The sequence below is a fragment of the Rhea americana genome, unplaced genomic scaffold, assembly GCF_003343005.1.
Source record: "Rhea americana isolate MKP2758 unplaced genomic scaffold, rheAme1 scaffold_86, whole genome shotgun sequence".
Lineage (NCBI taxonomy): Eukaryota > Metazoa > Chordata > Aves > Rheiformes > Rheidae > Rhea > Rhea americana.
In genome coordinates, this window is record NW_028187044.1 from 49,170 (window position 1) to 121,258 (window position 72,089).

Below are 72,089 nucleotides of genomic sequence, written 5' to 3' on the forward strand. Positions count from 1 at the left end.
AGTGTAAATGCATGCCTCAGAAGAAATGCGAAGCCTTCGTAATGTCTTGAACTGCACAAGGTTGTTACCTGATACTAATAACACTTGCTGACCTGAGGCAAAATCCACTTCATGACCTAACCCCAGAAGTAAAGCGTTTAATGGTTCTGTATTCTCCTAGGAAATGCTCACTGCAAAGTGTCTCATCTTTTTCTTGACCTGTACCAAACCGCTTGTCTCCAACTTACGCTGTGATAGCAAGTTTCACAAGAAATTACATTGCAATGTTTTATTGTACCTGCCTTAAGTTTGTTTCTTTGTACACCCACAATGTGTTGCGCTTGAATGGTGCTTTTGTATCATTACATTCATCATATCATAATAAGATTTTGTGTTACACACCTCTTCTTTAAACTCAGGAGTCCTGGTTACATTTAGTGTAGTCACCACTGACATTCTTTTTCTGCAGAATATTCCCAAAGATTAAGTCATGTTTGAAATATGCTTTTTGGCCAAATAATTGGTTTAGTGACTTCTTTAGTTGGGATGGGGAGGCGAGGATGGGTTCTCCCCTCCCTTCCCCACTTCCTCCTTCCAAGGGCAATATTTTTTTTACCCTTTCTAACCTTGAAAACAGGTATTATAAGATCTGTTTGGGGCAAGTTTATTCTTTGGAAGTGAGGCTTACTGTGAGTTAACAAAGTTGCACATGGAGAAAGATGTTGAAGTTGATCATAGACTCATAGAATGGTAAGGTTGGAAGGGACCTCTGAAGATCATCTAGTCCAACCCTCAGCAGGGCCCCGTACGAGGACTGAACCCATGACCTTGGCATTAGCAGCACCACGCTGTAACCAACTGAGCTAAACCTGTTCCAGGTAGTCATGAGAGAAYGCTGAAGAAATTGTGTGTTGACGAAGCCAGGTCAGTAAGTGACAGGAAGTCACAGTAAGCGACAGGTGAAATTGTGCAGCAGCACGTTAGAGACAGTGTTGGAGGAATCATTTGCGTGATTCAGATACTTAGAGCAACCTAAATTAGCCTGGCCAATGCAGGAGAGAATTTCGGACATTGTTGCTGTCAAGGAAGTGAAAATCTCTTCCTAATGGGCAGCAGCTGTCCAAGGACAACAGCATTTTAGGAATAGAAAAAAAGAAAAAGTAACAAAATTGATAACACTATGAAAATATTATCAAGACAAAACATAAACCAGTATTAGTTCCACCCTGCATTTTATGTTATTTTATGTTACATATCATTGGGATGCTATAATCCTTATAACATACAATATGAAAAATAGGTAAAGTCAGAAGACTAAAAAAGGAATAGAAGCAAAAGAAAATGGAAAGAAGAAGTTGGCTTGAAAAAAAGGACTCTAGAGATTTATAGGAAGGCACATTCTGAAAATATGCAAGACAATTAATGATACAGATAGGCTAGATTAGGACCTTTATTCTCTCTTCTATATAGTACGTGAAAAAAGAAATAACAAAATGGAAAGAAACCAAACTTAAAACCAGTACACTGAGTTTGCTTTGAACAAGGGGTATTCATTGTCATACAATGTACAAAGAATAGGACTTCGGTAGTTTGAAGAGGGGAGCAGAAAAGAACATCAAGAGTTAAAAAGAAGAGTTTAAAAAGAAAAAAAAGCTTATGATTCACAGAATGAGCTCATGAGTCAAGTTAGTAATGATGGCTGGCCCACGTACTACTGCTGGATATTCTACAGACTTTTCCAAAGCATGCAATGACTCTTCTGTTAGAGCTACACAGACTACTCGCCCAGATGTGATGTGTCAGTTCCCATATTTCTCGTCTCTGAAGTTGTATTGTAGATTTCAATATACAATTTTATTAGTATTTTTGCATATTGTCATAAAATGACAGTATAAATTAGACAATTGGACTTTGTTGTAACTGGACTGTTCCACTTATAAGCCCATCTCTGAAATGCAGAATTTTCTTTGGAGCGAGGTTCTGTACATCTTCTGATTTTTTTTTTTTTTTTGGTAATGGAATACAGACTTTGTAGGAGCAGTTGCTAATGAGGTCCACACCAGCTGCTGCTTGATTTCCATCTCAGTTTATTAAGTTTTTTATTTATGGTTTAGTCACTTCTGCAGCTGTGCAGAAACCTACTCTTTAAATAATATTATAAGCTATTCAGTCCGTTGAAATTTCAGCAAAGACATTAGAGAAACAGTTGTCACCAGGAGTTGCAGGCTGCCATGAAAAAATTTCTGGCCCTTTCAAAGCTAGGGTAATTGTCTTTAGAGTGCAAACATCACCTAAACTGGATCTATTTAAATAACCCTGAAGGAAAAAAAAAATCAGAAATATTTCTGATTTAGACATTTTAATGGCATGATTTCAGGTTTATTCCTTTTGTTTTTATTTCATTTTTGTGCAGATTTGTTCTGCACAGCTAAGCAGTGCTCTCTTAGCATAATTTTTGTAGACATTGGATAGGATGTGAAATTTCAAAATGCTCTGAACTCTTCACAGAGACAGGATTTAAAATGTGCAAATGTTTATTTGGGCTTTTGAATCTTTTGATTATCAAATTGTCCATGTGTATACTATTGGTATATATAAAACTGTTGTCATTTGTGAGTGTATGCTGTGGTTTTGGTTTAGATATCTTGACACTGATGATGAGATTCCTATCGCTTACCTTAATGATGTAGAAGCTCAGTGCTTAGTAATCAGGGCTTTTTGTAGGCAATGGAGGGAGATGGTGCCCTCTGAGAACAAGTAATCCCAGTTATTCTAAACATTGTCCATAATATGGGAGGAATCACATTCTGGAAGTGCTTCATTTCCACTCAGAAGAAAGAGAGCTTGACTAGCCTGGCCAGATGCCGAATTTTTGGAAGCCAGGAGGAGGGATGAACTCCATTCTCAAGAAGCCTACGTTATGCTAAAAACACGATCATAAACTTGACTTTCATTCCCTGACTAAACTTCGAAAAAGACTTTTATAATAAGTAAAAAGAGGGAATATTCTAATGAAATCTTCATTATGAAATGTTTTTTGTCTSAAGAGAAATTATTTTGTGGCCCAGAAGACACCAGTGGTCAGCTGAATGTCCCCCATTAGCAGCAGTGTAGCATTTCAAGAATAAAAAGTGGAAAGAAACATCTTCCAGGCTACATTAACATAAAATAATTGTGGTAATAAATTGCAACTAACTAATACATTCTCTGGCCATTTGAGTAGCTGCTCTTTGAGAGTATTATGGACAAAAATCTCTAAGCAAAACTAATGAAAAAGTTACGTATCACAGCACACGTTATTACTGCAAGAGCGCCTGCACTGTGCGGTGCTGGGGGAAGAGCTGCAGACTGTAAGGTGGTGATACTYCTGAGCAAGGAGGTAACGGGGAAGACGTGAGGGGAGCTCTTCTTGCCAGCAGCCCCTTGCTTCCCCCCCAGCCCCACTGCTCCGTTGCTGATAGCCTTGTGGGAATGAAATGGGTGAAGCTGGTTTGTTTCCTGCACACTGAAAAATGAGGTTGCTGCTGTCAAGGAAGGGTGTATGAATAATAAATCCAGATCGCTGATTATAGTTATTTTTCATATGGGAAAATATAGAAAAGGGATGAACTTGTATAAATTGTGTGTGTGTGTGTGTGTGTGTGTGTGTATAAAAATCAATTCTTACTCTTGCTAGTTGTAAGATTACATTCCTCATGGTCGAGTTGATGATTTTAGTGAATTAGGCCCATATTTAACCTGCCGAATAGCATGTAGTATTGGATGTGGGTACCTGTTGCTTCAAAAATACTAGCTAGAGTTTTAATCTAGTTGATAAACTGTTACCTGCAGTATCTTATGTATTTCATCTSCAAGTCAATGTTAGCTAAACAGAGTTGTAGAAAAAACACCTGCCTTTTTAATGAAGTTAAGCAAATATTAGGCTTGCTGTAAGAACGTGCCARTGCTTTTTCTTGGACAAGGATTAGACAATCACTGTATTTTTATTATCCATGTTAAGAAATAGCTTTATCAGARCATATATTATGTTTTGGATTTTGCAGAAAGAAACCACTGTCTTAGCTCATCTTCTGGTATTATAGTAAGGATATCATTTTAAAATTAGAAGTTGTCTGTTCAGAATGATTGTTGTCATTCCTGAACATCCTGAATTTGCCRTTTGCCATTTTGAAATCAGAAATGTTTAATTAGGTATGGATTTTGTTTTGCTTAAGAATTCAGGGGGTTTGAAGTTATCCTGATCTCATCTTGAAATATTAAAGAAGTACAAATCTAATTAACTTAAATATATAAAGGAAAAATACATTTATACATTATACAAAATACATTTTAAATATATATTTTAAATACATATTTTTTCCCAGTTATTTTTTATGTAATGAGATACTTATTCAAGATAAAATTYAACTCAATTTCAACTGCACATATGGACAAAGAGCTTCATTATTAAAAACTAGTATCAATTGTAGTAACTGATGCTGAGGCAAGAACATATACAAYTATTATACCTTCCTTCCTCTTGCCATCTTAACTAGCACTGTTTAAAAAACATACTTTAAATAACCCTAGAAAAGACGTATTAAGTAGTTGATAACAGTGTGTGGTGTGGTATTAAGGAGACAGGATCAGGCAGCAAGCAGTCCTATGATGTGCACAAAAACCACTAAGTGATATTTGGAACACCATGAATAATATTAAAATGAGAGCTCTTACATGACAAGGTTACTGCTGTTTCTTTAGAGACTTCTTACTTAGTTGAATCATATGTATAATCAGATAAAATGGGAAATGTTTATTTTACCTCTGCACTTCCTTAATAAAGGACTTGGCAGTCTTTCTGGCATAACCAGACTACGTGGTGTGTGGTTTACCTGTGAGGAAAGCTTGAAAGTGCTGCTGAGCATTTCCAGTAGCAACCTGCAATCTCTGGAAATTCCAAGTGCTAGAGCAACTAGAATTAGACTAGAAATAGTATTTTGGCTGTGTCTTCTAATAAGTGTAAAGAAGCTCAAAGGCTTTGGAGTGGTTCTTTTCCTTCGAAGGTTGTGAAGATCTCTTACTGCAAGCTGTTGTAATGCCAGAGCAATTAATTTCCATCAGTTCCGGTCTCAGTGAAGAAGCAGTAAGGACCTGCATGTATTAAGCCATTGAGTGAGGCTGCATGGAGCATTTTTGTCAATTCACARGCAGATGTAAAATACAAGGTTGAGTGACTAGATGTGCTTCACACTGAAGTGCAGGGACTGAGTCACCGTGTGGGGGAAGTTTGATTGCACTGAGTCAATTTTGCAGGCTACTCAGCTACTGGAGATGGCACCTGATCAGCTGAAGTGGCATTTGTAGCTCCAAAGAGGTGAAGCAGTCTATAATTTAGTGGGAGACATGTCAAAACTAACTCCTGAATAGCTTTGGAGAAGATAAACTTCAGAGGAAGGAAACTGAGTCTGAATGYGTATGTGAATCGCTCCAGAAAATAAAACAGGCAAGGTTTGTCTCTGATGACTTAGCTATCTGTGGTATGTGTATGTTTGGAAATTTAGAAAACAAAAGAGGATTTCCTGAATACCTAGTAATACATCAGTTATTCCAGTAAAAGAAGCTGCGTAATGAAACAATAAGCACCTTGAAATCCCTAGAAGTCTGGAGAATCCGAAGCACTCGGTACTTTGCCAGATCAGGCTTGAGGCTTTTTAAGTAAATCAGCACTTTATTTATAAMAGCTAGAATTATTTATAGCTGCTAGACCTGTATTGGGTAGTAAGCACATTTTTTGCGTGCTGCTGTGACTATAGGGTAGGCAAATTGCCGATCTTTTGCACAGCTCTGGCAATACCACCAATGGTGACAAGTGCTATAAATTCTTATCCTCAAAATAAATCTCTAAGATTTGACACAGTTCAACACAGCCATCGTGTTCTGGGAGGAAAGGTTTGAGTGCAGTGCGTCACAAGTTCTGGAGGCCCGGACCACTGCTTCTAGATTTGTGAGCAAGTAGTTGACTACGCATGAGCTTGACAATATTTTTTCAATTTCTGTGAATACAAGTTGGCTGGGAATAACTTGCAGCTGGTACAGCTCTATTTTTAACTAAATTTATTAAAAGAAATTGAAATTAGCCTTTCTTCTTTCCCTCAAATTCCATCTGCTACAATTAATATTAACACGATTTCTAACTTGTCGTTTTAGCTGATTATATTTTTAGAAAGACTGCATAAAAGGTTAATGTAAAGAACATACATTTTGCGTTCTTATCAATCTGCTTGCAGAAAATGTGATCCTCCATAGCAACATGTGGGTCAAAATGAGTTTTATCTAATGCTTTTCCACTAATCTGTAGCACATAAATCACCCTCAAGCGCGTAGGTATTTTTGAGATACTATTCAAGCCTTCATCACCATCATRCAGTTACTTCCACATAGCACCCGCGTGGAGGCTGGCAGCATTCGAAATACTGAACACAGAATTAAGCAGAAAACATTTATCTACCCTTCATCAATAATACACGTCTTCATTGTCTGTGTGTGCTATAAATATAAGACAATCATTGGAAGCACTGAGCATTTTTACAGAGAGACAGCGCACTCCCTGTTCCTCRTGTCCGAGTGGGCATTAAAGGTCCTCCCTAAGTTAGTTCACACCGTTTGCTAGATCTTTTTATTGGAAAACCACTAGACTTATTTGCTCTGTAGGGTTGGCAACCAGAGGCTTCTGCATACTTGCAGAAGCAGAGCTGCAGCCAAACTTACGAAATGGTCAACCCAGAGAGACAGTTAAGCGTGTAACTGGCTGTACTGGTTCTGTTCTTATGAGAAGAACTTCATACTATTTAGCTTTAAAAATTAAAATTTTTTAATGTAAAAAATACCTTCCTTGTAGACATTATTCTAATTCTCTGGACAGGTAAATTAGCTCTTGGATGCTGAAACCAATGTTTGTCACATTTGACAGTAGTTTTCTTCACAGTAAAAGGTTGTGAAAACAGCCTGATCATACAATCTTTTCTCATTTAAGGAGTCTCACTGACATGAATATTACTGTTTATTTTAGGGAAGGAATTGTAGGAGAAGTCCTATATTTTTTACTCATACTGAGACCTTTTTAATAGATAGATCTCAGTACTAATGCATCGTTAAGAAAAAGCAGGTATTGTATGTATTGTTCAGATGAATCTGCAGGTGCACATGTAAAACAACATCCAACTGTAACTTGTGCAATTTTATACTCGCAGGAACAGCTTTATAGAGAATACTGCTGGTCTAGCAGCAACACTGGTGCTGCTACAAGTCTTCTTGTAGCAAYAATCTAAAAATTGAGTGCTAATAGTTATCATTTTACCCTTTTTTCCCCACAGAATCTGAAAAACCTTCAAAAACATTCTCTGTTTATTCCACAGTCTTTTCCTGCAAGTGAATAGTAACCTTTTGATTAACGTGTAACCTCCAGAGCGACACACTGAAGGTAGTAGTAATGTGGGTGTGTGAACAACTGGGGTATTGCTGCTGCTGCATGGGCAATGGGCAAGGAGCAGCACCCAGAGTGAGACTGCTCAGTATTGTGGGCAGAGATCTTGTGCCAGGTAATATTTTCATCTGTAAATCAAAATACATGGAAGAAACCAGCTGTTGCTGTTGAATAGTTTAGGTGCAGTTAGAAAATTAAATTTCTAAGCTTTCCACAGTCCTCTTCCCTGCCCCTCAACTATTGCAGGTGTGTATTGAAGCACAGTATCTAATAAGAACCTTAGCTATTGCTGAGGAAATAAATATGTCCACACAATTACTACAATAATGAGCTGGGAACACAATTTCTAGTGTGAAAATATTTTAATAGAGGAGAAATTCATTAGCATTCACTTAGTGACTGTCTTTTGCTTTGCCTATGTAAAGTATCAGAAAAGGAGGGGAGGAAGGGAGACAAAGGCATCTTACTTGATTCTGCATCCTTTTTAGTCAAAGGGAGTTTCTTAAACAAAAGCACCAATAAAGTTATCCTTTGAAGCGTAATTTTGCTCGCGGTAGTTTTGCTTAATGGCACATCTTGAAATAGCTTTTTTTCATTTAAATCTTTAAAAACGGCTTATTAATTCAAATCACTATTATAGAACTTTAATTTTCATATTCATAGTTTTATGATTATGTGATCTGTCTGGCACGAAATAGCCATGTTGGCCCTGGTTCAGAAAATTACATACTGCTTAACTTTAAATACATACMTAAATGATAATTAATTCAGTGTTAATTAACAGGTGTATGGGAATCTGGATAAAATTGTTTTCTAAATAGAAGGATGTGAAGTAAAAAAGTAAAGACATTTGGAGGATATCATAAGCAGCACATATAAAGAAGACATACTGCAAACAGATGCTGTCCCTACAATGAACCAAAGTCCAGCTGTCTTATTTAGATAGGTGTGAATTGAGTTGACCCAACCTGGTTCTGTCTCTACGTAATATAAATATGATCTATTAGTTTCTGTTGGAAAAATAACTGTAACCAATCTTTGTGCAGGTGTGCAAGACTAATAAAGATGAAAGTAAATGCCATCAGGGACATATTCTTACTGTGGCATCATCAGGTAATAGAAGCATTGCCTATGGAAGCAGTTGCTTCATTCAGAAAATGAAGGGAATGAGTTATTTGTCTGTTGGAAAAGCTTTTCTGCAGATGCTAGTCTGATACAAGAGTCCTGGGTGCTGTCGAGAGATTGGACTAGATTTCTGTATATTCCTGCAACTAGCTAAACTTCACACTTCGGAGAATAAAGTCATCAGAAGTCTTAGAAACTTCAGGGTAACAGTGATGCCTTCTTCTGTTTCGTTCTAGAGACATAGTTTCTTTTGAAGTGGACTTGGCACTCAGTCTGTTCGCTTATTTATAGGAAGAAATGCAGTGCAAATCCTTCATTTTTCTTTCCTTGTATTTATGCACTCTGGAAATACACATCTTTGATTGTTCCACAGTCTCCATTTATAAATACACATGCCAAGGCAGTGTACTAAGAAGAATTCTAATTTTTAGCTGCTGACCACCACTGCTCTATATGGAGTTTTAAAAGAATATTTAAGTTTCATTGCAGTTAAAATTTTTATTGCTTTATAGTTTTATAGTTTWTTTTTTTTWTTATTACTCTATAGTTTGGGGCAAGTGCAGAAGTAGTTTCTCTGGAAGCTTTGGTATAATATGCTCTCTGAAGGGAGAGCAAAAAAATACACAAAAATTGTATATTGTATTTCATTGTCTTTTCTTGGCAGAGTCAATAGAAAGGAGGCAAGATTACAGTCTTGCCACTGCCCTGCCAAAGCATGTTTATATGACACTCCTAAGGAATTATATGGCTTCTTAGGGAAGCCAGTTATTCTAGTGTCATACGTATATAAGTCTAGATAAGCAAATTTTAGCAAACTGCAATAATTCCTATCAAATTTCCAATTCTCCAATCCCTGAAGTAATGTTTCCTATGAAATGATTATCCCAAGAAGAAAAGGCAGCCTTTAAGGACTTTAGGAAAAATAYCTGCTGCTGACTGGAGCTAAGTGAAATTGTCATAGTGAATAACTGTCAGCTTACATTCTGTGGCCAAGGAGTCATGAAATACATTTTCATTTCAGTGAAATCATTCTTTATTCTAATTTCTAGATGAAAGTTATGTCAGAATTTGTTTAAGCTAGAGTTTGGCTTTTTGCTGTGGCTGTTTTTCCATTCAGAATTCCCTGCTTACATATGATCCACTCATCTCTAATGCTGCTTCCTCCTTCAGGTGGTTTGGTGTTCTTGTAAGTAGTCAGAGCTTTTTCTACAAGCCACTTTGAAGTTGGATGGGCAAATGGGCTTCCCGAGTTCCCTGGAAGTTCCACCATTTCTCAAAAATGCTGTCCTTCTCCATCATGTCTTACTTGTAATGGTGTCATTTGTGTGTGTCTCTCAAGTACCATTGCTGTGCAGTAAGGTGTGATCAGTGGTTTTTTCGTGGAAAAGAGGCATGRATGAGAACAGAAGGGATCCAAGTGGCAGGAGCAAATGTTTTACCAGTGGGCATGCCATATCCCTGGGAGGAGRGTGAGTGCCCACAGGTCTCCTGCGTAGGCGTGCAATGGCTTGCAGTGTCACGGGCAGGGAAAGAGTGTCGTTTGTAACAGAGCCACTTCCCAGGCATTGCCGGAGCTGTGCTTTCTTGTCCAAGTGACGGCTTCTCAGTAGCTCTGCAGCACTGCCCTGTTCTCATAGCCCCTCTTCCAGGCTTCTCAGTGTTTTGGCACAACTGCTTTTCCCACATATTTGACAAACGTAGTAAGGATCAGGTTCACATTCACTTGGAAACCATATAAAAGTTGTTTAAAAACAAAACAAACCCCCTCAGCATTCTGTCAATGCGGAAATCAAACACTTTAAGCATTTGTTCAGTCTGTGTGAATAAAATACAGGTACATGCAAAGCAAGCCCTGCGAGGCAGAACTTCCTGTGCTAGTTCCAGAGCTGTTCTGGGGGGCACAGAAGCAGAGACACCTGAAGATGAAGTGCTAGGGGTATTTCTGGAGGAAAAGAAAGACATATTTCTCCTTTCTAAAAAGCAAACCTCTTTTTCTTGCATAGTAATAGAAAATCCATTAGAGTTTGAAGGGAGGCTTCTGAATTGAGCTCTTGGGTTTCATCCCAAGCTTTTCATAAGGTAACATTTTCAGAACTCMGTTGTGCTGAATCTTCCTTTGTTTTCTTCTCTTTTTGAGAATTATCCTTGTGTAGGTTTGGTTGCCAAACTTTTTGCACAATTACARCTCAAGGAGCTCCATCAGTCATCTTTTGAATATTAGGTAACAAAAGAAAGAGCTCTTTTCCCAGCTGGTCCTTCTTCCTTTCTTTTCTAATATCCAGAAGTGTTTGTGTTCCTAAATAATAGTCTATTTCCACAATACTTGCATAGGAAAAGCACTCAGGAGTCAGCTTTACAAAGATAACCAAGTGCTTGAAGATGCAGACTGATACGCACAAATATTTACAAAAGTTCTTACAAATTTGGAAATTAATAACCAAGGTAATTAATGTGGTCAGGCACCATCCTGAAAATGCCCCGCATATTTGAAAATCTTACCCTGAGCAGCATCTATGCTTTGRTTTAACTTTTGGGGAGACTTGGGCTCAGGTAACTTTTTAAAGTGAGATTTTAGTGTCGAAAGCATGATGTTCCAAGGGGATGCTCATAGTCTTAAAGTTAAGATTGAGTCAAAGGTTCACACAGTGTAGTTTGAATACCCCTTTTTTTGCCTATTATTACACTCATTCAAGTACTATTTTTTATTCTGGTTATTGTTACAACAGATTTTTCACTGGCAAGTGACTATGCAGGCATCTCATAGGAAATTATGTAAGATTTGTGATAGCTGGAAGTTTAACTCACCCCTGTAATTTACCAAGTAGCTCTTCTAGAGTTGATGGAAATTAAATGTGACTCATGGAACGTACTGTACAATGTAATCTCTTTGTATAGTAATGAAGTATGCAGTTACTCTGGTAGCAAATCCCAAGATTGAGCAGTGTCTCCTGTAAACGTAATCCATATTCACTAGTGTGCTTGTTTCTATCTCACTCTGTAGCACACGTACAAACAGCTTCATAGGAAAAAATGGCCAACAAGCCAAATATTCCTGCATTTTCTAATATTTCACTAATTGTGAGAGACTGAACTACACCAGRCAACATTTGGACTTTGGTTTGTTACGGAGATGACTAAACCATCTGATTTACTTATCTCTTCTTCTGAGGCTGATGAATCAGCAGGCTTTTGTCTCCATGTAACACATAATTAATGAATAATGTTAATGAATATAATTGAAGTACTRGCACATAGAGGCTAGAGAACTAAGTTGGAGCTGCCTGGATCTTATGCAGATGCAAAACTGTTAAATTGCCTGCAAAATTGAGTGACAAATCTAATGGTCCCAAATTTGAAAAAAAAAAAACACCATTGACTTCATGGAAAACTGATTCATGACCAAAATTAGGTATTTAAAGTAGTCCAAAGTAGACAGTGTAAACTTGAAGTTCATGCACTGCCTCTGCGTAGAGAAGCTCTGCGGTACCTCCCCGTGCCAGCACCCGTTGCTGCCTTTCTGCGGCAAGGCACGCCACGAGCCTGCCGTCCYGGGCACGCGGGGTCTGAAAGGGCTCTGCGTGCGGGTGCACTAGGGTTCAGATTAAGCCTCTGCCTGCTCCTAAGTTTTTGAATTGATCCAGACTGCTTTCCGAAAATAGTTTTTGTGCTGTCAATAAAATCTCCTGGGCACTGTTGTGTTAATTGCTTTTATGTGCTAATATAATCTGTAAAAAGCTATGAAATCCTGAACAAGTGCTTGCACATGATCAGTTTCTGTTATTTACTAAATAAATAAAAGATGAGAGCATTAAAATATATTAGTAATATTCAACACACAGTAATTTTCATTAAGACAGTATAAAATAATATTAATAACCRTATTATTCTCATACCAGTAATCTGTACAAATATGATCATTACAACTTAACCTTTGAACAGTTTTTTTTATCAATTATGTTTTTGTTAAACATCCAATAATTTGTTTCAAATGAATTCTTATTTACTGAACAATGAAATAGCTGAGTTCGTAAATTTAATTAAATAGTCATGCAAAAATGTTAATTTTACAAACAGAGGAAAATTGTATCTGCGTAGAATCAGTGGAATCAGTGATTCTGAATGAGCTGTGCTGTTTGCATGCCACAAATGGCAATAGATGTTCAGGAAACATATTGAGGAATTGTACAATACCTGTGCTCCTATCGTAAGTCTTTTCTGCATGTGATAGACAGACTTGATGCAGGTTTTCTTTTTGTTTATGTCTTCTTCCTCATCCCATCACTCCGCAAGGTTATTCTGTGCTGCCCGCCTCAATTGAGAATGGCTGTGCTGTCCTTGATCTCCTTACAAGCTAGCTGGGCTTTCTATCAGAGTCAGAGCAGACTCTTGTGTCGCAGATTCTGATTTAGAAAGGCTCARAACAGGTTTTGTTCAATTATGGAACAGATTATATTGTTTGAAGCCAGTGGAGCAAACAAAATCAAAAAGCACATATCAAAAAAGCTTTATCTATCTGTAGTGACTGTTGTATCTTAACATGTATCAGTCCCTACCCTCCAAAGGCAGAGCTACTTGCAATCTGCTTATCAGAGCACTGCAATTATTATTTTTCCTGTAGCCTGAGAGTAAGGCTCAAAACACCATTAGTYTTGTTTTCTGGCTGCTGCTTTCTTTGAGAATTCTCCATTTTAGCAATGTTTCCTTTTTAGGGGAAATTGTATAGGAAGTCACCTCAAGCACGTCTTGCGTACTCAAGTTTGATTAGCTCTGCTAAGTTAACACTAGTGTACTTGTATAGATGTATAACAGTGTAGTTAAAAAAAAAATGAAGAAATGTGTGCGGGTCTTGAGAAGAGCGTACTATCAGTAGGGAACAAGAACAAGGTAAGAGCTGAATAGGAGTTCTGTGAGCAATTCTGATGAAGGAAAGGGAGAAGGATTGGCTGGCTATGCATTTTAAGAAGAAAGTTGGAAAAAAAATTGAAAATGATAAAGGAACAAGGAAAAAGAAATCATGAGCAGTGCTATCCAATGAATGTTCTAATTCAGTKTTAAAAAAATTAATATTATCGTCTTCTTTTTCACTAGTCTAATTCATATCTGTAATACAATATCTGTATGCCAGACTAATAAACATTACTGAAAGTTTATTCACTGGCATTTTTATGTTCCTTAAACCCCACAGGTTTCATGGGAAGAGACTTGACTATGCCAGTCCTATCAGCCGCCTCCTATTGCGTCAGGCTCTGAAGAAGCATGATCAGGTATTTTTTCTTTAATGGCAGACTCACTGGACCGGATCTATAACTATTCAAAATATATCACTTTAGAAAAAGTACAAGCTCTCTAGTGTCCATCCAAACTAATGTAGTCTCTGGTGTTAGGGGATACGCAGCTCAGGAGTGAACATGCTGAACTTAATGTATCAGACAACTGAGAAGTTAAACAGAGAAATGAAGCTTAAGGCACYATTGTGCCTGTGAAATCAGTGCTGCTCCTGCAGCCCTGTGTCCAAGAGGTTGCTGGACCCATTCCCATGAAGGGACACAGCCACTGAAGAGGTCAGTGCTAGAGCCCACTGGTGCCCTGGGACCCAGACGCACGCAGGATCCCAGCACCTGAGATGCAGCGCAGCCCTCAGAGGCTCAGCAGCAAGCTGTGTCACGGAGAGCTGCGGTGCCTGTGTGCGCCCCTCATGTCTCASAAGAGCTGGAAAGGTTTCCTCATGCTAGGGCCTCTGACACTGTAGCTAGGTTTGTCATTAAAGGAAGGAGTCTCAAAGGTGCACATCAAGATCAACCATTCGTAAAACCACACTTTCTTAATATATTTTTTTAAATCCCTGAGAATATAAAACATAAACACAAAGCATTTATTCCACTAGATTGTCCATATCTTTTGTTAAAGTTATAAAAAGACACAATGTGAGCACAATTCCTACAGGGTATTCACTAGAAAATATAAATTATTCTTATTCTAAATTAGGGTAATTGGATTAGGCAGCTGCCTATGTGAATGCACTACTAAGCATGTGCTAATGTATTTTTTCCCAAGCTGTTGCCCAACTGAGACACTGCATCATCTGATTTATTGAGGAAATTTCAATGCTATAGACTGTAAGAACCATTTTTTTCTTGCTTCACAAATGCCATTCGACTCCTTGCAAATCCAGCTCTCCATGTTATCTGCATACACATAGATATGATTCCTTTTTTCTGGCCTGCCCTCAGAAAATAGGAGTGTTGGCAAGAATGATTTCTGGATTAGAAAATACTCACGTTGTGAAGGCACTATAGGCCAGACTGAAAGCTTAGTGATGTTAATGGAGAGATTTCTTGCATTTTAGATCAGGCTGTAGACAGACCCTTCTGATGAAATAAGAAAAACGAATGAACAATCAAACCTTTTTTGTAATGTAAGATAAATCCTGATTCTACTGAAATACATATTCTGCATAGAGTTTAGTAAATTCTGCAAGGCAGAATCCATTCTTTTCACATTCCCTGACCACTGCTTACCTTTCCCACTCTTTTCCAATCTTCACATAAGGGATAAACATCTTAATTCAATTCACTGACTTCCAGATGGCAGTAATGACTCAGTTTGGAGAATGGTCATACTGTGGACAACCATATTACTGCTCGCGGAAATTCAGTGTCATTCATATCTGTTATATGATACTTGAAAAATTGAGTGCTCTAGCCTAAAAATTCATCTAAGAAAATGAATTTCTCTACATTTTACTTAATTGTCATCTTTGAAAAACCTTTCCATTTACACTTTCAAAATCAATAGGTTTTTTTGGTTTTTAACTTTTTTAAAGGAAGTATTTTAAATACAGTATTTTATCTATGACATTTTTCTTTCATTTTTTCTGCAAGCGCTGTTGTCCTCATTTTAACTAACTTCTATCTGTTGATACCACTAGCAATTTTCCAGAGGGGATAAATAATTAGAATGCTTGGTGATTTCAACTAGGGAAATGATCATATTAATGTTTCCAATTTTTAAAATTAAATTTTAGCTACCATATCAGGAAAGTGTTCAGTTTTCAAGCTTTAAAACAAGAAGGGTGAAAAATAAGTTTTTAAAAGCCCGTGTCTTTTTACTCTTTAGGTAGTTTTAGACCTTAAGCCAAGTTACATTAATTCATTCTAACAGCTTGAGTATCAGTTCAGAAATTGAGATTTAGAAGGGAGGATACAGTTAAACTATGTTAGTTCAGGAATATAGTTCTGTATTGACTTGTTCCCTAACTATTAGGTATTTTTTAAAAGGAAAACATGAATAAGCATTAGAGTCTAAGGTAGATGGCTTATTGAGTGTTCAAGTCATGTGACTCTTTTCACAAAGTCACACAGGAGCTTGTTGAGTACTGGACAATCTGAAAATTTTTTGGCAGTTTGAAAATTTGACCATAACAGTAGGTACAGAAGGAATGGAATTCAGCTTGGTCATACAAATGAGTAAATGTTTCCATCAAAATGTGTGATCATCTCTGTAAGGAAATCTCAAGGACCAAGTGTTGAAATATTTGAACTCTGACTTAGCAGAGAGTGTATGAACAGATTCATCTTAAAACATAGCACAGCTATGTACGTGCTTCAGTTATGTGTGTAACAGCTTTATAGAACTGTTAGATGGGATCAATTTTTTTCTATGCAGTTTAACATCRAAAAAGTTTATAAATATGTGAAGAGTGAAACCTCATTCAATTGAAGAGGAAACTGCTACATCTCAGTTCTATGTGACTTGTCAGCCTACTTTGTCTTTGTGGTTTGGTAGTTCTGAATCTTTTCAACCAGGTGACACTCTCATCCACTGAAAGAATTATTGCACCATCTTTCTTCAGCAGTGAAGACAAAATTCATCTCATATCCGTGTTTTTTTTCTCAGATATACTGTCCATTTAACATCTATAGCATCTGTGCTATATGGCCAAAAGCTGCGCTAGGTGGACGTATGCTATTAAATATTAAAACTTCCTGTGAAAAAACAAAAACTGAAAATAACATTACTAATTATTATTAGTATTAGAACAGTTGGRTCTTTTCAGAACATGAGAATGCTATTCATAATCACAAGCCCAGATGTACCTGGTAGGTGAACAGCAGCGGGTAGGTACCACTAGTCTTTTCAGTCATTTCAGTCTTTGGAGCAGTTCATGGGGAGCGCAGGACTGGCATAGGTTAGAGTAGCTTCAGTGTAGCAGACGAGCTACTTGGTAATTTATGAAGGTGTGTTCATTTTTGGTYATTTGGCTCACTGATCTTCTGTAGTTAGGAGAATGTGAAAGGAATTGTTTTGATTTTGGTCATTTTTGACTCTTCATGGAAGAAAAAGATGACTTTGTTTAGCCATCACAGTTAAGACATGGCCATATGAACTTTGAACATCATGTGAATAAACTAAACATTAAAGTGGATTTTAAAGATGGACCTGAAACAGAGCAAAATAAAATTCTTTATATTTTACTATCCCTGTTCTGAGGAAAGAACGATTTGACCTTGTATGTGAAGGAAAAATAAGGAGGGCCTACAACTGATTTTAATTTGGGGGAGGGAGAGGTGGTAGCCTTGATTAGATAGAGGTGAATGTTCTCTGCACATAGCACAAAATATTTAATTCCAAAAGATGCAGTTAATGGTATAACTTGGCTGATAATGTTAATGATCGATACACTTAAAAATGAGGATAATGCAAATACGCATACAAGTAAATTCACATTATGTAGGACTTGTGTAACATTTATAATTAGGATTCATTTTACAAGTGCATGAAAATGCCAGGAGGAAATATGAAGTGACATGTATTGCTATTATGCAAATCCAGCACTTACTAAACTCCTTATTCTCTTACTAAAATCTGCTAAAATCTGCTAAAATAATTGGTCCACAACTGGAAATTATCACCAGCAGCCAAATTCTCTTCTTCTTTCTGTACCTTCTCTTGATCATGTTTATTCAGAAACAGAGCAGCATTCAGCAGTGTTGCCAAATCTGCTTAGTGTTCTTTTGGTTAAGCTTCAGTAAACTGAGCCTTTGAAATTAGTGGTCACTGGTTAGAAGGATGCACTGCATGGGGTAGTAYGTGAGGGTGCTCTACTAGAACCCTAGTTAAAAGAGCAAAGAACATTTCAAAACTTCGTTGGCATTTGCTGTTTTTTCTATTGGGAAAATTACTAGCTTTTACAGCTGTCATGCATCATTTTTAGTCTAAGGTAGTATTGCACGTTCTTGTTCTGTGACAGCTAAACAGGGCGCTGCCCAGCAGAGGGGACACAACCGCTACCCCGTTGTAATTATTAGGACAGCTAATGGTGACTTCGGTTCCTCAGCACGTGAGTGAAAATCATCAGGGTCTGATATGGAGAACAGATTCTTTTCTAAAGATAATTTTAGATGAAATAAGAGGAGTAGAGAATAAACTTCAAAAACAAGTTTTAAAAATATCAGAGACACACAAAATAGGCAGGATTTCTTCTTCATCTACCATTGATGGTTTACAGGCTGGAAGAGCTCTACTTCACTTCCATTTACTCTGCTTTTACTAGAAAAATTACAGCTGTTAGGAGGCATTCTTCATACTTTGAGTTTAGAGATTGTTTACCTAGACAACTGACCAGCCCAGGCTGAACAACCTCTGTCTAACTGTGGCTGGAGTCAGAGTTTTCCTTCTTAAATAAAAGAGCTTATCCCCTGCATTACATACAGGTCCATCATGTTCACCTGGAGCAATTGCGCTGAMGTATAACTTCCTGTGTCAACTGCTGGAATTGAAATGCCATGACACTTCTGCGCTCCACTTGTGGGGTCACTATTTGTAAGATGGTGTTCCTTTCAGAATTTAACCATATGAGTGGGAAAAATCCTCACCACTGCTCAAACTATTATGTTTCATATGATAGCAGAGGAAAAATAAGAGATACTCTACTGGAAAATACTATTTAYTCAGAAAAGTCATATTTCTTTTGAGCATTTAAAATATGTATTGGTGATTTACTTCTTAAAACATAGGTCTATTACAGCTTTCTATAGTGAGGTCTTGGAGTTCACCATTTATTCTTTTCTTCAAAAGCAATCAAGAGCTGAATTCATTTGATATGGGGCTTGGTTTCAATTTACTTGTCTCTCTGGCTGGCATTTATGCAGTTGTCATCTGAACGCATGCAAGATTGAACAGTAACGACTTTTTTTACTAGCTACTAGTGGGCATTTCATTGGAACAAGTATTTCTGGCAAAGTAATTAAAGAGCAAGTTTGCCACATCTATTCTCCAAACAGCCATAGGTAAATATTCCCACTAATGAACTGCCTGAATTATTTTAGTTAGATGAAGTGGCAACAGCAGGACTTATTTCAAGACATATTTATGAAACATCAGATCGTATTTTCAAATGACTGGTCTGGTATTGATCCCACTGATATTAATGTACGTCATGCATCACTGCTGTTCTCTGTCATATATCTGCAGCTGTCATTAGCTCTCCGTGCCCACTTGTGTAACCGTACATCACTAAAAACAAGAATTTCACAATTGTATCATGATTGCACATCTGAAAAGGTGCAATTAAATGAGGAAACAGTGCCAACAAGCACAGGAGAAAGGCATGTAATCTCATGTGCTTTTTTGGAAGATTTTCAGCCACCTTTCAAACATTTCAAAAACAAAATATGAAGCAATTTCACAGAGTGCTTTAAGTTATTTCTTAGCGCTRAGACAGTCCCCTCATACTTGGTTATAGCTTTTGCTCGGGGTCTCTGAATATAACTCGGATGATATTCATGCTGCCGTTGCTATAACTGGAGAAGCTAAGCACATCTGCTACGTGAATCTCAGATGAAAATACAAAGCCTTGTACTTYCTAGCAAATACTAGCACTTACTTCTGCTACCTCTGTATGGAAGAACGCTGTAAACCTGGATTAAGCTCACTCTAATATTAGCTAAATGTTAAAAGATTATGGAACTAGTCCAGGTCAGACATTTATGCTTTCTGTATAGTCATGGAGAGAAACACAGGGAGGGAGAGAGAACTCTGTATGTTATCCGTCCTGCTGGAACTCAATGCTGAAAATCCTTAGGCTGAATTACCCTCTCTTGGTAGTCTTTTTCCATTACTTACAGGGGGACTCCAGATCTCTTAGACAAGCCACCTGAAATGTTGATGGCTAYGGTTATAGGGGCTGACTCACAGCCTTTCTGTCTATCTATTGCCACTAATTTCAATTAGGATGTTCAAGAGTAAGTCACTCTTTGTCACTCACACTTACCTTTTTTGAGCAGTAGATATGTTAGGAGGAGGACATGTTTTAACAGTTACATCAAGCCTAGTTTTAGAGAAACAACATACAACATACGTTTATTGTACATTCTTCCTCTTGGAAGCAGAAGGCAACTCCTTAAAGGGTTTAAAAAAAGTTTTGTTTTCTTTTCTTTGAAAAGATATTTTTGTTATCTTCTTTACTTCTTGGTGCATGTTAGAACTCTACCAGGAGAAGGGCTCCAAAAAACAAGCCACTACTGTTCTCCATGTCTTCCCTCCTGCTAGTGGTAATGCTGTATGCAAAGTGAAAAGCATGACAAAAATGAAGGTCAAAGCTGTCTGTTTGGGAGTGCTGAAGAAAAGTATCTGCCAAGCAAAAGAAAAAAAATGAACATGCTGCAGCTCAACMTTTCTTCTCAATTGCAGCAAAACTCATGCTCCTTTCCAAACAGTTCTGTATAAATAGTAAGTATTCACTGACAGAAGGTAATTTCAGAAGCTAACAACTTCAAGACAGTTGATTCCTTAATGGCACCAAATGGAGCTGCAGTACAAGTTGGTCTGCCAGTTCAGAAATGTCACATGATGTGAGCATCTTATTTTCTTACAAGGAATCAAAGATAAATCACTTCTATTAGGAATTGGTCTTAGATTATCAATACAATGTGTAACTTAGTTAGAAACTCAAGCATTTTTTCAGCATTTTAGTGGTTAATTTCACTCTGCATGGTTTATAATCAGTTGAGATTAATTTTTAATTATTTTTAATGATTTCCTACATTAACAGTTATACTCTTTGTTTTTGTATGTGTGTCTGTATCTCTCTGTCCTTCTTTCCTCCAATAATTTTTTTAATTGCTAGCCTATGTTAGCTGAATTGTATAGAAAGATCCAAGTTAGAGAGAAGTTTAGTTCCAGCAAGATTTAGAAGAATAAGGGGCTGGAAGAAGGTGGAGGGAGAGAAAGGGAGAGAGGGAGATCTCTCTTTGAGAGTTAACCTCAGGACACATAGGAAACCAGGCTTCTTTCAGAACTTGTGCTTAATACTGAGCTGGCCAGAGTGCCAGCTACCCAGGAAATAAGACATATAATTCAGTACAAGCAGGGTGCTTGGGAAGTGAGGAGCAGGAATAGGACAGGGCCTGTTTAGTCTGGATTCATAGGATCTCTTGCACTTATAAGAAGGTAAATTCAATTCTGCTTCACATTAATGTATAGCTGACTACCTTCAGATTTTCATGGTAGATACRCACAACATAGTTTAGTGTATAAATAATACTTCTTTTATCAGGGAAATTCCCGGACAAAAATTCAGTTCAGCTAACTGAAAATCATAACTGCAATATTATGTTTCTATGACAAAATAATGTGATGAGTTTATTACTAAAACATTAATGGTAGAAAAGTGAGGAAATGATCTTGTGAACTGAAAGAGAGGAAGAGCGAAACATAAGGTGATGTGATCCCTTTGAGAAGGAGATGAATTTTGAAGAAAAGGCTACCTGTAATTATCTTCCAGAAGTGTTTCCTTGAGCATTTGCAAATCTGAGCCACCTAAAACTACATGGCACTTTTCAACATACTTACAAATGAGGGAGAGAGATGTTTGTGGTGATATGTGCATTGGTAGAAGCCTTTTGTTTCCATGGACATGAAGATTAAAGGTGGCCTATTAGCAATAAAATGGTACTTAGTGCAAATGAAATAAACAGAAACAGTGAGTAAGCTCTTCCTTAGCAGATAAATGAGAGTGCTTAGAAACGTGGTAATAAGGTTTGGCAGAAGGGGACAATGTGTAGCTGACGATAATACACAGATCATTATTTCACAACTCAGGGCAATCAGAAGCATGTTACTTGTCTAATAAATGTAAAATAAATTTTATTTAATTTTGTAGGCAATAAAATTTGCATAAACTTTTTTCGATTTGTTAGGGGTTTATGCTACCCACTCATTATGGCAAACTACTTCTTACCCTTTTAATATGTAAACACATTATTCGTATTAAAATTAATTTCAAAAAATCTACTAAGGTATTTAATCTGTATTTTCTTTCTTCACTGAAAGCAGTGATTAGAGACTAAAGAAAACTCTAGTTTTATGAACAAATCTAGTAGAACCTAAGACATAAAATGATTCAAATATGCCTTGGAAGATAACATTACTTAACAGCCAAAAGCCTTACCTAAAATTGTGTGTTGTACATCTTTCACTGTGCACTAACAAAAATGTTAGCTTCCCATTTTAAGATCCACAAAATAATCATGATATATGAAATACCAATGAAAGAAACAGTACTTTGATTGAGATTTGTAACTACTCCCTGTGACCGGGGTGTTCCCTTCATCTGCTGAAAAGCTAGTATGTTTTGCTACATGCAGATCCCTTGATGCTAATGGACTTCAAGAGGGCTGTGCCTTTTTCAGGAATTTCAGGAATGAATATGGGAAAGATGCCATGTCTGTAGTTAGTTCTGTATGGTACTGGTGATCATCGTCAACAAAGCTGTCCTGAGGCAGCCAAAGGCAACTCTGAGCTGCTCTGAAGCTTCTCGGTAATGCCGACTGCTAAAATTTAATAAACAGAAAAGGAGCAACAAACCAAATATTTGAATTACAGGTTAGAAAAGTTCCATGAGCGATGACTTCTGAGCGTCCCAGCCATTCTTGAGAAGCTGTCTGGGRAGGGAAAAAACAATTAGGCTTACTGTGTAAGTCTCTGAAAATCTGTAGAACCATATGGGTTTCTGCCCCAAAGCTGCTTCAGTCACTCTTTGAACAGAGTCCTAAGCCCTAAGAAAACCCAGTGATTTCCGATTATCGCYGAATGTTATTTCCCCTCATAGTTTCTGTATCAATATCACAGAAAACCATGAAGAAGCCATCAGAAACTTCTAAGAAACACCAGTGGGAAAAATTACTAATAAATATTTAATTTATATTGAAGCTGTAATAATTAGGTACATGCATAAAAAGATTAAATTTTATTTTCTGGCACTAAATTTCTGTCTTCATCTATTTTTCTTTAAATGTGCAATCCTATTTTCATAAAGACTGATCAATTATGATATTGTTTAATAACTCTGTTGGGCATTTTTCGGGCACACAGGCAATAAGCTTAGTAGAGTTTCAAATATGAGTTCAATTAACAGCTTTATCAGCTAAATGGTTATTCCTATGAGCTGATGCTTCTATATTAGTTGAAAGTTTTCATTAATAAAAGTTTGTATTAACAAATACATTGAGAAAATCTTGTCAGACTGTATTGCTGCTTAAAAAGATACAGGGTTTTATAATTGCTTCGGAAGAAACTTTATTTTCCAGAACCTAAGAGCCAGCTTTTACATAAATATTTTCATATGAACACACATAGAATTTTACTAACTTGTTTGGAGAGGCATTATCAAGTATTAACCGAAGGAATTACCCTCTACTCTCCCTGTAATCACGTAGTAGTATAATGGCTTAAGAGCAGGGTGAGTCTGAGGCTGGCTGTATAACAACACATCAGGGAAAAAGGATCTAATGGAATGATATTAGAGAATTCGTACATGTATTTTGACAACTATAGCCTCAAGGATGCATTCCTGCTCCATGACTCATTTCAGATTTCATTCACTATGTGTTCGGCCTGCTAGTTGTTCTCTGCTAGGAATATCCTAAAGCTAAGATCTATCAGTCTGCATATCTCACCTTTCTCTTAGCGGTTTGAACAAGGATGAACAATGAAAATAAAATATTTGAAATATGGAGGGAACCTTTGCCAAAGTAAGCTAGTTGCTGAGTATACAGCTCTGTTTTTCTCTCTTTCTGCCTTGTTATTTTATCTTAGAGTGTTACTAAAGGATCGTTTAATAATAAATCATCTAATTAAACAATTGGATGCCAAATACTTGCCTGACAAAACTGCTCCTCTAGAAAATTTACTTTAGGTGTCAGGAAAACGAAATCATCATCCTCTAGCACTGTATCATTAATGTTATTACAGCTCTGAGGGTTAAACTATGTGGTGTGATAGTATCTGGTTCAGCAAAACAGATGGAAAAAGGAAAATGATTCATTGGATCTTGACTGGTTCGAGTCAGCAGAATCTAACTAAAAACAATTTAACACCACAGATGATCTSACCCCTGGTTAATCTGGAAATCCTGCCTCCATCTTCACTCTGGAAAGCAAGATTAGTGGTGGGAATTGACAGTGAGGGCTTTGGACAAATACTGACTTTTTCTAATGGCTGTTACTGCAGACGGAGTTTGAAGGAAAGGCAGTACCTGAGAGAAGGACCTGAACAGGAGATGCTGTCAGGAGCTGATAGTGCAGCTTGTGTTCGGCAGCTGTGGCAGGGGTGGACCTGCACCAGCAGCTCTTAGTTTGAGAACAGAGGCAGTGCAGAAAACGGGGTGAAATAAGTATTCCTGAGCACTCTAGATTCTACACTTTATTACCCATATTGTAACTTACTCCCATTGAAAAACAAATTTCTGAGACCAACCCTGCCATTCTTGGCTTCTGTTTATGCAAATGTTCATGCTGACTGAAAAATCATTTCACTTACAGTGAAGTACTGCAGAAAAGCTCTATTGCTAGAAAAAACAAGGCTGCAGTTACCAAAGTAATTGATACAGTCGAATTACAAGGGGCTTTCCTTCTACATGTGTACACAGCAATCACTTTTAAGGCCACATACCAGTCAATATTTATTAAGTAGTTAATCTGGAATGCCGTTTCCTTCAGGTACTTGCAATTGCAATGTCTTATAGACATCTATGTAAGTGTCTTAGTCAGACTTCATGGAATGGTAAGGTTGGAAGGGACCTCTGGAGATCATCTAGTCCAACCCTCAAGCGAGTGGCCCATGTGGGGATTGAACCCCCGACCTTGGCATTAGCAGCACCACATTCTGAGCTAAACCTGCCCCCATCAAAGATGCTTTATTCGCAGTTTATCAAACCTGACTTCAGTGGCTCAACAATTGACAACATTTGCAGCTTTGCTACCTAAAAAAGTAAAAATGCATCATAGGAAAGGAATGAGTAGCTGCTCTGGTATCTTCTGGTTTTACATAATAGTTTGGGAAAGGGGAATGTCAGTACAATGATTCCTTGCCTTTTTACTTATGTCTCTTAAAATAAGTTTTGTAGCCAYGTGAATTGATTGGTTTTGGATACCATAGTGAGACTGTAGGATTTAGCTCTTTCTGTGTGGTCATGTGGYGTATTTTATGTAGATGCACTTTTCAACTAACAATTTTTTGGAAAGATTTTGGATGTTACTCCCCTGAGTCACTGACCAAAAGTTCCCCCTTACCTAAACAGACTAATAAAATAAGTCTGGCCTCAAAGGTTGCAACTACTGCTCCAGTGAATGAAGGATAAAGTGAAGCAGCTTTAACATTTTAGAATGTCTTTTATGGATATGCACTAAACTTTCCAAATGCTAAAWGAAGGATTGAATTTAGTATTATAGCTCAAAATTTAAAATTTTATCAAATTATTCTTTCCATTTAAACAGTCAAGCAAATCCRGTATTATTTGATTTCTGAACTATTTTAAGCTTTATACAATTTTTGATGCATTAGGACATTAGCTAGTTAGAAGGATGGTGCTATCATTCTCTTTCTATATCTTATGTAAATGATGACATTTTTATGGTGACCACTGTAGCAGTAATGTTGCTATTCTGAACTTATATTGAAACTCTTATTTCCAAACTCTGTTAATATGTGTGTGAGAATTATTGACTCCAAGTGAGGAAGAGAAAACTTTGGAGACAAATTAGTTAAGCTGACATAGTATCATTCTGTTGACAGAATAAGCAATGAAATCCAGGACTTTGCTCTTAAGTCTAACTATGAAATAAGTAAACTACTGTTTACAGTATAGTAAGACAGTATTGTCTTGAGAAATGCAAATACTTTCTGCTATACTCTGTAATTACTGTTTGGTATTTTTTAAACTAAAATTAATCTCAATATAATACTATAATATTGCCATTATTTCCCAAATCACAAAATAWAATATGTGATCATTACCAGGACAAAGAAATAAACAGTCTTCTTGTCAATGTATTGCATTTTGCAGAACCACTATTCTAAAAAGTCAGTGTTGATGAGTTTGGGAAATGAGTTGCACTCTGTATGTATGGGCATAACATATCTTAGAGATACTGTCCCAGAAGCAGAACAGTGTGGTTTACTCCTGGACTCTGTCATACTGAATTAGAAATTCTGCATATGCATCAGTTCTCACTCAATATGAATTATACTGGGACATTGCTTATGAATGCAAATACTTAGAAGCACAGCTTACAGYTTTCCTGTTCCTAAGAACAATTTGGCAGTTACTGCCTATTTCCCAGTTGCTCACCAGTCCTAGAATGTCATGTAGCCAACACCRTCTTTCTCTTCAAATATCCCTTCTCCTCTGCTGATATATGGGATACTTCAGGTGTAAATGCCAAGCTGCTTACATTGCTCATCTGATTTATCTTTACCTCTTCTGCATGTGGAATAGCTTGTCTTACTGTGAAAGACTTGTTGCCTTTGCATTCTTGTCTGTGATGAAAGTGTTGTGTTTACCCGTGTCCCCTTACCAGCAAGGGTCGTTGTCTCTTTCTAAAGGGACAGAATGAAGAATGAACTACTGATTTAAATTTTTCTGTCATACATTCATGTATCTGCATCCTGCAGATATTTGGTAGGATATTGTTAAAGTGTGGTAGGATAAAGAGATAAAAACACTCTTAATGTATCTGGTCAAATGTTTTACAACAAAGGAAGTGTTTGGCAGCATTAACCTTTTCTCGTGCTTGTGCATGTACGGCCAAGCTAACTCCTTTGCTCATTCTTCAACAAAGGGTTGTGACAGAATAAATTTTTGCTTACGAATGACTCTGAGAGGGTTTGCTGCGGGTATTCTTTCTTGTATCCAGTACATGAACTGCATGATTGGTCTAAATCTGATTCTTTTCCCAGACTGGATGATTAAGATTCCTAAATTACWGTTGCTGCTGACAAAAACCTGTTCTGTTTCTTATTGTATTTTCATTTAACCTGTTTAAATACCTAGAATTCAAATTTCCTAGTAAGGATAGGATTGGAAAGCCTTGTAGGGATAAGGGCACCTTTAGCGCTAGCAAGTGATCACTAATATTGGTTTCAGATAAGCTTTCATAAAAAGCACTAGTCATGAGACATTTCATATTAATGCCCAAATATTAGTTACTGTAATTTGATCATTCARCCTTTGTATATGTACATATAGGCCATCATATTTAACAGGATCTATCTATTTTATAACTTAGTCTTTGAATATCTGTCAGAAGACACTTTACAGTGGGTTGATCTTCCACGTTTTGAATATCAGGCAGCTGATTTTCAGGCTCTTGGTGGTATCCTCGGTAAAGGAACATTCTAAATCCAAGGTCACTTTTGAAAATCCACATTTGGTGACATAAAAGCACTAGAAATAATAGCTATGGTCACATTTTGAAAAGAAGGCATTCAAGAATGCTGAATTTTCTAATCYACATGCAGTTTTTAAGAAGCTGAAAATTTTCTCCCATGCATGACCACCATTTCTGCAATCAGAGCTCTTAGGAAGGTGCCCATGAACAGCATGAAACTGGAGTCACTTGGTCAGTGGAACTTTAAATCATTTAAAACAGGCTGGTAAAGCAACAAAAATCTATTGTATAAAGCAAGCACAGCACGAGAAACTTGCACCCGTGTACAGCTTGTGGTAAAGTGCAAAAATCTGAAGCAAGAGGGCAAGGTGTATTTGTTAGCATTGCAGTGCCTGGCTCAGTGCTATCTCGCAGGCTCTGTTGGTGTCATCCCAGGAACATTGCCAGCCCGGGCAGCCTCATTTTCTGTTTGTCACATGTGCAGTAACGAGTGCAAGAACTGTTACAACCAGCCCATGCTGAAAGTTGRGTTTTATCTCAGACAAGGACAGCTGGTTTTCCATTGGGATGAAGAATCAGAGTGAAAGATCTCTTAGAAGTGCACCTATGGGATACTACTCCCAGAAATAAAAGCTCTCCTTTGCGGCTGTGTGCAGGGGAGAGATGGCACCATGTTGCGCTCCGTCTGGGAAATGTAGCATTAGCTTTACCTTCAAAAATGAGCAGCAACGATAGAAAACGTCGATCCCCTTCTGTCTCTTTATAAGCAGAACGGAAGGTAAAAGAGCATTCTGTCACAGGAATGTCTACTCTATCTCTGTGAAGAAAAAGACCTGAATAGAAAATAATTTACAACTTAAAACAAGTAGGAAAACAACCATATTTGGTGTTAAAACTTTAACACTTCTAATAGACTAGAAACTCAGTGCTTACATTTAGTATTAAAATGTCTATGCAGCTTATAAATCATTTTTTAGTGCAATATATTTTCTGCAGACCACTACAGTTAGTCTTTGCTTGATATTACCTTGTAAATTATTGAGGCAGTTTCATACAATGCATCACCTTTATTCATTATTAAGAAGGAAAAGCACAGAACTACCATATTTTCACTTGGGTACTATTAATAATGAGAGCTAACCAAGACAGGACAAGAATAAGGATTGTGTAAAGAGAAAACAGATCAAGTGAATTTTCTTCTGCCCTGGAGAAAAAAAAAAGGATAAACATTTATATCTGCGCAACAAATAGCACTGGAATAAATTAACCAAAACTGACTAACTTTAATGGAGCTGTTGATTATTTTGTTATTTTTAAATAGCATTTTAAAAAATACGTGATTGCTAGTGTACTAGCAAAAGGATTGATAATACCTCTATTACCTTATATTATGGTAACATGAAATAAAGATTTTTTTGCAGAAAAGACAGAAATGCACTATTTGAATTATTCAAAGAGCTTCACATATTAAATTGCATACAGTGCTTGTGGAGCTCTTTCTTATTAATTTGTTTATACTGTCTTATTTACTTACATAAGGTAGATGACAAGGATACATGGAAGATATATCTTTGATTATCAAGTGCTAGTGTACTATGTATGCTTAAAAAACAATACATGAAATTGTGTGTCCTAATGCTGGAGAGCAATTTGGAGAAACAACAACATAATTTTAAATTGCTCAGCACCTCATAAAACATGTAAAACTATCCACATTTTTTTTAAAAAAAATGCTTGTAGCACCCTGATGTTTCCACCGTAAGTTCTAATTCTGTATAGCAATTTGAATGTTACACTCTATGTAGTGTTCTCACTWCCATTTTAGCTGCCCTAGATGCTGGTGGTAAGTACTTATTCCCTTACAATCACCAGTCTTCAGGGACTCTGTAACACTTAACACTTTACTTAAATTGTGTAACACCTTATAATTTAACACAGATAAAATTAGTGCAACATATACAATTCACTATTGTATTTTATACTGCTTTTTTGTATAAATCTCTGCTTACATAAAATACGAAAGCACACTGATCAAATCATACATAAATATCCTAGTGCCCACGTTTATCTACTGGGTGTACGTAACACTCCTTGAAAAATGTGTCTGTGAGACTCCATGGGAACATAGTTTTATAAAGTTAATGCTGTCCTTTACCCTTTTACTTGATGAGGCAGTCACAGAGGTCTGCACCAACATTAAGAGTGGAAGACATATTTGCAAGGTTTATAAATTCTTCCTTGTCTTTTAACTTGTCTAGTTTTTTTAGCTTGCTTTCTCATGAGCATTCATGCAATGTTTTTTTCGTGTAAATGCGGTCTTTCATGTGTGAATGAGAACACTGCCCATGTAAATACTAGCATTCATTATGCACTCAAGGAGTGCTGACTTCCCTTCAGTAAACTTCACTTTACTCACCCAAGCAGCAGACCAACRCAACGGAAATGAGAGGTCTGACCATAAGGAACTGGAGCAATAAATATCTGAAAACAATGGAAGCTGAATCTGCAAAAAGCTAAGGCTGAAGTATAGTGTAGTATTTCATTTGTTGTAATGAAGAAATCTATAAAAGTCCAAATGTGGATGTAAATCTGTTTCAGAGAGAAAAAGAGAAATATTAATTAGATCACCTTTACTGTCCATGTCTTCTAAGTAATACAGGTGTGCGCTTCTGGATTTCAGAACCATACATTACCTRCCTGAGATGTGGTGGTAACTCTGCTATTACCAGAAAATATTATTAAGCAATTCAAGTTGTGAATTTAATGTAAACATTTTTTTAATATAGAACTCCATACTTTAACCAGAACGTGACTTTGGCCAAAAGAGAAATCCAGATGCTTGCATGATAGGAGGYCAGTGTGAGCTGTCCAGTCTCGGATTTCAGACTTTCTCATGATTGCTTATGAAATGCCTTGACCTTGCGATGATTTTCTGTCAGCTGTAGGAAGATTTCTGTTGGCTTTAGAAAAGCTTTCAGTAACAGCTTTTAAACAGGCAATTTTGCCTGTTGAGGTTCATCTGAATGTCCATCTCCTTTAATTTTATCTTGTTAATGTAGTATTGACAATTTTAGATACTTCATATTTTAGTAATTGTATCCCTCCTTTTGAGCATTTGCGATTAGATATTTGTGGGTCATTTGAATGTTGTTCATATTTTAGTAATTGTATCCCTCCTTTTGAGCATTTGGGATTAGATATTTGTGAGTCATTTGAATGTTGCTCTTCAGTTAAGTGGGAACTACCAATGCTGCATAACTGGAGTCTATGGAAATTACTAAACAGATGCAGTCAAGTAATGTAGCAAATGTAGCAAGAATACAAAGGATAAGGGAGAGTTTATGGGAGTCTTTGTGTCCTTGATGAGTTTTGCAATTTRCTAAGCACAACTTCATAGAACATAAGGTACTGTGACTTATTTTTCATCTCTGCTTATAAAAAAAATCCATTAATCTTTATTAGAAAGCAAACAAGATCCTGAGGTTGAAAATGTGAGATAGAGTGTTCAAACCTCAGAGAGTTCAAAAAAAAAGAAAGAAAAAAAAAAAAAGAAAAAAAGGAAAGATGTTTTCTGTTTCATTTAACTAGTGCATCTTACAGTGTGAGAACACTGCTTTTCAAAACTGCTCTTTGAAATAATTTAAATATTCTCTTGAGACATATTTTGAGTTCTAAATTGTTCTTATGACTGAGCTTTTTTTTCCTGTATATTTTATTCCTCTTTCTTTGTGTTTGTTTTAAAGAGTAGTTCCACAACAGAAGAGAGCATCTGAAGAAAGTAAAGGGAGAAGAACTGGGAACTGCTTACTTTTTTGATAAACTAGATATTTCCTTTGAAACAGTTTAATCACTTTCGTATTTTTCTTGAACGGCCATTAGATTTTCAGGCTAAGTATTTCAAATTAATACTTTTTAATTAACTCAGCATAATTTATCTATCACATCTGAATTGAGTCTGCATTTACAACAATTTCAATAGACTCAATTGTCAGTGCTTAATTCTGCATTAGACAGTCCTAAAATTAGAAGGGCCAGTGATTAAAACAGTTAGGAAAATTTATGGATGCAAAGCCCAGACAAGTCTGTTTGGAGACTATTAGACAAGATTATTCTGAACTCTTTTATCAATTATATTGACATCAGTGAAGATTATTTTAAAAGATAAAACCTGAATCAGATATGTTGGAGTGACTTCAGAAATACTCAGTATAGTGGAAGGATATTCATTCATCCATGTCAGGATACCTAAAATTGCATAATTTTGGAAATAAATGAAGACAAAATAATTTGAATAACGCTCAGTATATTACCAAATAATCTCTTGACATTTCTGCTGGATATGCTGTGGGATATCATTGATGATCTGTGTAACAGGCCCCTAATAAGTTATCTTTGAGTTTCAGCTTGGAAAAATGGTGTTTTATTCTAATGGTGACAATAAAGCCTAGGATAGCACAGTAATAGAAAAATATGAGTTATTGAATAGGAACACAGCAATGATGATAAAAGACTAAAGTACTTGTAGAAATATGATTTCTATTTATTTATAATCAGAGGAAGTTCTGCTGTGAGACCAGAACTCTTAACTACTTACTCTATATTAAGATATATAAATAATAAGTCTAAGCACATAGTAGGAATAATAATTAGGAAAAAAGAAATTCAGCTCTTTATATAGTCACAGAAGTAAAGAACACAGATACTGAAAGAAATAAAAAATTATAACCAGTATTCTCTGAACTGAAGAAATGTAATAAACATAAATTTAAGGGGACTTCTTTTGAGCTTAAACAGTAGTATCAGGAATTAATCAGCTTTTCCACTGTTACCTAGATCATCCCATCCTATTCATTGTGTTCAAAAAACAAACTTTCTCTCAACTAGTATTATAAGAAAGACCTAGTTCCCTGTTGGTGTTTTTCCTGGGGTACATAACACTCTACCCAAATGCAAAAGCTATTGGATTTCCTGAGAAAAAATCCTTTTGTGAAAAGGATAAGTTATTTCAGGAGACACGATGATGAATAATTTGTTTTGCCAAAAAGCTAGGTTTCCTAGGCTATTTCAGAGGTATTTTAAATACTGCTTMGCTTGGCAGCCATTACCCCAGGTTTCGTCCTCTCAAGGGCATGTCCTTATTGGGCSTCCTGCTGCCAGTCCAACTGCCTTGACATTCAGTACTTGAGAGCAGTGCTCCACGTCAGGCTGGAGGCGACTATTTACTGCAGGGAGACAAGAAGCTAAAACAGCACTGATGCAAAAGTGGTCGTGGATGGATGAGCTGTGTGGGCACTTCACTTAGGTTTTTCCTGTATTTCCGGCTCTGCCACTCATACTGCCAGTAGGAGGAAGGAGTTGGGTTCTCTTGGGAGGTAATATGAAGATGGCAGGTTTGGTTTTCTTGAGGAAACACAGTGGTGGAATTGGTTGAGTCTTACTGAAGACAAGGGCATCAATTAAGATTCAGAGGTCAGGTTAAGATAGCCATATGGGTATCACTCAAACATTCACTGCCACTGATGTCCCAAACAGGAGCTTTTACACCACTTTCTACAAAATGTGGTTTTCTGTGGCTTGATGCATTGTCACTGTATAACCTCCATAATATGGATGTGGCTGTGGGCAGAGCAACTGCTGCATCCGTGGGTTACACTCATGCTATGCTGTGTCTGCAAAGAAATTTGACTTTGGCTTTGCTGCCCACATCTTCTCTCACTTCCTGATTAGAAAGTCATTATAGGACATCTTTAAAAGAAAGTGTTGAGCTTGTCAATATCAACCATTGCTCTTAAGATGCAAGTTTAGGTGGAAGGCTCTCTGTGTCACAGTGGTGATTTTTTTGGGGTTGTTTTGTACTTTAAGTCATGGTTTGCTTAGATATCTGTGACCTGTTCCCTTCATTTTGGGCTCCAGAGATGGTCAGGGAACAGAGATGTTCAGAATTCAGGACTGAATTTGTGAATTAGCATTTTTGTGGGGGTTTCTAAGGGACACCAAAGGGCAACATATGTCTGCATCTCTCCCTGAACTATGTCTGGTAGSAGAAAGGACTCCTTAAGAGCAAAATCTAATTTAATCTTAGTAGCCTCATGAAGCCAATATGATATAAAAAGGAAAGTTTGTCTTTTGTTTTCTTCTCCCTGGCATATGTGCCATCAAGTTTGTTGTAATGAAACTACAAAGAATAACTGCTGCTTTTTTAAAAGAAAAAAAAAAAGAAAAATTTTCATGGCGGTTTTCATGGTAAAGTCAGCAGAGCTGACACAGAAGTGTTGTTTGTAGATCTCTTAAGGCAGAAAATGTCATTTACGCAGCCGTTTTTCAAAGTAGAACCACGCTGTCAGAAGTATTAGAATTTTAAATTCCAAATCCATGATTCACATAGTCAATTCTATTTTCCAATCTGTTCAGTGCTGTACAGCCCTCCATCTCTCACGGATGGGCCTTCAGTTGTGCGCCTGTTTGGAAGCCTTTTTCCTTCCTGCTGTAGCACTGAATCACTTCATCTCCTGGGACCTCATCGAAACCTTCCTGTCTGCTGTGAGCCTATCCATCCCGCACACCATCCCCACAGCACAGTGATTCTTACCTGCATCTGTGTTGCTTACAAATTCCAGCTTCTGTTCTGTACACTTACTCTTTTTTCACATAGTATCTTTATCCTTCTGCCTGTCTCCAGCCCTCGAAAGCAGCTGCTCCTTGTTCTTTCTCCCTGCAAAGCTCTTGAGAATATTTTGCCTACACTGTGTGATACAGTAGTACTTGGTCTGTCCAGGGACCCATTTCTTTCTCAGAGTTTAGAAATAGCCGCTTACCGGCTAGATAGAAAACCATCTTAGCCAAATGTGAAGAAGCACATGCATGGCTTGGTCTTCCTTTTGTTATTTACATCAGCCAGGAGAGGGTGCTGCAGAACAGAATGATTGCAGATGTAAAGACACTGCAATTTTGTCTGGTGTCGAGACTTTTTAGTACTTCATTTTGATCGGCAAGTTAAATCTGAGATAATTATTTCCCAACGATGAGATAGTGTGTAGGTTGGTGCTGTAATAAAGAATTCTGGAGTCTGAAAATGTAGTAGTAAAAGGCATTTTTGTAGCATTTCACTCAATCAAAAATTTGATTGTATGCTTATTAAACTAATATATATTTCTGCTGATAGAACAGATCTTAGTATTTTCATTAGTTCAATACGTCTTTGTGGTGATTTTTCAAAAATTTATCATGACTTGTATTACAGCATTCCAGTGTACCCAAACCAGGGAGCTCACCATTTGYGAAGAGTCAGGATTGTAAAAAAAGACAAGTAATATTAATAGAGGCCTGCTAGCACCGAGAATATAAATTGAGGTCCCTGTTGGAAATCTGGTCCTAAATCTCTAGGGAACCACTTTTTATGCAGGCAGCCTGTCAAAATAAACTGAACTAGTGGCACGCCAACCCTTAGAAGATTAATGCTCATGCCTTTTCTGTTTAATTTAGGTTGAGCTTTCTAGAGAAGCCCAAAGGACTCAGGYGCAGAGTTTGTGGTGAAAGTGAACATCTGACTGCCTCAAGCTGGATTTAGGGCCTGCTGAAAGTCTGGTTTCTGCCTGCTCTCACTTTGTGCAAATCTGGGCTGCATATAGTATTCTTCCTCACTGCCTCCTCCTGCCCGTGCTGCCTCTCGAGTCTCTTGAGCACAGTGGATGGTAATAGATACCTCATGGAAGTGCACATGGATTAAATAAAGTTTAAATGGCCGGTGAGTATCCAAGTTTTCAATTACTCATTTTAAGGGGAATTTTAGAGAACATTACACATGCTTTTGCATTATTTTAGTGGATTAGTTGTCGTGAAAACTGTCACACTGACAGTTTTTAGAGAAATGTGATGTGTGTCCATCCTAGACTACTATCTTTAAAGGAGAGAAAAAAGGCATTTGTTTCTCCTTTGCAGCTGTCAGGAAGGATGTCAGTTAGTGCCTGTTGAGAGAGCAGGGTTTGTTATTGACACCTGTTTAGGAGCAAGTCCTGGGAGCCTGGCAGCTCATCTGCCATCAGGCCGTACACAAGCATTAGATTTCTTTTGATCCCTGCTACCCTTGAGTGCATTGCGGTTGACATGCAATGTCGAAGTGATCCGCTCTTGCTGTATAGGAGCCTGGTACAATTCCAGCTGAAATCAGTGGGGACTGGGAAAGGCCTCAGGATGCTAGTAGACAGTAAGCATCTCTATAACTGAACTGCCTTTTACTCTCCTTCGAGTTAAGTTATTATTGTTTTTACATTTTGTGGTGACACATGCCACTGCTATTCTTAAAGAGTAGAATAAAATGGAAATCCTTTAAGCCATTATATCTTTATTACCATTTAAGCCTGAGGGCAGATGCATTATTCATATAGGCTTCTAAGGGTAGCAATTAATGCTTGAATATGCATCTCTTTGGGAGGAGTTATATGAAGAATATTATAGGGTCAACCAACTTCACAATCCAGGATGATTTATTGAAAGATTAGAGGTTGTTGATATAATAACTTCAAAAAATACATGAGGCCGTTTGCTCTAATGAGGGGGGAATAACATGCATGCTCAAATGAGTACTTTACAGCATGCYGAAGCAGTGTATCTTTCTTCAGGGAAAGGAAAGAAAAAAAGAGAGTCTTTCAGGACTGCTTGTCAGCCCCCAAGCAAGGTGCCAGATTAGTTTAATGAAGCACACTACCACCAGTCCCCTTTATAAACTTCCATTCCTTCCCCAAAGCCTTTACCTTTAGGTGTATCAGGTGGGCTATACAAAAGCACAGAAAGAATGAAAAACGAATGAAAAAAACAAGAAGGCACCAGACTAGCTGCATGAAGCTAACCGGTGATCAGCTTTCAGTAGATGCAGGGGTTCAAGGCTGCCATTGCTGATCAGAGTTAAAGGCAGTCATGGCTATCTGTGTTATGTCATTTGTTCCTTCAAAAGGGTTGRTAATTTGTATAAATAGCAGTCTGCATGAATGGGCTACATGCATTTGAACTACTCTAGATTTTAGCTTTAAGATATATATTGCACTATTGAAAAGTTTAGAGATGCAGGTACAGCTTCCTTCACAATTGCAATGGGAATAATGCTATAGGAAATTCATCACAGATTTCATATTATCCTGATTTTAAGAAGAGTAAAAAAAWTTGAAACTTCCATAAAACTTGTCTATTTTTGCACCCATTCTCTTACTCTTTAAAATCCAGTGTGCAGTGAATATATCGATGTATTTAAAGCTGTCAGTTGACCCCAGAGTTCTGTACTGTGCAGGATTGAACCCTGTTTCAAAGCAGAGCTCTTGTGTTGAACTGTGGAGAAGCACACTGAGATAATGATATGGTTCCCATCCATACACATGTGTTTGTGTATGTGCGTGTGCATGTCTTCAGTATTTATTGAGAATCTTTATGATTATTTGATTTCTGTTTCTCTTTAGGAATACTTTCATATTCATGCTATGAAGGAAGGAATAATAAAAAAAAATCTCTTTTTCTAAATCTAGTTGGAAACACTTTTGGCCAAACGCCCTGATGCTGAGTATCATCACAGCTTTATTAATTGAATGCCCCTGTAAGGATTTACACAACATTAAGATCTGGGTTTGTGTGTTAGATTTGAAGATTAAGGAAACAACACCATAAGTTATTTTAAAACTGCTGGCATGCAGTGTGTTTATACTGTGGTAGGTCATCTTATTTCTCAGGACAATTTCCACTGAAAAAAAGATTTTGATATGAAAATGTCAGACAAAATATCATAAAGTATCTGTTGGTGTTATTATTTATATTTTCGATGTTGATAGTGTTGAGATGTTTTCGCAAAAATACATGCTGGGAAAATTCAGGTTCAAGAGGTATGTTGGTATTTTGAAATTGCTAACAATAAAGGCTGCAGTTACATTATTTGTTGGTTAGAAAGAAAAATTAAAGACATGAGATTTTCAGTAAGGTAAAATGTGCAGCTTGACTGCTGTAACTATTTTGACATAGCAGCGAAGAACCAGGCTAAGTCATAGCAGTAAGTATATATATAGTAAAACAATAAAATTGTAATGGGCTCTGATGTAAGTTAGATGAAACTAATTATGTAGCCAGTAAGAATGGAACTCTGAAATATTAAGCAATACACTTACATAATACTTGGAATATGAATATATAAATGTGGAATAAGAGTATATAAATGAGAAAATGTTTGGACACTATTTGATCTGTTTAATTTGACAATGAATTTCACAATATCTAAGAGCCCAGTGAGTTCTGGGGCTTATTTAACTAGATAGTTAATGTGTTAAGAAGTCACACTCCCTGGTTTGCAACCAGTATCATCTTACCAATAGCAAATACTACGAAGAACATCTTTGCTTCTGTGGCAAGCAGATAAAAATCAGTATTTCCCACAGTGATGGGAGATACYCTCAGGCTCTGTAGTGGTTATGGAGGAGATGCCAGGAGGTTCTGGCCCCCTAGACATGTGGTGGGGCAGACCAGCACATGCTAGGGGTTCCCACAAGCCCGGGAGATGTGGGGGACTCATTTCAGAAGGAGCTGCTGGCCTGGCCTCTGCAGTTCAGACACCACTTCATTTGCTCCACTCTCCGGAAGTCTTTGTGTTAACGTAGTCTTGCTGCCGCCTTCGTTCTTTCCTCTCAGCTCACAACAAAGCAGCAAAAGAAATCTGGCAGGCCACAAGGGAATTGAAGTAAATCTAAGACTAACCAAAAGCTGAGGCAGCAGGAGGAACCTATCATTCATGTACTTTACTACAGTTCCTTGCTGAAAGCTTCCAGCCAAGATCCTTTCCATACCAAATCATTTTAACACATCCTTCTTGTCTTCAGCACAGCCAAAGAGCTTCCAAACAGTGCTGAATTCGGTTCTCTTAGATTTCTTTACCCAATTCTAGACATCTGTTTTTCTCAGGAGTAAATGTCAAAAACAACATTGCTTTAACAGTGTAAGGGCTTCTTTCTATCCTGTTGTAACTCGTGTTTTCAAGGCTACAGCCTCTTAGCTGTTGAGCAGATTTTAGTAATGCCTTGACTGTGAAAGACATAAAATGCTAAACAGATAGCAACTTGTACTCCTGTGTCAGCTGGATTATTCCTACTTTTACCTCACCCACTAGTTCTCAAGAGTTCAGTCAGGTGAAGGTGAGGCTTACATTTAAATAAATAATAAATAGTTCAATAAATAAGTATTATTTACTTATATAGAATTGGGAATTCTATTGGGAATTATAGGAGCCTTATTGAGAAAACTTCATAATGGTACCAATCTTTTTCAGTAATGACTCTTTTTTTGTTGTTTTAGTATTTAATTAATGCAAGTCCAGAATATTCCAAGCACATAGTTGGGTAGGCTGAACACTACGGCAAATGAAATGATAGTGATCTGGTAAATGTTATGTAGTAGTAAGTTATAAGTCATGGCAAGAAAGAGGTCGAAGCTACCTACGTAAATATTATATACATCTGCTGAGCCTTCCTTCTGCTTAATTAACTCCATATTGCTTAATTAGAATTGAGACATGAAGATATGTATCTCCTCTGAGGTCCAATTTTGCTAAAAAGAAAGAAGCCAGAGGAAGTTAGCAGTAACAGAAAATTATTAACAATTTTCCAATTTGGCACCTATTAGATAGACAAAACATTATATTCATTAGAGGAACAGCATCTGCCAAGGGCTCAGAACATAGAATCATAGAATCAGTAAGGTTGGAAGGGACCTCTGGAGATCATCTAGTCCAACCTCCCCGCTCAGCAGGGTCACCTAGAGCATGGTAGACAGGGTTGCATCCAGGCGGGCCTTGAATATCTCCAGAGAAGGAGACTCCACAACCTCTCTGGGCAACCTGTGACAGGTATTTAGAATTTGGCAAGCAAGGCAGGCTTCGGGCTCAGTATATCCCAACCAGCGGGTCTAGAAATAGAAGGAGAAACTCAATTTCAATTTATTTACCCTACATTAAATAAATTGAAATGATCAGAGGGCTGGAGCATCTGCCCTAGGAGGAACGGCTGCGAGAGCTGGGCCTCTTCAGCCTGGGGAAGAGAAGACTGAGGGGGGATCTTATCAATGTGGTTAAGYACCTGAAGGGAGGGTGTCAAGGGGATGGGGACAAACTCTTTTCAGTGGTGCCGTGTGACAGGACAAGAGGCAATGGGCAGAAACTGAAGCACAGGCAGTTCTGCCTGRAYGTGAGGGGGAATTTCTTCACTGTGAGAGTGACGGCGCACTGGGACAGGTTGCCCAGAGAGGTTGTGGAGTCTCCTTCTCTGGAGATCTTCAAGGCMCACCTGGTTGCAACCCTGTCTACCRTGCTCTAGGTGACCCTGCTGAGCAGGGGGGTTSGACTAGATGATCTCCAGAGGTCCCTTCCAACTTGACTGATTCTATGATTCTATGATATGATACATTAAGTGCTCCTTGGATTCGGCACTTCTCCGTACAAAAAAGTGTTAAAAATATAAAAATCATGCATGTGATTGTAGGGGTGGAAACTCTGTCCACAGACATTTTTTTTTTTTTTTGCAATTCAGTGTAGTCGCAATACCATTCTTCACTGCCAGAGCTGCTCAAGATGGTCTTTCATTTGTGGAAACCGTAATTACAGGTGTATTAATTTATGAAAGCATCCAACCCTCTTTCTGGGTATGAAGGTAATACCACGTAGAGAGGCCAGTAATAGAAAGACCGTATCAAATACACCTGTTTTTATTTTCACCTTTGTAGTTTTACGTGTCGTAAGAAAGAACTGAGTCATGAGATGCGTGAAAGACACTGCTGTTAGCCCAAGTGCAAGATCTTGCGGAGATGATGCCAAGTAAAGCACCCCAAAAGAGAAACCAAAACTGTCTTGATGTTGCAGCAAACTGAAGTAGTTTTAAAACGGAGAATTTTGGGATCAAAATGACTCATTGAACCGTTTCCCTGACCTTGTCATTTAACCTCCATGCACTGCTCGTTCTTTCCATCACTCTGATTTGCTTTTGATAAGCAGCCATCAAATCTTTGGTGTGGTGTTTAGGTTATTTCAGATCAGTTTTATAGTTTCAGTCATCCTAATATGTAGAGCTGCAGTATTAATTCTTCCTGTACTGGTATTTTCTGATTATCCTTATTAACATCTAAGGCAAATGAGATTTTGCTGCAACTCCTTTTTCTTTGTTCATCTAGCACTCACACATACAGACACCCACACATTTCTGCTAAGCTAAATTCTTTAATTTTATACTGAAATCTGTTTAAATTGCTCCCAACTTACGGCAAGAACTTAATCAGGAAAAAAAAAAAAAAAAAAAAAAACTTCACCACTGAATATGCACTTAATTAAATTTAGAGTAGCAGATTGGAACTCTTCTTTGGACAACTATTTGCAGTTAAATTTCTAGTAATTTTTACACTGATTATTTCTGGATGTAGAGTGTAGAGACTGCATAATGACACCCTCATGATTAGCAAGTCAAGAGACGGCAAACTGTATTTTACTGTTATAGTGCAAATGATTAGAAATTAACCAACATGCTGATCTGGATTTCATTTAGGTAAGTAGTATTTCATCAAGCCACAGTAACATTTTAATTAGAACTCATTGAGGGTATTGTTGTATTAGGAGTATAAAAACCAAGAAGACTTGGATATTAAACCATTCATCAAGTGCTTTAGTTCAGCCTTCCATCTCACCAATGATTTCTTTTTTAGAGAAAAGATTATTTAGTTTGTATTCTTTCAGTAAAAATTAGGTGATGATTTATTCTGATGGGTGTAATATCAAATCAAAAGAACTGTTAGGTGGACTGAAAAAAAACCCAGAAACCCAAACTCCAACCCAAAACTAATATCACCCATGGTTGACCTGTTCTGACTGTAGGAATTTTTTCTAAGTAATAATAATAATGATCCACTGGAGTTAATGAATTTATTAGAATTTCTACCTACACAGATAAAGCAAAAAAAATCCTTTAATTTTCATGCTTTTTTATTGTAAAGATTACTTTTAGGCAGGAAGATAAATGGCCTCATAACAACAGAAGTCTTTAATTTTCAAGAAGTCGTAACACCAAAATTTCTTCTACTGTTCCTGAAGGCAAAATAATACCTATCAAATAAGTTAATCATCATTGCTGGCAGCTTTAGTGGAGAATCAGTGTATAAATAATTCATTCTTTAAGGAGAAACTTTCAAAATTCAAAGCTGTCTTGATCTTTATCRGTATCTATTACTTTTGGAAATAAAATGTATTTAAACAGTCCCCTCATCTATAGTTACCACTAGTCAAGACACTATGTTAAATCCTTCTCTGGAAAATAAATGCATACTGCAGTTACATTACAAACACAAATAAATGGGCTACGGATTGGAAAATGTTATGGGATTTGAGCTGTCTAATAGTCAGAGCACCCACGCTCCCCTCCGTGTGACGCCTGCCTCACTCTGTCTCCTGTGGCCAGGGGACGAGACCCAAAACTGCCCTTCTGAAAGTCTCAATGAAATAATTGAATAAACGAATAAAAGAATGAATGTATTAATTTCATTCACTTCTAATTGCATAGTGCTTTTCAGAAAAACTACAGCAGTGAGGCACGTTCAGGTTATAGAGGTAGTACCTTTTATTAGACAGTTGGAAAACTGAGATGAGCTTTTGCATGTTCCAGCCCTCCTTGAGGTTTAAAATAGAAACARATTTCACAGCTGAAGAGGAATTGCAGACCCACAGAGCTGCCTAACCTGGCAATTTGTTCTGTAAACAGCCTGAAAGTCAGAAAAGTATCCCGACCTTATCCCACAATTTGATTTGGTTATTCAACTCTGACAGTAATAGAAAGTCTTAACTGTTCTCTTACCTAGATTAAAATAGCTATATAGGAATAGGATGGTAACTGGGCGAAGATATCTTCTGTACAAAGAGATTATAAGCAGCCACAGTTCCAGATACTTTCAACTATCTTTGCTTTGCTAAAACACCTTAGTTGCTGAGTGTGAGACCAAGAAAAGAATCAAGGGAAGCAGGAATAAAATTATAATAGGCACATCAGAGGCGAAATTCCTAACACACAAATGCAACAAGGGGGGAATATCCTATCCTAGAGACAATCGCACTTGTTCATCAGGTAGGTTTTCAAAAGTATTTCCAGAAATAATTGTGATGTTTTTTGACTTTATTCATCATGGCAGAAGCAACCGTGATAAAGTAGAAGGAAAATATCCACAGAATATAATTATTTAACCTCTTTTTCTTTTTTTGAGTAAAATCTCTTTTCTCCCATTTACTGCAAACTGATCAGAGCACTGCAAATATGTGTCTTGAAATACCAGGATTTTCATGACATGTAAGAAAATGCTTCCAGGTTGCCCATTCTTTTGGCAAGTAGCCCACTGGAAATCTAAACAAAAGCATTCAAACTGGGACCCAGATTAACCTAACAGTATATAGCAACTGCCAGTTGAAAGCTAGGACATATGAGCTAGCTCAAGAGGATTAATAATCCAGGGCTATTTTGGTGTAGCCCCTGGATGGCCAGGGCTCATGGATGCAGTGAGTGGACGAGGCCTCAGCGGATCAGTGGCTGGAAGAGCCCGGGGCCCTGGTTGCCTCTGCTAAGTGTTCGTTTTCCAGTATTTTCTCATGTTGTTGCTGTCTAATGTTCATTTATATCTTTTTATGTGAGCTTCGGTTCTGGCTTTCCTCCCCTGCCCTGCTGGCCTGGCACTGCCTGTGCCCGAGGCACCAGGTGCTGCCTCCTTGCCATCCCCTGCAGCTGCTCACCCGCTCCGCTGGGCTCATGGAAGGGGCAGGAGCTTACAAATTATGGAGACCTTTCTGCCTGCGGACTGCTTCTTAGTTTTTCATGAAGCAACATGGAATTTTTTTAGCCTGCATTTACATCAGTCTCTTGTTAATAATAATAAAACCCCCTCTAGTTGTTAGGGATATCTCAGGCAGTGTTGTCTTTTTCAGTAAGTTTAAAGCAGCCTTTGCGGACTTGTTAATCAGAATATATTAATGTTACACCACACAGACAGTCAGAGACCTGGGTCACAGTTTAAAGAGGGTAGAGTAAAAAAATATTATCCAAAGCTTATTAGCATGAAGAGCAGCCTTTCCTTTGATTCAGYAGGTAGATCACTAATAAATACTTCCTTTGAAAATACATGTTTTACACAAACAATTTTTTTGGTTCTTTCTCTTGTTGTGGGAATATAAGAGTTCATCTCTTATTTATCATAGTAAAGAGTATGTGTGTACTACTTTCCATTTAAAAGGGAAAAAGTATATAGAGAATTACGTAGTCATTCCAGCCATTTATCCTGGAAACGTGTGCGCTGTGTTGTCAGCCTCTTTGTATTGCTTAATATACATGACCATTCTCTGCCATGCTCTGTCAGTTTGAAAAAAGACAGCTAGGACACTGGGTTAGAAAAACTTGGTCCGTGAGCTTGCTAATTAACTACGGATTAATTGTTCTGGTATCAGTGAGTAATTTTAAATGCGCCTTCTGGTTTGAGGCCACATAAACTTTCATACAATACAATTCGAAGTAAGGAAGGTAAAGGGGGAAGAATGCTGACCGTCAGTCATATGTTCGGGTTGATTTAAGTGCAGGTAAACTGGGTCGTATGTTACCAAGTGGTCTTCAGGATATAATAAGTAATGGGACAATGATGACCCAAATACAATAATGCAGGGCCTGATTTAAAGTCAGTGTAATGAGTGGGCAGAAAGCGAAACTTTAATGACCTTCAGATCAAATGCATGGTAAATTAAATGTTCTATGCTGAATAGAATATACTGCTTCTGCTAAATCCCTCTTTGTGTCAGCAGTGAAAACTTATCGCTTTAAGGAACCAAATATGAACACACTAAATTTTAAAAGGCTGAGATTGAGATATAAATTTTGAAAGACCTTGTATGGAGCAATTCTGAAGCTCTTTGCTAGTAATGATTGATACCTACATGTGGAAACCTCCTCCAAAGCAATGCATATGATGTAAAACATATTTACTAACTAAGTAGTAACACTAAGGCTTGCCAACYGCATGGTTTTCGAATGGAAGCAATTTGTGGTTACCAAATATTTCTGTTCTTTGTAATACCTGTGAAAATATTGTGTTTTAAACAGTAGATTTTCTACCTTTGGGAATACTCAGTGATATAGAATTAGTATGTACTTAGAGATGAGCAAATCGCTAATTAAGTAAAAATACATGCTAGAGAAGCTCAGCTATACTGCTACAAATACAGAGAATAGTAGATTAATCTAACCCTGACTTGTATTTCTCACTCCGATTTTCTTGTCAGTGAGTTATCACTTTGTGCTGCAATTTTCCTCTTTCTCTCCTGTCAATCACATTCATTGGTGTGAATCTGAACTRAGTCTAGACACTTCGATGGCATCACTCTGTATATACAATAGCGTRTCTGAGATCAAAATCCTGTTCTGTGTTAACATGCCTTACTCCCAATGAAGCCTCTCCTCTAAACTGATGAAGTTGCCAGAGTGCACTTTCCCTCGACTGATGCTTATGGTGTATAAATAATTTGGCAGGTGCACTATATTAATATAAATGATCTGTCACAGTAATGATTTCCTTGCAACCCGAGTGATGTGTGCAGGCATAGACAAAGTGGCAAGTGTTGTTGGTTAACTTTTACTGCTAGTGCTGTTTTAAGTAGGGCTGCATTTATTTGCAGCTTGTGGGAATTCTCTTCCTTTCTCCAGGCTTTTTAGATGCATTCTGTTTCTCTCATGAACTAAGAGACCTTTTCTGCAGGTTAATATGAATGCCTCAAGGATTTCATTCTTATCATGCCTTTTTCTTTTCCTTGTGAAATTGCATAGTCACAACAGGTTAAAATGAAGACTGAAATGAAAAAGAAAATACAAGGTGGTAATAATGAGATATGAAACTTATCTGAACTTGAATCTGAAGAAGAAAATGTGTTAACTGCTTTGAATAAAATTGTAACTGCATAATTGTTAGTATATTTTACAAGCAAATGAGATACAGTGTTGCTCCTCTGTTTACCATGGTGCTATTTATGCCCTGGGCACAGAAGCAGGACCTACCACAGGCCGTGAGGCCAAATTCGTGGCACACCTTCGTCTTTAGGGACAGTTTGAGACCCATTTCAAAAGCAGTCACTCATGTTTCATCCCTACCGTGCTAGGGATGAAGCACCTTAGCTAGATTTAAATGAGCAGCAATATGCTGCAAGTTCTAATACCATTCAATATCTCTATAAAAAGCTCGGTGAAAATTTAAGTGACCGGCTCTGAGACAGTGTTACCTGCGTGCAGCATAAGCTTCTTACRCTCACAGTTCTCCTGCGAGCACCTTTGGCCCTGTTTAGCACATGGCAGAACTGATGCACAGAGAAACGCTAGAACTTGCTCGAGGTCATAGAGAGACCTGTGGCAGGATGTAGACTAAATACCCTGACAACAGTGGTAGAAGTCATGCAAGTTTAATGAATGTAAGTGTAAATATTGAAAATGGATAAGCAAGCATGTTATTCAGAATGTTTAGCTCCTCAGTRTAAGTCATTTTCAGGTTTTAAATATTTTTATTTTTCCAAAATACTGAAGCAGAATAGTCTTATGCACAGTCTTCACTGAGGTTACTTTCTGCATTCACTGTTCAACACGCCTTTGCCACCTACATTTTTTTGATAAGGTATCAAAGATTTGATGTTTTTGAATATTCCCAGCTCTTCACTGCTATTGTGGGATCTTTTTTATTTAAGCAGGTATTTCAACAATTGACACTGTTGGAAAGAAGAATATTTGATTATACTGTCATGGAGAAAGAGATATTCAATGTCATCATAACCAATTCATGAATTTTACTCAAATGTTCACAACTTTTTTTTCTGCTGTATTTGCTCAATCTAGTATACAGCATGCATATATATATATTTTTTCCAAATATTATTGTTACTGCCTATGACAAAAATACAGCTAATTAGGCACGCTGAAAGGAGAATTTAGCTACTTTAATATGCATTGCTTCTGTCACAGAATGTTCAAACAGTGGTGGTGAATCAGTTGGAAAACTCCAAGTAGGAGGTTAAAATAAATTAAATTAAAAGCCCAAGGCTGCTTGATATGCACTTTTTAAGACTTTGGCTGAGATCCTGCTTAAAAAGTCCCTGACAGATTCAGCCGCAATTTAAAAAATTATCGTATTTCAACAAACTCCCATTTAACTGTCATGAACCATTTAACATGTCATGAATCATTACTGATTACCAAGATATTTGTGTACAAACAGAAACTCTCTTTTCTGTTAGCTGGTCCCTGATTCATTCATTGATGGTACATTCCTGCAGTGTAAGATCACATTCATTCTTGTAGCAGTGGTAGGAACATTGTAAARGAAAATTATCCACTGTTGTTTCTGTTGGCTAAAATCCATCTTCTTTCCTTGTTCTAGAGACAGCTGGAATTGTGGTGCTCCAGCTTCCTGGTAAAGAGCAAATGTAATAACAGGTTCTCTGCTGGCTTCTGTAGGATCACCCACAAACAGGAGGAGGAGACCATGATCACAGTCTTAAGCTTTTGTTTTCCTTAGGATAGAGATATTGGACATTTTGTGCCTCTTTTTTTTGGCCTTTCTTTCCTAGTCTCCAAACTTTATCTGATTCTGTTTGATTTTCACATGTAGGTTTCAACCCACTTCTGAAAGTCGTCACTCAACTACATCTCATTTCATGTGCAGTTTTGTCATTTTCAGACTAACTAACCCAGTTTTGCAAAAAACAGACTGGGAGGCCCTTAAGAGGTACCCCAAAATGGGTGTAATTGGACGTGTGGCATCCTAAACAGATACATATCAAATGTTTTTMTGAATATGGAGATTTCAGACCTTCCAGGGGGCAATCTATTCTAATAGATAACTGTTCTTACTGTTTGAAAGGGTTTTTTCCAATATGTAGCATCAGCCTTTCTTGCTGCAATTGTCGCATCCACGTGGGCATAGAAGACATTGTGTTCTCTTTCAAACAGCCTTTTGCACCCTTGGTGCTTCTCATCCTGGCTGCAGCTAAGCTCTCAATTCCAATTCTTTCAATCTTCCCCTGCMGGATATGTTTTCTAGACTATTTTTCTTACCCTTCCCTGGACTTTCTCCAGTTGGTCTGATTTCCTCCTGAAGCTCCGTGCTTGCATGTGTCACCCCTCTCCAGCTGGGGCATGCCCTGTACCAAGCAGCATGGGGCAGCATCATAGCAGGCTGTATTCTGGACATACCCATCCCAGGACAGACTTTGTCCTTGTACGCAGCATTATATGGTAGATTCATACTCAGTTTGCGATTCAGAACAAGCACAGACTGTTTTCTGCAGTCTGTTTCTGCTACCAGGTTTTGTGAAATGTATTGTACCTGCCAGAATGTGGTGCCTTTCACTTGTCCCTGGGAAATAGCATCACATCTTTTCTATCTCCAGCTTGTCAAGATGAATCTTCCTTGTACTGAATGTTCCTCCTAGTTCCTTGCATTTAACAAACACACTCTCTTTTTTCTTTCTTAATAAAAGCACTGTATAGGGTTAGAGCAAAGGCAAAGCTCTGAAGAGTCCAGTTCAGTACATCTTTCCATTTTTACAATAAAACATGGAACGATCTCTTTGGATGCTACTGTGCAATCCTTTGTGCATGCATGCTACAGTAGCATGGTCTAGGCCGAGTTTACCTGTCCCTTTTATGAGAGTGTCTCCTGGGGCACGCTCAATACAACTTACCAAGATCTCAATCTTCTACCATTCCCCTCTTCGCAAAATCTCTTGGCTAGTGAAGAATATTAGCGGGAAATAGAGTGGTCTGACACAACTTGTTCTTGACAGCTCCACTTTTGATGCTATTCATCTGCTTGTCATCCCCAGATGTGAAATATGGAATAATAGATAATGCAGTGCTGTCAGTTACTTGCCATATTTGTATGGGCTGTTACTTAAGAAAATCAGCTACAGCTTGAACTGGTCAAGCATTTTTACGGTTTTAAGATCATAAATATTTATGGAATATTTTTATTGTAAGAATGTCYCATTTTATAATGAATATTCCTAGAAAAGCACAATTTTTACTTAAATTATTTGTTTCTTGCTTCTTATGCTCCATTTCTTCCCTTCCTTTTTCTAGCAGATGAAGAGATGTAAAACAGTGAAACGAGTTTTAAATACTGCCAAAAATGAAAACTAAATCATGTTTCCAGTATAATTTCTGGGAACTCTGAGTATATCAGGAGAGTATCACGAGCAGTGTTCCTTTTCAAAATGTATGCAAATAATACTGGAATGAATTATTCTCTGCCTAGCCCCTGCTTATGTACTAACATCTTTTTCTCATTAAAAAGAATAATTAGAATAATTGTTAAAGTTATATGTCACCTATACATTTAGGAAAACAAATTTACTCTAGAAATAGTTAGTAATAATTCCTTAGAACTTTAAACCATCTAATGCATAGTATATGTGCATCTATGTCACATTCAAAACCAAAACAAGACAAATGACTCTCTGCAATCCCCTTTTGTCTTCCCTTTCCATTATAAAAGCAGTATTATGTTTTCATGAGCAGACACTGAAACATTAGGCTGTGTCAGTGCAAACTTAATTTGGCCCTTGTAAGTTTTTAATACTGACTTTAATCGTATGATCATATATTACTTTTTTCATGAAAATCTTGTCTCCTTCTGTGCATAATGAATAGTATTTTTACATTTTCATAACTTGTTWTTACTTGGATTGTTCCCCATTCAGTTCTTCAGTTATCTTAATCCTCTTTTAAGAAATTCATCCGTGACTGAAATGCCTTCTTCTAAAGAGTTGTTTTATCCATGTACAAAACAAAGGATTTTTATGTCTCCTGCCCACTCCATCTGTTTGCTACGTACTGCCGTTTAAAAGTATCAYTAATAGATGTTGTTGAACACATTTAGAAAAGATCACTATTTAGCCCTGAAGTGTCTTACTACAATACAAATGCTAGTAGAAAACATACTTTTCGTCTTTCTTCTTTCACAGAGAAAATGATAATGCATACAAGGGAAGCAGCGTGTGATCTCTGCTTAGCACACTGAYGTCTCCTGCGTTGCTTTTATTGTAGGCTGTTTCCCTGCTGATGTGTGTTTGCAAACAGGGCCCTCTGACACAATAACCCACAGTAAGGAGGTAGTTTTTCTGAACAGYAGAGCCTATAAAATAGAGCTATACAATGTACTGAGAGGAAGCAGCTGGTTTCCTAGGTCTTTTAGCAACTGGGCAGCACAAAGATGAAACCAAACTTCACTAGACTCCTTTTCTCTGCAAGGGTTTAATATTAAAGCAGAAAGCATTAAGTGGGTGGGATACAAATACCCTAGGGTCTTGTTACTATCCCAGGAACAGCTGTGCTATGTAATGGAGAGAATAAAAGCTCCAGGTTGAAGCTGGCTTCTTTTCCAATTTGGCTTGGGTCTTACAGCAAGAAGARAATTTACCTTTGAAGCTGTGTCTGAATTGGCTGAAGCTGGACTGAGGTAATGTTTATAGTGAGTGTACTTGCTCTTCCAAAAAGTAATCCTTTGAAAGGGCATTAATCTGAAATGGGAAGAATTTCAGTGCCCTGTGTTTCAGTAGGGAAGTTGTTTGTRTGGTGGAGGGAGGGATGCCACTAAGATGACTATTAAATCACTGTATTTGTGAGGTCCAGGTAGAATGCTCTTTTAAAAGAATTGTTAGCTACTTTGTGCCCCTTCATTGTAGGGAAGTCATGGGACTATTACTAAAGCAGAGCACTTCAGGTATGGGTCTGTGCTCTAAAGGTTCATTTTACTTCTTTTTCAATGAAAGAGCAAAGATTGCTTTCTTGCTTTATAACCTCTAGTGAAGTTTCTGGTGAGGACTGAAAAAAAAAAAGAAAACCTCATGGGTTCCTGTGACTTTGATGGTATTAGCTCCCAAACTTTGCTCCTGCTATGGCCTCCTTATACTTTGTGGTTTGCTGTTGAAATAAAGACTGGAAGCACTTGCATAAGGTGTTCTTATATTCTCAGTGCACAGYGGCTTGAGTTAAGGCAATATGGATGGACATTAAACGCATACAGTGCAGTGTCCCCAGTGGACTTGCTCACRTTGCGTTGGCCACCAAACCAGTACTGTAATAATTAGATGAGACAGGGGAAAAGTGTATGCTCCTTTTTATTGGAGTGGAAGGAAAGGCTGATCTCTGTAAACTAGACAGGGCAGAGTCTTTATGCTAAAAGAGGCCAAGCTTTACAGGGAAGGCTTCAGCGCCTGACGCAGCACCGTACCTAGCRGGCCTGTGCAGGGTGTTTGTTTCGGTGGCATTAGGATCTTTACTGTTCATTCCAGTAAAATACCTGGGTAAGTTGCCTTCTTCTACATTTGTTATCAGGTTGTTTGGGGATAAATTCTGGCCACTCCGTTAATTACTGTCACATCAGGCATCTGAWTTTTTTTCCCCAACTTCATATGATGACTTTGATTCTGAAAGAATCATGTGATTACAGAAACCAGGGATTCAGTAATAACTATCCAGCTCTGTCAGTACAGTGTATAAAGCAAATTATCTTGTACTATTTATGTGCATATAACCTGTATCTTTCTGTAATACCAAATGCTTCCTTTTATAAGTTTAGCTTCTTATTCTTATGTCAATGCCATTGAACTAACRTCCTTTTCTGATAAGGAATCATTGAGACTTCCCTCTAAATTGTTGAAGCAGGAATGGTACTTCACAAGTCTGTAAACTATTTGCAAATAGGTGAAAAGTTTTAACAGAAACAATTCCTTGTCTATAAGCTGTTTCTGTTAATTGTTGGATGAGGTGTTCCTGAATAGAGACTCAAAACATTGCCTCTTTTGTAGGCAAAGAAAAATATGGATTTTTATTATTGTTTTCATTGTATTGCTCCTCTGTATAGCTGTCCTATGTCCTACTTAMAAACTATAACTTCTTCTCTAAACTAATCCTGCCACTTACACAAATCATTYGTGAAGACTTTTCTTAAAGGTCTGTTTCCCGGTGGTTTTTGTGGTTAAATATTTAGTCAAGTGTTTTTCATGGAAAACTGAAATAGACAAATCCTGCCTTTTATCACAGGGTGAAAAAGTCTCTCTCTCTCTCTCTCTTTTTTTTTTCCTTCTATCACTCAGTTTCCAAGGTAGATTTTAATTTCCCCCAAGGGAGCAATTATATTGATTGGCTGTGAAATTTGCAGCATGGTGATGGATCTATGGCATCTGCCGCARGAGTGCAGGATATTGCACTGCAGGCGTTTTCTAGGAAACCTAGGGCTTCCCCCCCCCCCCAATGGAGTTGCAGCAATTTCTCTTCAGTCTAAAAAGAGATTAAGACCAGCTTTCTGATGAAAACCCTGAACCTGGGAGGAGGTCTSCCTCGCACTGCTGAGCAGTTTGGCTAACTTGCTGAGGCTCAGGAAACTATATGTATTTTTACAGTACCAAACTCAGCCAAATTACCTCAAAATAAAATGAATAAGGAAAAAGTATCTGTCCCTTAGTATTCCCCAACCTTGCTTCTCAGCCACAAAGTAGATGTAACACTTTTTTACTGTACAGTGTTTTCAGAAAAATGTGTATGCAAGTATTTGTGCTCCAGCCTGCTCAGGCACCCCAAAATGTTCCCAGCTGTGCTCATCCTCTGAAGCACACTCCCATGTGGCAGCTACAGGTGAACACCTTTAAGAAGCCTGTATCCAAGATGAGCCTTACTGAGCATTTCTACACTTAAGGTATTTCTGCTGATGTGGCTTGAGAAGTACAGATAAAGCTCCACAGAGTGCAGTGGTTTAGTGGGCTCTGGTGCAGCAGTCTCTTGTACCAGCTTCTCTTTGCACTGAGGGCCTGGCATACAGCAACTAACTTCTCAGGAGTAACATCAGTCTAGTGCAAAACTGGCATGCCTACGGTTACTATAGAGATGTTCTATAAATCTGGTTGTATTTTGTGCAAAACTAATTGGTTCTCAGTATGAAATGGGTATTTTTTCTGTCAAGTTTATTGTTTATTTTATGGTCAAGGTCCAATAATGGGTCAGTTTTATTATGTACAGCATTCTTYTAATGAGCTGTAACTTGCCTGTAGTCCTCCTTCAGCAGGCTGATAGGAATACCTTGTAAAAATTTATTGACTCATGAAACAACAGGTCAGGTTCTCAGTGCCTGCMGATCAGCACAGCTGACTTGGAGGTCAGCAAAGCACCAGCAGCTTAGAGCAGCTGTGTTTCGGGTGTGTCTGCGAGCTTTTGACATGGTGATGAAGAAACAATCCTCATCTCTCTGCTTGACCTTCTGAAAGCTGCTAAATCATGCTTGGCCTGTTAACACGGCCAGCACAGGGACAGCGTTCAGTGGTTGGTTTTGGAGAGGCTGTACCTGTTACCCTTCATGGTTATTAAGTGCTCTTGTCCAAACTGCACCTTGCTTTTAAAGCTGTAACATAAAGTAGCCATTCAAGATTTGCCATTAAGTGGTTGCTATGGGCAGTAGTTTTTGGAAAAAAATTGGTTCAAAAATACCAAGTAGACAGCATTTTTACCTTATAATGAGAGCAAATACATGAAATGTATAATAGTGGAAAAACTTTTTTGCAAGGATGGAGAACTAATTATTSTGAGGTTGAGAAATGCAGTTTCACAGTGAGATATTTGTGTATATTGTTGCTTGTGGCGTTCCTTTCTCACTGAACTCCTTCCATCGTTGACAGCTAGTTACCAGAGTCTGCATGGACTCATACCTAGGGGTAAGTATTTCTAATATTTCTATTTCTTAATTTCTGCTAAGAAAACAAATTCTTTAGCTTCTACTGCCTTAATATAGAGACCTGAATTATAATTTTAAAATTTACACAGGTAACAGGCAGTATAAAGTCTGGCATTAAGGGAGGGGAAAGACACCTAATTTAGCTATAATCCTTTTCGTAGTATATTTTTTATATAGAAAGAGTAGTTTCTCACCCAGTTTGCACTTTCTTTATACCTCTTAACAATGGTAACAGACTAAGATATGCTCTCAGCTTTTTGTTTGATCAGATTACTTGGGTTTTGTGACTCTTTCACCACAGTAACAAGGTGCCTAGATGCCTAGATCTTTTCTGAAATTGTGGATCTGAAAGGGATCTGAGATATGTTGAAAAGGTGAACCTGCAATAAATTCATACCAAAAAGGAGCAACATACAAGTTCAGAGGTGGATTTCACATGTCATCCAATAAGATTTAAAAGCAGAAATGTGAGTCAAATTGGAAAACCAAAATGCTTGAGTTTGCAAAGGTCTAAAGTACAGATATTTCAACAAAAACTTACACTTGACAAAAGTTTCCCCCCTCTTCCCTTTCAAGAAAAATTTTAATCTAAAAACATTTTTGAGTTGGTTCACTTTCAGGAAACTAGCTGTTACTATTGGAATACTAGTCAACTCCTTTTCAGTCCATATTGTATGGAATCAAGTTACTAATTGCTTGTGAGGGTTCTTGGCCGTTAACAACAAACTCGATCTTCAAATTCTAGTTTGCTATTCTTACTGCAATACTATATGTCAGGCCAGTTTTATTTCTCTGGTTATTTCATTGATGCACTAGAATAGCCTCTTGGTTGAATTTGCCTTATTTTATTTAAAACTCATTGCATATGCCAAAAATGATGCTAGAAGTGACTGCATTTGGCAGATGTAGTTGTTTCTATTAGTGCTAATAGAAACTGAAGGAATATCACTTTTCCTGAAATAACTATTTCTTCATCAGCTGCTAATAACATTTTAGGTAAGAAGTTGGCTTACAAATCCTACTGATGCAAAGATTTCTTTGCATCAGCTTTTAAAATCTTTTACCTCCAAGTAAACTTGATCTTCTAGATGAATTACCACTGAATACTTTGACCCTTTTAAATTTCAGTTAACACTTCTGTTTTTAACTCCTAAATCTGATTCGTTTGAACATAAAAAWTGAAGTCTAATACTACAGATGCAAAGCCATAGTTCATGAAGAGCTTCCTTGGAAGAATCACCAGTTAGATGCATCTTTCAGAAGCAGTTTAATGACAAACKCAATCCCCTTACCTTAGGAAAAACAACTATCATTACAATTTCAGGACAATACTTAACTACTTAGTAGGCCGTCCCGTTCAGCTCCTGAAAACTCTGCTTTCCACTGCTGAAATGACTGTATTTCGGTCAGTGGCCTGTGAACTCCTGCTGCATCTGCTAGTGCCGTCTGTCAAGGATACTCTTTTTATTCCTATGCTTTGCATCAAAGCAMTATAGCAGCATGTACAAGTATCTTTAATCTTATGGTGTGCAATAGCAAAAGAACCACTCACATGCTGCAGTGAAAAGAAGGGATAGGTTGGGAGCAAGGGAAGGAATCCAACTTTGGTTTGCTGATGACTTGCATGACTTTTACACTCCTGCCAGTTCAGTGCTTACCACGCTGGAAGTCAACATACGTGCCTTAATATACGTTCTCGCATTCTTTGTCGAAGTAGTTTTTAAATGGCACAATTTAATGACTTGAACTGTTTCCTTCTGAAAGATACAAATGAAATCCGGTTGCCATTTTGAAGATGAAAAACCCTTGTGCTTCCAAAATACCATCTAAACATCCAAATATTATCTAGTGTTCTGGAGGAATTGCTAACTGTTTGGCAGCAACTGACAACTTCATATATTAGGTTTTACAGAAGTCTTATTTATTGTGACAAATCAGAGTGCTGCCAGGGTGCTCATCTGCCACAGAACTAACTTCTCATGTTATCTATTTTAAGAAACTACAGAAAGCTTTTTCATTTCTTCATGTCTGATTTGTGTGAAGAAGAAAATGCACATACTAAGTTCTACAGAACTTAATGTCATGCATATATGGACATATACATGTGTGTGCGCCTAGGATGAGGCAGGTCTATAAAACAAAAGCACATATCTTCTAGGGAAAAAAGTGAAATGCTAATCCTCAGATGACATATGAAGATAACATATCATTTTGGGCCTTTCTGATTGAGTGGACTCACTTGTGGGTCTTTCATTACAGACAAGTTGGCTTTACCTTCTTTCCCTGTGGGCAGGTCAAATCTAGCTTGGCCTTGTGTGTCCTGGGGGAAAGACATATGCACTTTTGAAATGYAGGGGAAGGAGGCAGAAGAAACAAGACGTCTCCAGCGATATGGTTCTTATGTATTTTACAGATATTCTTAAAAAAATAATGTTTAAGTGTTTTCCGAAAAGGCTCGYGTGTGTTTTGTTTACAGACAGACCACTGTCTGGGGAACATCAGGGTTGTCGAAACTGAATATATGTTACAAAGTCAATGCTGAATATTTATTTTAGTGGCACGAGACTAGCATAACTGAATTCTGACATCTAATTCCCTGAATAATGACTATACATATTACAGAACATCCAATAACTTTCCCCTTTTCCCTTRTTAGTGTTTTTTTTCTTGTTGTATGCATGAAGGTGACTTCCCGGAGTAAGAAGCTGCATTTTGCCCTGCATGAGGTCAGTTACGTTTTCACAGTAAGCAGAAACTGATACTGGGGATAGAAGACATGCATGTCTTCTATTTGTAATGCAGCTTTTTCAAAATACTGTCTRTTTTGATCTATTTTTAGGTCTGATGAACTTTATCTCAAATTATTGTGCTATGACAGCTCAATGAACTCAGAACATCAGGATTTTTATTCAGCTTCTTGAGTCTTTGGAATCTGTCCTCTAGTGTGAGAGGCCTAGAAATTCACTTAAATTAATGCTGAATTTTAGAGTACTGCAATTTTTAATCAGGTCTTTCATTAAATGTAATTCATGGAGGTACTCCCTAGAAGCTTTTTTTTTTGTATACCTTTGGGGAGACCCCACTGATAACTAGCAGATGGACTGCCACCACTCTGAAAGTGGACATGGCACATACTACTTCAGTGTGCAAAGAGATTTCCCTGCAAAATGTGAAACAAGGAGCTGGCCCTTTGACATATTGAATAGATGAAACAATTGTGAAAGTACTTAATTTGCATAGAAAAAAGGTGAGATTTAACATAGGCATGTTATAGTAAGATGCACCCTCTGAAGAGTGTTGCTCTTTCCCCCTCGGTGTTCTGCCTTTCCTTAGAGTCACTCCTGGGTGGCGGAGTAACTGCTGAGAATGAAATGCAGGTGTGGACTCAAACTCTTCAGGTCAGTCTTGCCACCATGGTAATTTAGARCAAGTCAGTATTGTCTTCAAGCTATCGTCTTGTGCAGCTGGGACACACAGGTATGAGGGAAGTGTACCTCCTTCAATGTGTGGGGTTTTTTCCTCAGACTTTGGGAAATACTGCATTCAAACTTAAGAGATTAGAATGAACCTTTAGAAAGTCTAAAATAGTCCTTTTAAAAGAAGGATTTCTTATGAGTGTAATTACTTTCTTATAACACGAGTGTAATTACTCAAAACCCTGCAGCCTAGGCTATTGTTTTTGTAACTTTTCTCATGAACATTGTAGTAAACAGTACGTTTGTAGTCTTTATTAAAACAGTTTAGAGGCCAATAATTAAATTACCAAAATTGACTTTTTACCTGACATTTAAAAAGGGGGGGGGGGGAAAGGCACATCAGTCATTATTTCCCACAGAAGGTTGGAGTGGCAAACAGCATGGGGGCAGGGAAAGGGAGAATTCATGTGTGGCACTTGCTTTGTCTTCTGTGCTTGTTGAACAGTCCTCTTAAATTATGAAAAATATTTACCAAGTGCTTTATTTTATGTAATTGAATATGGCTGAAGTTGTTTCACATTTACAATAATTCATAGTTACTTCCCAGTGTTCTCAGACTCATCTAAGGCAGTTGCTGGCATTTTTTCTGCATGCAGTGCYGGAGTCACACAAGTGTTCTCTCCAAGAGCATACAACAAATCATTATTTGTCCATATGTACTTAGTCAGAAAGTGTATGACCATTTCCATAACAAAATAGGAAGGAATCAACAATAATCAACAACAAAAATTATATATATATATATATATATATATATATATATATATATATATATATATATATATATAATATCTCTACTGATCTTTTCCATACATTCTCAGGACTTATTTGGATATGTGTATTTTCGGTTTATGACAAGTCACCTCTGTTTCCAGATTTCAAAAACCTCTATTTCAGAGCCCCTCAGTAAAACCATTATTCTCTGAGAATCTTTGTATTATATTGTCTATCATAGCTATCTTTTTTCCTTCTCTTTACAATCAGATTAGATGGCAGTTATCTAAATACTTTGATATCTGTGACTAAAAAATTAAGTGCTGTGTAAATACAATTTATTCCTAGTTTACAGCCTGTGAAAGGTTGTAAAGGAGAGTTTAGTATCTTAGTCTAAGAAAGAGATAAAATACATAGTGCTGTTAGACTGTTGTGGGCTGCATTGCTCTCCAAAATTCAATTTTGGTTAAGAGAAGAATTAGACTGGGATTAAATGCTGGAAATTTCATCTTTGAATGCTGATAAATTCTCATAATTACCCTATAACCAAAATTAACTATTTTTGTCAGAATAGGGRCATAGTTTGCTTGAGTCATAAGTACAAAATGAAAGTTAATAGTTCAGCGAGATTTACAGTTGCGCTACAAGCCTGCTAGCCACTGGCCTGCAAGACAAAGGGAGATAAAGCAGTGAGGAGTCTGCCACCAATTTCATGGTATGTGCTCCATGGGTGTGCTCTGCATGCTAATTAAAAACAAAGTGGATGTGTACACTTCAGTGAATGTCTTCTAAATAAGAAACTTGAAGATGCTGATTTTGTACAATCTAAGCTAATACAATATTGAACCTTTGCTCATATACTTTTCCAAACTTAAAATTAGTGACCCCACAGTATTGACATGGGTGTTACACTATTGAACCCCTGTACATAAAAGCATAACTAACTTTCATGTGTTTTCATTATTATTAAGCAAACTTTCTTTTTAACAAAAGAAAAACTAGTTATTAGCTAATATAACTTCATGAATTTGATGTCTGAAATATAAAAATCCCTCTAAGAAACAAAATCTCAAATATACAAAAATGCTTTAAAAAAGGACACTGAATAAGTGCATTTTCCATCATAAATATAATGAACTTCTCATTGTTTCATTAGCTTGCCTTATAAATCAATCTAAAGCCTATAAAATTAGTTTTCTTAAAAACCAAAGACTTCATTCTGTTGCTTCACAGAAGCACTGTTCAGGTGACCCAGTTGCATATTCATGAAAATACTCAGTGTTTCTGGAGGGCTAGCAGTATGTTGCAAGGACAGCTGCAGTGATGTTTTGTATGTTTGGTGTTTTCCCCAYCTTTTCTTCTCATGCCCTTTTAAGAGCCATGGGGCTCTAATTACCTGGGGCTATTGATGATGATCCTGTTTTAACTCTGCAGGGTTAAAAGATGCATCATCCCAAAACAGTAAGATTGTAATGCCAATACTGGAAAATCAAAAATGTTGATCATCAGCTTGCTCCATGGTAACAGTTGATTTTAAAACAGTGATTCAGTATACAGTTCTAACTAATTCATATTAGCATAGAACATTTCATTTATGCAGTGACACTTTCTTCTTTGAACTGCGTTTTGATCTTGTTTTTCACAGGCTTGTTCTGGTCTTGCAGCAGAGCTTTGCCAAGCCAGTCACCTGCTGCACCATGGCAGGCTCCTGCAGCAGTGCRCTTGGCAGGGGCCCTGGGTTCAGTTTGGCATTTCCAGGATCACTGAACCAATCTGAGGTTAAGTTAGTGCATGCACATGCCTGTCACAGTGCTGRCAGAGCATTCCATCWCTGGTTTGTGCAGGAGTGATTTCTCTATTCTCATGCACTTGAAAGGAAAATAAAGTCTGCTTCCATTTTTCATACTCCTGTGTGCAGGCAGTCCTCCTTGCCAAACAGGCCTGCTTCAGGCCAGTGTTACTCTGAGCTTTACAGCTGTATTAATGTGTCAGTCAGAGGCAATTCAAAGACTGTTGATGGAAATACCTTAATAGATGTGGAAGAAGTAGAGAAACTCTGGGTACAATGAACCCTCCTTCCRTTCTGCAAACCCCTTTTTGGAATTTATTCCAAACATGAGAAAGGGATGTTTGTCCAAACAGAATGCTAACTGTTCTTAATAAAAAGTCTACCAGTCTTTTCTAGACTTTTTCCTCCAATCAACCCAGCTACTACAACCCCACAACAATCTGCCAGTACTCCAGCGTATTTTAGAGAGGTTATGTCTATTTAAATCACACTCAAGGTCTTGGATGCTTTGAGTGTTCTAATTTTTTATTCTGTGACAAACTTCARTCTGCAATGGAAGAGGTAACGGTCAAAATCTTGACTGCAGTGGGATTTTTTCTCTTTCATGTGGTTAATGACAAATTGTGATAGAGTACATGTAAATGAAGCACTATATTTTTGTTAGCTAGAACTCTTGCTTGAAGGCAGTGGTGTTCTGTTGCTTAATACTCAAAGCTGCTTTTACTATTCTAAACATTGAATACTAATGTTTTAAAGTGTTAAAAAGTAAATATTATGGCTCTAGGTTATTGAGTGATTGTTTGTTTTGGAAATACTGTAAGTTCAATTCTGTTAAAGTGAAGGGGGAAAAAGAGAATAACAGCAAATAATATTGTTTACAGAAACATTCACTGCATTAGCTTGGCTGAGGGAACAGGATAAATATTTTCCTTTGCATGTTAATATCAGCATATACTTGGACAGTATTTTCATGACGTGCCAAACTCAGTCTTTCAGTCTGAACAGATGAGTGAAGAACGCTGTATTTAGTTATTTAGATGCCCTTTTGTGGGTAACTGAATGGCATTTGGAGGTAGGATTTTGTTTGGAGATGGTGCTACAAATAACGATGGGAAAAGAACAGTGTGGGTGAAATGTAGGTGCATAGCAACTCTAGAAATGCAGCTTGGCAGCTAGCAGGTAGAAAGTGAACATTGATGCTGACAGCTGGAGGACAGTAAATACCAATAAATGAAATGAGGTGGCACATAACAAATCTGGCATCATACTGCAGATAATTGAAGAGATCTAGGCACTTCTGTAACATTTTGTGCTTCAGCTCAGTATGTAGGTATAGTGAAAAGTACTGGCAAGACTGGGTAAAGTGCAATGCAAATGAAATTTTAATGATTGGCTTTGAGATTCCACATTATAATTCGTTCAAATGAGAAATGAGAAAATTGTATTTTCAACAGTTATGTCACTACTGAAAATAAGCCAAATTTCACTAGCATTTCTGTTCTTTAGTTAAAATGCAAATGATAATATTTGACCTCAGAGAGCTAATGTTTCAGCAGTTCTGAAAAGCGTGTCCCTCCCTCCCCCCTTTTTTATACATTCGGTCTAGTGTGTGTAGTACTAGCTAACAAAGTACATTTGGATATGGGCAACTCAATCATATGGGACAAATTGCAAAATTGTAAAGAATGGATGGAAATGTTATTTTTGAGCTGCTACTTCTAAAGTGGTTTTTAATAGACCTGAATAAGTAGCGGGAGAACTTCCTTCAGAATAGTCCTCCAAATGTACAAGTGGATAAAACTATGTTCATTAGCTATGGTGGATTTCCTGCACACTTTGTGCTAGGGTAGCATGCAGTTATATCTCCTTGGGGAGAGCGGGGGGGAGGTGTTCTGGGCTGTATCATTCCACAGCTCCTCAGCAAAGTCATTTCTGCCACTRCTGTGGTGGAGCACTGGTAAATGACCCTGCTCTTGCCTGCAGGGCTTGGTGCCAAGCAGGAAAGGGGCAGCCTTGCCTTGACTTCTTCGTAAGTCTTCATGCAACAATTACCTACTTACATGATCTGAATTCATACTTTTTTTTACTGAATCCTGAGAGATTCTAGTTTAAGAGCTGGAGTTTGATTGTTTCTGTCTGCCTGTTTAAGTTTTCTTTAATAAAGCAAGATGCTCCTGTTTCTATGGAGGAAACCAGTTAGAATTTACTATATCTTGTTTATCTCAAATCTGATGGGAATTCTGGGAAGCTGTAATAGCTGCTGGCTACAGAATTAACAGATCTCAAGCCTGTGTCCATTAATTTCTTTCTTCATCAATGCTAAATCTCAAAATGTAAGCAGTTTCTGAAGAACTTTCCTTTGGACTGAATGTTTGGGACTGCCTTAACAGTTTAAACATTGAGCGCTATTACCATGCAGTCACTGAGTGAAGGAGGAGAAAAAGCTCTGCAGCCATGTAAGAGGAAATGAAAGGAAGGCAGCGGAAAGGAGCATGAGGAACATCTCAACTGTGCAAAACTTTGTACAACATGGTCCAAATACACTTTTTTGTCTAAATCTTTACACTGCTTACTCTGAGTTAAGGACCTGGTATAGAGTGTAAGCTCCTCAAGTGGTATGAATTGTTGTGAACTCCACTGACAAATTTTTAATTCAAATTGTTAGTTCCTGAAGTTTAAGGTGTATGGGTAAATAGTGGAATATAAACATTCTGAGTAAATCTGCTCTGTCAATRAATGTATTTTTTTTATTTTGTAGACAGCTAGCTAATGCTTCTTTGAAATGTTAATTTAACARAAAACAGGGTTATCACCTGTATTTAATTTAGAAACAGCCAGAAAGATTTCTGGGGAAATCCTGCAAGATCATCGCRTAAGAATACTTCCAAAGATTTTGATAGTCATCTTATTGAGTACAGTAGATTGGCTGCATAAAATATTGTTTAGTATTGAACAAGCTATTCAGAAGTATAAGTTTCTGATACCATGTCTTTTGAAACCAAGCTAAAGTGCCCATTAATTTCTAGGGTAATAGATGAGCCCTTTCGTTATAAAAATGTAATGCATATATGTACTACATTCTATTGGAAAAACATTGATCTAAGACTTTTAGGGATCTCCCAGAGGATAAGATCAGTGAATTGTTGGCAGGTCTTTATTTCTTTATTGGAATCAGTGAAAATTCTGCTTATATCTCTGATACTTGCAGATTAACTTAATCCTACAACAGGAAATACTGAGACAGACAGTGAACATCAGATATGTAAGAATACAGAGAACTCTGTTTATGTATACATATGTATCTATGTATATATAAATAGTACAAAGAACATAAAATTAAAACTACAAAACAGTTTGTGTATGTGTGTATATATTTGGAGTACGCTGAGCTACGAATAAATCAATTGCTTTTCTCACTTAGAAATAGTTGCAAGACTGATGTATTTGTTACTTAAATGATTTACTGTTTAGTCTAGAATATTAGGAGGCTTACTCCTTTGAATAAGCACTGTTAAACACATAAGGATTACTTTCTGATACGTTACTTCTTTAGTTCCTTTAGAAATATTACAGTAGCCAATTTAACAAGTTCTTTAAATGATCAGTAGTCATACAATAGCAATACCAGATGGCCAAAATCCAAAACCAGCAATGGSTTATTTCATTAATATAACAGCTCACCAGAGTTTTACTCCTACACTTCATATTTGTGAATACAGAAAAAGTTACAACAGAGAAAGCTTTTTCATTTCAGAAAATGGAGGAATGGAGACATGAGCAAAGGATAACCATTAAAATATGTCTCAGATTACCTTTTGYTAAAACAAACATTTTTTTCCCCAAACATTTGGCGACAGATCAGAATTGGCTTTTTTTGTTCAGAAGGACACTAGGTATGAAATGCATTGTTTAAAAAATATGTATTGTCCTAGAACTGGGAGGTAAGAAAGGATAATTAAACATTAATGAAAATTATTAAAGACAGTATAACTGTAGAGACTGGATAAAGGAAAGTTGATTTTTATTCCTTCATGTTTATTTCCTGTATTTAAAACTAGGATAATTCCTTTCCTACATTTTCTCAGATTTATAAATGCCAAATGAAGAATAAATGTTAGGTGGCATTGTAGTGGGAGTAATGACATATGTATAAAATAGTTTCCTGCAAGACAGGAGAAGACAGTTTCTTTAGTTTTAGTTTTCCCTGATAATTCATTTTTTTTTAAAGAAAACCTCTTTTTCAAAAGATCTTTCAATGTAATTCATATCTTGCAGGAGGCTAGTACAAAGCCTATGTAACATTTAAGTTCTACATGAATTTTATTTTCAGGATGGAAGCTGGAAGATGCATYTTCTGGATGTCTTCTGAGTTTCATCAGCCTCATACTTTTAGCAGTAAGAACAGTGGAAAAGAGACAAGATACAAGAGTCATGTAAGTTCTAATCCACCTTATGCATTATCAGCACGGGTTTCAGGGGTTTTGTTTTMTTAAAAATTACCTGATTCCATACTTGCTGAATTCATTGTTAAATTTCAAAAGATTTCAGTTGCACAGATGTGTTTGAAATTCCAATTACTTTTAAGCTGAGCGTGAGGAAGAGACCAAAACACCTCAAATAGAAAAATGGAAAAATAATCTTTTATCTTAACAATGAGCAATAGTTTATAATTAACTGGAAACATAATTAACACTGAAAATATAGTTAACACTGGAAAATGACAAGGATAATTCTTATTTGGAGAATGTTTGCATATTCTAAGTCTGTGAAAATGGCATGGTGTTTAAGCAAGCTGGATCTTTAGGCTTCCTCATGCTAAGTTTTTATTCCCCCTCCCCCCCAAAAAAAAAAAATCTTTATATTCATGGACTTCTATTAAGGAAAGTTAATGCAAAATATTGGACCTATCTTTTAAAAAAAAAAAAATTGCTTCAAGTCTGTCATTGAGAAACTATAAGAATCTTCCCACAGCACTTGAGTGTATTTAGAACTAAAGCCTGACTTGAAAATAGAGATGCAAAACAGGATATATATATTTTTAAGAAGTTTTGGTGAGAAAAGTAGGTCTATAGCTTTAACAACAACAGTTCATTTCTGAAACATAAAAGCGTTTTTGGGGTATTCAACTTATTTTGCTATTGTTCAGTGGAGTGTTGCTTGCCTTCCTACTGAGCGTATTGTGTTCAATCCGTAATGCAAATAGATTCAGTTCCAATTCATTTCATCCCCATGTTTTACTTGTTCGTATCCCACAGAGCTATTCTTTCAGTGCCAGATACTTGCTCACTTTTCATTTCTTTTCATTTATTCATTGTCCTTCTGCATAACTGAGCTATGTATTCTATCTGTCAATAAGATATATTTGAATACATGGCTGTTTATCTAGAATAATAATGGTCAACTGCTATTAAAAGTGGCAAGATGACTATCTAACAGATTTGCATGATTTTGGAAAAACTTAGTAATTCTGACCTTTTAATGTGACTTTGCAGATCAGATGATTTTATATTTTAAAAAAATGCTTATTAAAAACTCTCCATGTTACCTACTTTCATACTATGTATGTGGATGTTTATTTTATCTTTTGCTATTTCTTGTGCAAAACAAGCTCCTTATGTAGAAATCTTCAGTTATGCGTGTAGATGCATRTTAAGATTGCTTTCAAAGTTAGCTGAGTATCATTGTGTTGAAATTTTTTTATTGATGAATTTCAGTGACAAGTCTGGTCTGTCAAATTTCTACACAAACCTTCTACTCATTTCCAAATACTAATCCTCCCAGTCATCTTGAATGTCAGAAACCTGGGCTTCTCAGCACTTCCCTATTTGTTTTGATATGCTTTTCCTTCTGAATGGAATACCACTGAGAAATTGTGGGTTTATTTTCTTTTTGCATGTTCTTCCAACATACCATTTTTTAAATTGGTTGCAGATATTTGTGTCTTTGAATAATACTAGAGCTAAAGAGTTGAACTCTCTAGGGAAAATTGGCTTTTGCTGTAAGTTCATTCTATCTTAAACCTAATATTTCTAAGGGATTTGCTTTCAGGAAATTTAGATGACTTTGGAATTTCCAGCATATATATATGCAAATAGTGTACTGAGTGCTGAATATTTCAGCTTAAAAATAATAGCTTTTACTCAATTGTAGACTCTTGGCAACCAGATCTTAATAAGGCTGGTCCATGCAGGGACCTTGCTATTTGCTGAAATTTTGTTTGGGATACTCCCATTAGGTTGCACGTTGACTGGCTCCTTTGTTTGCCTTCTGCATTAATGCTTTGAGCGTCTTCTGTTGTTCACCAGCCTCTCAGTCCATATTCATATTGCAGTTGAGCTGAAATTTGAACAACTTTATATTAGTAAGATTTATAGTGTGCTTTTTCACAAAAGCTCTAAGTGAATGTTAAAAGAGCTGTAGCTGTGGCAAAAAGCTACTTGTCCTGTATTTTTAAAGGCCAAGACTGACCAGGGGTAATAGGCTTGTGGCCTTCATGTGATAAGCTCCAGCAGTAATGGGCAGAATCTTGCTCTTCCTCTTTTCCTGAGCTCAGTCAGGAAGGGATTTCAACCCTACTTCTGTAGCCTTCCTCCTATTTTGGAAACTGAGAAACTTCTTAATGGRCAGATGTAGTTATTGCATTTCTAGGCAGTGAAGGGATTCAAATAATGAATAAGGATGAATAATGTCYTTTCTTGCTAGCAAATCCCAGCTTTTGGAGGCTATGAGCTTTATTYCCCATCTACATTAAATTTATTGACTATACTGTATGTGATTAGGGAAATGAGGTTATATGAAGCATAGTCCTACATTTCTCATTAGAGAAATACTGGAGGGAGTCAGGGGATGATGGGCCTAAGAAGTTGCCTTTCATGTTGTTTGAGGGACCCTGTAGTAGAATTATTTTGAAAGTCTGGACTATATCAGTTGTTCAACTTCCAGGTAAACACCTCCTGAAAGAACATCTCTTCAGTTCCTCATATCCAACAAGGGAAGTCTGTCCTATGCTCTGTCTGTAGTCATCACTATCATGACAGTAGCATATATTCTAAAGATCCTGTCAGTATCAAAGCTATTATCCCACTGGAAATCCCTAGCAAAGAAAATAGAAAACAGAACAGCRATTAAAAAACGAAAAAACCCAGAGAGCTAGGAGCTGAATGAAAGACTGAAACAAAATCTGCAGGAAYTTTATTGAGAGATTTGAGATGTCTTCATATGTTGCAAAGAAAATACTGCTTTGAAGGACATCTGTGCAAGCTGAGAGCAAAATTTTTCCATGATAGACCTGATCATTATCAAACTGGAGATAAYCAAAGATCAAATTTCTAGGATTTTACGTTGAAATATCTTCCTATATAGCCCATTTTCCTACTGTATATACAGATGTATGTTCTTTTCCATATGGTTGTCTCACAATAAAAAGATTCACTCATSGAAAAGTGTGGGAAAAGATTCTTAATGAGTGTTGTCATAACAAGAATGTGCCAGAGTTGCCTTCAGAGGCCCTAGGAGCTCTCTGTTCTCATATGTCAGACAGCTGACATCCYGGCGGGTTTCATGTGAATATCTGAGCTGAGAGAACAAGGAGGAGTATCCTGCATCCTTTCTTCTATCTTTCTACTATTGATAGGACAGTCTGTTCCCAGGAGGGGTGGAGACCAACATCTCTGAATAATACATCTGATTATATAGATTACATAGCAAAGTCACAGGTTCTGGCAAAATAGCCCAATGTCAGCCTAATACATGTTTTTCTTCCCACTAGGACTTTCTCCAAGATATAGCTCTGTATTATTCAGTGTCTCTTAAGGAACTTCTTTAGCTTACAAAATGAAGCATGTGGATAAGTCCTTGTAGAGCAATATATTGAATAAGAAGTGGTACTTATCAGGATTTTCAGAATTCTATTCTGAAGAGGTAGATCATTTTTCCCCTTACATTAGTACTCATAAATGTGAAAAGAGCTTCAATTCTTCCTTCAATGTTTTACTTCCAGAACCAAATTTTACTTTCATACTACTGAAAATTAATTTCTGAACTCACAAGCTGGTGTGTTTACACCAGAGTGTATTTTGGAAATGGAATATGGCAGGCTTTCTAAAACCACTCAACAGGACCCTAGTGCATAGGCAGTTAAATCAGCCAGCTTGCAGTGAGCCCAAACTCCTTGCAACTAGAACCATGCACATAAAAATAATTACTTAGTCTGATTCTGATAAGAGAAAATTAAATGTAAATGTTATACCTTGCTTGTCAATGCTGCAGTAGCCTAGATTTTCTAATCATGAGGTCTCAGAAAGAGCTGTGGCTGAATAAAAGGAAGGACAAGAAGATGACTTGACATATTCTAAAATTTCTAACTCTCCCTCTTTAATCTGTCCTTGTTTCTGTTTGCAGTGACTACCTGAAATATTGAAAACCCTAGTGGTTTCTCTAGTTTTTTTCTTCTGATTATGAGAATGACATTCAGTCAGTGCATTGATCAGTCTTAAAGGAAGAACAGAAATAGAATATCAGAATCACAATCTAAAGCTCACATTAATGTTCCTAGATTAAACATATGAAAAATTGGATTCTATTTTTAAGAAACAAATCTACCCAAAGAAGTAATCTAATTTAAGGCATGAACACATAGGTAATGTATCAAAGATGCATGTACTTACATGGGAATATCTAGTTCCTGATTGCTTTGGGGCCTGGCTCATCATCCATGGACACCAGTTAGATTTTTTTCACAGACATTAATAGGTGTGGAATCATATCCACAGCAGGAGATTTCCATTAAACAAGTGGAACTTGTCCTACCTCTTTGAATTCTGAAATTTAGGGTAGACTGACCCCTGGGATGTGTAGTCTCAGAAAAGAATGTGACTGAAATCTGCTGAGCCATCTGTGCTAAAAGCTCTGCTATTACCTTGCTGAATAAAATGTCTATTTTTAAAAAGCAGACCTTGTTTTTTAAAGCAGACCTGAAATAGGTCCCTACATGAGGCCTGAAAGTCTCTGAAATACATTAGCTCATTCTTAATGATTATCTCATTTCTCTGGCAAAATTAAAAACTCTGTAGAGGTTCAGCAGTTACACAATCAATGTATCTGTCTGAAAGTGTAAGAAGGAAATAAGCAAGAACAAGTTTATGGAGATAAGGATAAATTATTTCCGAAGCAGATGGGCGCTTGATTAGCTTTAACAAAATGTTATTCCCATGGAGTTCAACAAATTGTAGCAAATTGGACTTTGGCTAAATGAGTTGTTGGGTGTCCAAAAGCTGGTAAAGAGAAAACTTAGGCAGTTTACTCATGTTCCTAGCAGAAATCATGGTAAAATGTCAGAAGGTGAAGTATTGAATGGACTCAGCAAAACAATGTAACGTGTAACTAAGTACTGTTTTTCTGTTTGCTTGGAAAAAGCAAAGGTAGAGCTCTGGAAGAGGGAAAGGTGTACAAATCAGTTCTCTAAGTTTATATCAACACTAATGTTGTATTTAGACACTGCTTGTGTTAGTCCTTGTCTGTCTAACGTAATGAATGATACCTTTAAAAAGATACTGGGATTCTAAGCCTGATAGGGAAGTACTCAAGAACTATGGGCTAAGTGCATGGAAAATTCTGAGGAAGAATGACTTAGAGCTGAGTATATTTGTTTTGTCAAATGGACAATTGAGATAATAAATAGAAATGGGAAATATACTTTTTTCCATTATGAAGTACAGATAAATCATGGACATTGAACTAAAGCTAAGAAAGGAGCAATTTAATTTGGATAGACTAGTAATCAAAGGATGCCTGAAAGATTTTTTGCTTCCATTAAATACAGCACGTGATGCTATCAGTGATCTTAACCACGCCTAGGTGTCTATATATTAAAAACAGTGTCACGAGGGGTATGATTAGGAATATAATCAATGGATTGTTAAGTGTTTGAAAGAGGTTATAATAATATGATGTTAGAAATTATATAAAAATGCTATCTGATGGGGGATATATATTCACTTCATTCAGCTCAGATGGTATGAAGCAAACAGACTGACCATAGTTTTATTCTCGTGCCCCTCCTGGCATAACATACTCAACTATAGAGACAATATTGACGTGCTTCCTAATACTGCTTAGTTTTGCAGAAATCCTCTAGGAGTCTTTGCCTAAATAGCAAAAGGCAGCCTAAATATATAGAATGCCAATAAGATTTGAATGATATCTTCACCTCCTGGATTATATTTCAGCAGTTGTCACTGCAAAGTAATCTTTTATTGAAATGCTTCTATGAAGTCTAATAAAACCTGCATAAAATTTTTAAGCTATAACAATTTCAATTTCCCTTCTTTGACAGATTGAATAGTATATTTCATTCTTTCATAGGTAGCTTCCTTAAATTCTTCCTGAAAATATTTATAAAGCTAAATTTTTATGATAAAATAGCACTGTTTGTATACTTACTACTAATTTTTGTACAGGTGAAAATAATTTCTTATGCAGAGTCTGAAACATTTCATTCTTGAGAGCTGAGGTGGTTATCAAACTATGATGAGGGGACTTTCTATATTTATGCTTTCATATGCAATGAATCTAATATCTGATCTATTTGGTGCCTTTTCATTTCTTCATTATTCCAGGCTGTCAGGGATTTACTAATCTGGGGAAGTTATCCTCCATTCCCTCAACACTGATCTTAACAGAAATCATGGTCCACATGACTTAAGTCTCATTTGCTTTTTGAGGCTAATTCATTGAGCTTGATGCTCAGGTATAGTAAATGGTGTTGTATATAGTGGGGAAATAATTTGCTTTTCAGCTTTCTTAGTGATAGCCCCGGGTAGAACATTTGAATGGCACTGCATGTCTCTACTCAGCTCATTAAGAGAAAACATAATCCAATAAGCCCCCACAAGAAAGCTCACCCTTGACCTGTCTGGGATTTTATTTGCTGATTTGAGTAAGAGGAGGATCTCGTCTGAAGTCTTTTCTTTGATGTCAGTGCTTTCTTGAGCTTCCTGAAATTCAGGAAGGCAAGTCCTTGGGAGCCAACCAGTACAATTCTGATTGTTTTCCGACAAACTTAGATTAAAAAGGCATTTTGACAACAAATCTTATTGAAACGGAAGATTTACATGTATAGCCAACATGATAAAACTGGCATTCCCAGCCCAAGGAGCCATGGAAGATTACTCCAGTATAAGGTTAACTACTTCAGTGAAATAATTRAAACAAAGGAGACTCTACAACCAGTGTAGGCAACCTGAGATTATTTCAGTTTATGTATGCTGATTAAAGTGTATGCAGTCTCCAAGTTAAATCATTCGGATATCTTTCCCAATACTTCAGTTTTAAATATTGTTCAGCCCTTCAATTATCCTGTTCATAATCTTGCTTGAAAAAATATATATCATCCTGTAGCAAAACATATTTTTTTCATGGCAGCGAGATGAATATTGATTCAGTTTTATCACATAACTATGCCTAAAGTAACATTAATGAACACAGAACTTAGCTATATGCTTTTAACAAGATGATAACTTTAATCTGGAGTTTGTTTTAAGAATCACAGAATGGTTGAGATTGGAAGGGCCTTCTGGAGACCATCTAGTCCAACCCCCTGCTCAAGCAGGGTTACCTAGAGCATGTTGCACAGGATCATGTCCAGGYGGGCCTTGAAGATCTCCAGAGAAGGAGACTCCACAACCTCTCTGGGCAGCCTGTCCCAGTGCTCTGTTGCCCTCACAGGAAAGAAGTTCTTCCTCATATTGAGGCAGAACTTCCTGTGGTTCAGTTTGTGCCTGTTGCCTCTTGCCCTGTCACATGGCACCRCTGAAAAGAGTCCATCCCTGTCCCCTTGACACCCTCCCTTAAGGTATCTGTAGACATTGGTAAGATCCCCTCTCAGTCCCCTCTTCTCCAGGCTGAGCAGGCCCAGCTCTCACAGCCGTTCCTTGTAGGGGAGATGCTCCAGCCCTCTGATCACTTTTGTAGCCCTGTGCTGTACTCTCCAGTAGTTCCATGTCTCCAGATTTCACAGTTGACTTGTCTGAACAGCTTTTTCCCTTCGGATTATAGAACTTCCTAGGATTCTAAGGGATTCAGTGTGTGTTTTATCTACTAATTTTATGGAACTCACGTTCAGGTAAGTAGTACACTATGGAAATCTGTGTTCTCCCCTGTCCCCCCAAATAAAAAGTACATAATTAACTTGTAGTGTAAGTTTTCGGGTAAGCAATCCTTAATGATAAAATTTGTGATAAAATTTGGATTAAATGCTTTTATTAGTACCCTCAAAATTTTGGAATACTCACACAGGATTGTCATCATACTGCTCTGGAGAAGCAGTCCAGGGCCAGCTGGTAAAGCCTCGCGGTGGCAGGCAGCCATAGCAGGAAGGGAGCCCTGCAGCAGTTCAGTGTGCTGGCTCCAACTGGGCTTCAGCTGCTTTAAGGAAACAACATTCAAACTGTATAATGCAGGCTCAGAGTGAAAGAATACAAATAAAGGGACCTTCACACGAAGATCCACAGCTGAACATTGCAGGCCAAATTCTGTCTGAGAGAAAAGAAAAACACTAGTCAACTACACACTACCATAAGTGTGAGAATATTTGGCCAGCAAAGTTTTGGTTGTTATGTGAAGGTGTGTACAGAATGTGGTGTTAAGGGTAAGCATGTAGTGTCTTTACTTTGAAGTTCTTACTTTATTCTTCCTTGTTCTTCACTTCTCCCTGTTCACCAAGCCATTATTTAAACCGTTCTTCTCTTCCCTTCCCACATTCAGACATGAATTAATTTCTCATCTGAATGAATATGCTCATGAATAGTTTAAATGAAGTCAATTGCATTCCTTCATCTGGATTTAGTATGCAAATACACTACCAGAACTATAAATGAAACTCTGCTGTAGCCACCTTTATTGTCTCTCTTCAGTGAGCATTATTATGAGGTATAAGTATGATGGAGGCTTTTTCTACAGTTTGCAGTAAACAATCTCAGGAAACAAAGCCTACTAGAATTACTTAATTGCTATTACAAGATTTTTTCAGTTTTCTGTGCATTTAGTAAAATCTTCCTGTACTTTATTACAAAAGCTTAGGAAAAAAC